Source organism: Trachurus japonicus, unplaced genomic scaffold (assembly GCF_045865225.1).
Source record: "Trachurus japonicus isolate A0001 unplaced genomic scaffold, Traja_1.0 AP029826.1".
Lineage (NCBI taxonomy): Eukaryota > Metazoa > Chordata > Actinopteri > Carangiformes > Carangidae > Trachurus > Trachurus japonicus.
In genome coordinates this window covers 98,986-171,074 of record NW_028219959.1, presented here as the reverse complement: position 1 = coordinate 171,074, position 72,089 = coordinate 98,986, and the positions used below count along the sequence as shown (strand labels likewise).

Genomic DNA, 72,089 nt, shown 5'->3' with positions numbered 1-72,089 from the left:
CAACACCAAAAAAAAGCAGGTAAAAAAAAACAAAAGAAAAACGCATACACGTATTTTTAAAATCTGAATGGGCTGAGCATTGTTTCTACCTGGGTTGTGGACAGGAGGCTTTGTTTTTATTGGCGAGCTGGGTTAGAGATCTATTCAGAGCCGCAAAATGGCAGGGTTCCTGGTTTTCCCCGTTCCTCTGACCTATTTTAAACATAGAAAAGAGTTGTTACATAATAACACTAAGATGAGGATAGAGTGAAAAAAACAAAAATAAAACAAAACACTCACCGTTACCGATTTCTCCGAGGACCGGGCTTCCCTGCACCCAATGAATTTTTTTCTTAGGTGTTGAGCTATATAGAGAAAGAAAAATCAATAACATGGACCAACATTTTCAATCATTTTATCGCGAAGCTATTTTATTATGATACTTACACAGATTCTGCTGTGTTTTTATTTTCTATCCCGCGATTCCTCTTCAAGGATAGTCTGTTTTTGCTATGGGTCGGCCTGACTGTATTGTAAATTAGCCTACATTAGCAAGCACATACAACCACCCTCAATACCACAGCTTTTTAAAAATAAACGTATACACTGGTTGTAGAAGCTCCTGTGGTTTCGGGAAATAGATGTCAATAGCGCCACATCCAGACACAACGTAGTCTTAATAAAAAAAGACTATTTATAATGTGTAAATAATTTATATATATATATATTTTAAAAAAAAGATAGAATATCGGATTTAATATAATTAAAACTCACCGTTACGAGCAGCCATTTATCTTGGGATGAAGAAAAAAAAAAAAGAGCCGGGTCTTCAGTTCAGTGTGTGGATAAAATAGCGAGCCTCCGCGATGTGTGTGAGGGTCTGAAATGGCGAGTAATGACTGGGGTCTGTAAGGCCACATATATATATATGTGGTGGTCTGGAATTTACATATAAACCAGTTGATCTGGCTGTAACCTATGACGCGACATAGGCTAGCAAATAATCAAAGAAACCCCTTTACCGGTTTCACAGAGATAGATAGATACGTAGATAGATAGATAGATAGATAGATAGATAGATAGATAGATAGATAGATAGATAGATAAATAGATAGATAGATAGATAGATAGATAGATAGATAGATAGATAGATAGATAGATAGATAATTTATTAGTACAGACTCTGGGTCCAGTTAAAAATACAACAATACTACAACAACAGACAACAACAACATGGGGTAGTCTAGCAGCCTCTAGCAGCCCCTTATTAAAAGACACTTATACCAGTGTTTCCAACATTTGTCAGTTCCATCACAATCTGATTTTCTGAGTTGTTTAGACGACAAATGAACTTATACATGATATTTCTTAAGACAGACTAGAGAGTGTTGACTCGAGCATTCACAAACATTTCAGTGGCGCTGGTCCATCTGGGCTGTTTTAACAAGATTCTCAAAGAGTCATTATATGCCACTTGTAATCTCCGAAAACTCGTTTTTTTGTAATTTGACTACAGATGTGCAGTGTACAGCGGTGTGCAATAAGCTTTAAACAGAGTCAGCTTCACATCATCAGAACAACAGCCAAATTTCCATCTTAGCACATTTGCTTGCACATATAACATGCGAGACTGACGCAGAATGTCCTCGTCATCAGTCAGTGTGTCTGTGATCACATGACCAAGATATTTCACCTGACTGCAGGTTTTTAAAACTTGAGAATTGAACTAGTCTGTTAAATGTTTATTTGAACAATGCGCATCCGCCTGATTTACCAGTTTCACTGAGAATTGAATTAGTCTGTTAATTGTTTTATTTGAACCAAGAGCATCCGCCCGCTATACCGGTTTCACTGAGAATTGAATTAGTCTGTTAAATGTTTTATTTGAACCAACCGCATCCGATCCCTTTTGTGGAGGGGAAATGTTGACAGACTTTCTGTTTTGCTACCTCCCTCCATCCCAGGGTGATTATCAACTCGGTTTGTTAACCCCGCTCACAGATTTGTAGGTTCTGTGCGTGTTCAAATCAAAGGAGGGATTTTTTTTTTTTTCTGTCATAAGATTCTATATCCGCATGAAATGGTGCGACAATGGGCTGATTTTCAGCCACAAGCAGCAGGTTATTTTAATATGTTTTAATGAACAGTATGAGTGATAAAATAAAATACAATTTAAAAAAGCACGATCGCAGCCTGAAGCAACAGTGTTGCTGCAGAATATGACGAAAGAGGAGGCTGCTTTTAATTTCTCACAGCTCTAATAGCGCTACTTTTTAAATATGAAGTTTTATTCAATTAAACTAAATAAACTAGAGCAACACCGTTTTGCTACCTCCCCATCCCTCCCCCCATGGATACACCTGATGTTGATTTAAAAATATGCGAAACCGTTCCCTCTTTGTGGGCTGTTTATGTTTACAGGTGTTTGTTCCTCCCTCCCGTTGTGAGAGTGAATGGCTCAGATGCAAATATCACCTGTATCGGTTGAAACGACCATTGCTGTTATTTGTGTATAATAGATACCGGTCACACCTCACAGTAATCAAACAGGATACACCTAATGATGTTGATTTAAAAATATGCGGTGTTTGAACTGCTTTCATTAACATTAGTATGAGCTATAAAACAAAACATTGGCTGAAACAGGTTTTGCACAGGCGGATGGAGGAAGGAGGGGGATCAGGTGACCGCACAGGAGGGAGGGGGGATCGATCCCCCTGCGCGTTCATGAGTGGACGCATGCGCGTCACACGTACACGCGCAAAAGTTTTCACATGCACGCGCAAAGGCCCATCTATTACTACTTCCTCCATATCAGTGCTTATAGAAAGATGATCATGTGTCTGATCAGCTCTCTCTTGACCCTAAGATTGTGTGTTTGATTCCCATGTTGACAGAGATGGCAAAACCAGCAGTAGCCCCGTGGCCCTTTCAAAATTTCCCCAGAGGAAATTTTCTAGTTTACTAATTCAACTCTTTATCTTGGTTTATTCTCATTATTTCCACCTTTTTTGTTTGTTTTTTTATGAATGGTGATTGTTTCCCGAAATTCTCTGTTTCTCTGAAGTGAATCAGAGGAAAGTTGCTCTTGATTTTAATCTGGAAGCAAATAAAAAAACAATCTGGGTCACCATGATGCAGAAACACAACAACACATTCAGGTCAGTGGTGAGTTTAGTAACACACACTGTCACCTGTTGTTGAACAGCTGTGATGGAAACACAACAGTACAAATCCACAGAGCTCCTCAGCTGTGATCTTAAAGAACCAAAAACAACAAATTAAAGTCAAGTTTGTTTAGTGTTGAATGAATTTTGAATCAACATCAGTTCATCTTTCAGTCTCTGATGAGCTCCTCTCTGTTTCCTCCTGCTGTCAGGAGTGAAACCTTCACACTGCTGCCCTCTGCTGGTTCAAACAACACACTGCTTCAGTCTACACACTGAGTTATTGATTAGTTTATTAAAAGCTGAGACTCATATCCTATAACATAGATTACACCAATACAAAGGATCTCAAATCTCTTGGACCTTCCTCCGTTTCTGCATCATCTTCTCATTAAATGTGGTCTGATATTCAGAGTCACAACAATGGACAAGCTTTATATATTTATATTTCAGTGTCTTTCATGACTGACTTCAGCTGAATGACAGCTGACCTGAAACCTGACCTTTGACCCAAGGCTTCTTCATCGTTGTGTTGTCATGGCAACCGTAGTCAGCCTCATCTGGATGTCCTTGCACATCTTCTACCTCACCACAGGGGGGCGGGCTTCTTCTGTGTCTTGTGGGCCGATGATTTCAGCAGAAACACAGGAAGAGCTTCTCACTGTGTAAACCGAGACCGAGGCTCTGTTTCTTGACATGAAAATAATGTTTGGAAAATAAATAAAACTGATATTAGATATTTGAAAAAAAATCCATTGAAATATTCATCCTGTCATTTCCTCTGGCTGTTTGATGCAATGAGTGTACGTTGTGCAGCACTTTGGGCAACAAAGGTTGTTTTTAAATGTGCTATAGAAATACATTTTGAGTTGAGTTGAGTTGAGTTGAGAGTGTTAATATACAGAGCAGGTCAGGTCAGTCATCATTGGAAATATCAACTCTCTGCATCATAACAACACTTGTGTACATCCCACCCAATGGCAACTGCTTAAGTTCCATCTGAGGATGGAGGAGGCCACTCTGGACGGCCTGGATCATCCACTTCACCAGTGGTCCTGCTACATCCGGCGGCCCTGCTACATCCGGCGGCCCTGCTCCACCCGGCGGTCCTGCTCCACCTGGTGGCCCTGCTCCACCTGGTGGTCCTGCTCCATCTGGTGGTCCTGCTCCACCTGGTGGTCCTGCTCCATCTGGTGGTCCTGCTCCACCTGGTGGTCCTGCTCCATCTGGTGGTCCTGCTCCACCTGGCGACTAGGGCTGCCACAAACTATTATTTTGATAGTCGACTAGTCACCGACTATTTTTTTCGATTAGTCGACTAATTGGATCATACGTAAATTGAATGTAAAACATACAGCTTATCGCACCAGCATGCAGCTGCTCTTATATACCATCATTAGCTTTCAGCTTGAAGTGTTTAAGGTATATGCTAACTAAAAATAAAGACAATTAAGATGATAGTTCATTAAACTTTTAATGAAATATGCAGCTTTAACTGTAGCATAAAGTGCAAACAGCTGAGTAAAATAAGGATAAGGCACTGGCCTAAACAACACCAAAATAAATAATAATAAATACTAGGTTTTTTGTCTTTCCTTCATTTGTCTCTGGCATTAAACATAGCTACATTTAAATAAAATGAGGTAGACACCTGAAACTAAGGAATTGTTCACAATAATAAAGTTTTGGTAGGCCTATCAATCAAATATAACTTGTGCTCATTGTAAATAATAGGAGTCGTTCTGTTAAAAAAAAATCAAATAGTTTATATGACAATCTGAAAAAATCCCCCTTTTTACTGTCACAGAGGGAGAAACATGGAAAGACTCCACCAGAAAGTTCTGTGTGAAACTGTCAAATGAAAACAAGTGAAACTGGGGTGCAGCCTTAAACTCTGCAAGGTGTGGACTGTGATGAGAAGCTACCGGAAAATATTGACGTGGTTTTACGCCGGGAGAGAAGACTTGCTCGTAAAGATGAGCGCTCATTACGTGACCAGGACGCTGTGACCGGACGCGGTAACGTTCCAATATTCTCCAACACAGAGTCTCAAAGTCCGCGGTTTTATTTTTAAATGACGAACGGCTGTTTTTCAGTCCGTGACTTAAAACGATGGAGCGGCGGTACCGCTCCTAGTAGCGCTTCTCATTTCAAATGACTGACGAGAGAGAGAGAGAGAGAGAGAGAGAGAGAGAGAGAGAGAGAGAGAGAGAGAGGAGCGACGGGGGGGCGGGCGGGGGGTTACACCGGTGCCGCTTGATGAGGGACAAGACAGGTAGAGAGAGAAAAGAGAGAGACCACCTGTAAACTCACCTTGAGTGAGTGAGTGCATGTGTATGTGTGGTGCGCGGCTGCAGCGGCGGGTGCGTGTGTGGAAGGTGCCCCAGCAGTTTTGAGAGAAAAACAAAGTTAAAAAAAAGAAAAGAAACGACGCATCGACTATTAAATTAGTTGTCGACGATTTTAATAGTCGACGTAGTCGTGACTAGTCGACTAATCGTGGCAGCCCTACTGGCGACCCTGCTCCACCCGGCGGTCCTGCTCCATCCGGTGGTCCTGCTCCATCCGGGGGTCCTGCTCCATCCGGCGGTCCTGCTTCATCCGGGGGTCCTGCTCCACCTGGCGGTTCCTGCTCCACCCGGCGGTCCTGCTCCACCTGGTGGTCCTGCTCCACCTGGTGGTCCTGCTCCATCCGGTGGTCCTGCTCCATCCGGTGGTCCTGCTCCACCTGGCGGTCCTGCTCCACCTGGCGGTTCCTGCTCCACCTGGCGGTCCTGCTCCATCCGGTGGTCCTGCTCCATCCGGTGGTCCTGCTCCACCTGGTGGCCCTGCTCCATCTGGCGGCCCTGCTCCATCTTTCTTTCTTTTTTGTGTCATTGTCGTGTGAGCTACTGGACTAATTTGAATTTCCCTCCTAGGGATGAATAAAGTATTCTCTACTCTACTCTACTCTATAACCCAAATGAACATATTTGGGTTTAAAGCTGGCCTGTGGAGTTTATACATATAAAACAATGTCCGTTACATTGCAGCCACTGCCAAACGACTTATTAGGATGATCATTGAACGCATCTCCACCACACAACAGTCCCTGGTTTACCCAGGAGCGCAATTGCCTCTGAGGAGCGACTTTCCCGCGCTGTCGCACAGGGAATTACGTTTGCAACACAACACGTTCGGATTTGACGTAGAGTTTAGAGCACTGGTAAACAGAAGAGAAGAAGAACATGTTATCTTATTTTTGTCTAGTCTGATATGCAGCCGGTGGAAGCACTGACGCCACCGAGCCACCGTGCCGGTGTTACACCGGAGCGGAGGAGACCCGACGGCAGATTCGTCCCGCCCGCCTCCCCCCCGACACGCACCGCACCGTAACTGGAGAGATCCGCCCGGTGAGCGTTCAGAGTCGACCACCGTACCCCCCCCTCTCGCTGACCTCCGCGGTCCTGGACCGCACAGGTACCAGGAGACCAAGACCCCCTGTCTTGTCGGTCCTCCACCCTCTCTGATCCGCCAGAGCCCCGCGGAGCCCAGTCTCTCCCTCCTCTCCCACACTTCAGCACTTGTCCTGGGCTACAGCTTGGCTCGCTCCACCGTCCTTTATTTTTGAAGTATAACTAATAATAATGCAACGTATTGCCTAACTATAAACGTGTATGAGTGATCAGAACAGTAAATTGTTTACGCTACTTTTAAAAGGAGTTAAGTCATTTAAAACGAGGAGCGAGCCGAGCCGACACTGTGCAGCCCAGGACAGGTGCTGAAGTGCGGATGAGAGGAGGACAGACCGGGCAGGAGCAACCAGCCCAGATGCGTCTCGTCAGTCCTCGGCCGTCTTCAGTGTCTCGAGACACCCTTTTCAATCCGTTTAAGGTTATTTGTTTGTGTTTAGGGAGGCTATATTTGCTTAGAATATTTTTTGGCAACCAGAAAAGCAATGTTTGACCCGGCGTGGCGGCGCCATCACACTCGCTCGCAAAACAAAAAAGACAAGAAAAAAGGAAAGAAAAAACGCACTTACACACATTTTGGAGGAGGGAAGCGCGTCACAGCATCATTTTTATTAAATCATAGTTTTCTCTAAATTAAAAAAGACATTAAATAAAGACAGTGTGCGGGACTATTTTTCACCCAGCCCCCCCAAATGTAGGCCTAGCCTATGTATAAAAATATGAAAATAAATTGCGTGTAGGCCTAGATATCGTTTAGGGATTTTTTTTACTAAACGTTTACAGTTTCATTCCGTGTAAACGTTTACACATGTATAAGGTCACACCCCTAAATAAATGCCAAAGCTGAATGAACACAACTTTTTTTTCTCTTCCTACTTCGCCAGTCACCTGGTTGCCTGGTTACCTGCACTTACCGTTCGGGGAGGGAGGGAGGGAAGGGGGGGTTCCAACGTCATCGAACGGCGCAGACTGACTGTTGCAGTAGCCTACTCGAAAAAAAACACGGCTGATGGCTCGTAATGAGCAAAACTCCACAGGGCAGCTTTAAATAAACACATCAAACTGTAATTCAAATCAAACAAGTTACTTCACATTTTGGAAATAAGAAAAGTTCAAACCAATTTCAACAAAATAAGCAGAATCAAATCAAATTAAATTATTCGTACAACACTTTTCATACAGTAATTGTAACTCAAAGTGCTTTACACAGAGACATGAGAGACAGACCACAGCCCCACCCACCTGCCATCCCACAATGCTTTCATGACAGGGAGCTGTTAAAACCACAGTGAACTGAGGAAACGCTAACACTACTTTATAATGAGGGAACACATGAGGTTTTAAAAAAAAAACAAAAAAAAAACAAATATAAAAGCTAAGAAATAAAAGCTAATCCCTGAATTAAACAAAGTAAAATGGCAGACATAACAGAAATGAGGGCAAGGGACAAATGTCTGTCAACCAGCAGCAGCAGGGGCTGATGGGAGTTGGAGGAGCCGTCAGAAACCACGTGGCCTCGTCTGAGCTCACAGCTCGTCCTTGTTTGGCCTCAGCAGCATCAGAGCTCCACTTCTCCTCAGCTTCTCCAGAGGAAACACCACTGATTCACAAAATGCTTTTCCTCCCAGCTGCTGCTCTGTGCTGTCTGTGTTCAGGTGAGTGTTTCCAGCCAATCAGGAGCCCACACACTCTACCTGTCACTACCACCGTCACACTGACCTTCATCTACCTGTCTGTGTCTCTGCAGCACTGGTTGCCATGGCAGCAGAAGAGCTGGTCCAGGACCAGTTATCATTGACCAGGAGAGTTGGTGAATCTGTCTCACTCAGCTGTGAAGAAACTGATCAGTGTGATCACAATGGATATGTGGGCTGGTTCCAGAAGAAAGAGACAGAAACATTCACAATGATTCTTGCTATTCACAGACAAAATGGTCAAATATATTATATTTCCAATCATCCTCAGAAAGATGATTTCACAGTTGTTAATATACAGAACGGCTGTGAGTTGAAGATAGAGAAAGTTAAACTCTCTCATTCAGCCTCCTACTACTGCTCCTGTGATAAGAAAGATCCTCCACGGTGAGAAATGATCCCTGCAGCCTGAACAAAAACCTCCAGATGAACAGGTGTCAAACAGCGTCAGTGACAGGAAGAGAGCAGTAAACCACAGCCCAGGTTCACACACTTCACCTCCACATCACACACTTTTTCTAGACTTTTCTTTGATGTTGATCCATGTTGTTATCAGATATTTCAGCAGGTTTCCTGTTGTTCCACACACTGAGGACAGAGAAGAAACACAGAAGCTCAATGAGAAAACAAGAGCAACAGAAACAGTCAAAGGAGCTAAATGAATAAAATCATATCAAACATAAAAACTCTAAACAACAAACCAACTTTAAATCATGTGATAAAACTGGAGCAATGGTTCATCCTGAGGGGAACATGAACGTCTGGACCAACTTCAATGTGAATATTTGTTGATATGTTTCAGTGTGAAGCCAAAAGAAAAGAGAAGAAGAGACAGTGATGTTGATGTGAACGTTAGAGAAACACATGATGGAGCTGAAACATGATCCTGGTTCATAATGTGGACTCGTTCAGCTCAGCTGACACATTCAGCAGCAGACGGGTTTTTGTATTAGTCTTTCTCACTGTGGAGAAGGCTGGCCGTACGACATCTTTGGCTCTGGAACTAAACTGTTTGTAACAGGTAAGAACAAACTTTTATTTCCCTTCAGTTGTTTTATTGAAGAAGTTAAAATGTGTTTGAAGTCAGTTTCTGCTGTTTCAGACTTTACATGTTAGTTTGTTCAGAGTTAACAGAGAAATAGTTCTGCAGCTTTCTAACGTAACAAAAAGTGGTTTAAATGTCACGGTTCAGCTCAGCTCCACATTAAGAAGAGACAAAGATATATCGGTGAATTATTTATAAAATATTGAGTGTTGACCATCTCAGGACTCACATCACTGTCAATTTACATGTTAACTGAATAATCATTTCTTTATATCTTTAGATTTTGACTCCTTACTTAAATATAGATTATAATATTTATGCTGATGCTGGTCGTTGTCGAATTCTTCACCTTCACATTAATTTTTTTTTTTAAGTATATTTTTTGGCTTTTCATGCCTTTATTTGATAGGACAGTTGAGAGTGTGACAGGAAATGGGAGGCAGAGATGGGGGGAATGACATGCAGGATAGGGCCGTCCGACGCGGGACTCGAACCGGGGCCGTCTGCAGCGAGGACTGTAGCCTCAACACATGGGGCGGGTGCTCTACCAACTGAGCTAAACTCCGTCCCCACATTAATTTTTTTTAATGAAAATGTTTAAGTTAAGTTAAAATCTGATTTAAAAGAGTGGAAGTGCATGAAAAAGTGACTCAGGCAGTTGATAAATAAAACCTTTGGGGTTTATTGTGAAGCTTTACCTACGTTAATGCCGTCAGCATTATTATTTATTATGATGGTGTGCTGCCCTTTCTGTCATTCATTTATCATTTCAAACCATTTTAACTTCCTTCCCTTTCAACTTCTTCTTTTTGTTGGACAATTCATCCAAAACTATAACTTCCAAGTATGAAGCCTATTCATTTTAAAATGTTGACTATCATTGACCATCATCATCATCAGTGATCATTTAACCTTTAATTTACAATAAAAGTCTATAAGTGAAATAAAAAATGCTTATTTGTAGAGCTTATTATACTGTGACCTACTCAACAAAACTTACCAAAAACCTACGAAAATAATTCTGTTCTCTGTAAAACCTTAGGCTAACTTTTAACTTTATACATTTGATATTAAAGAAAGTTAATGAATTATGTTCAGTGAACATAAGTTCAGTGGCATATTTCAAAAAAGCTAATATTGATGTCATGTAAGTGCAGTTTTGCGTGATGGTAACTGTGTTCATGGTAAAAAATAAATTAGTTTAAAGGGACAACAAGGAGTTTTGGAAAAGCAAAGCGTTTTCACACAACATTTATGAGCCTCCGCGCACCGTGAAATTCTTTGACCGGCGCAAGACAGACTCATGTTTTCATTCATCAATTATTAAAGTCAGAGGTTGGAAGACGATCACATACCGTCGTAGTTCCGACCATAAACGGCGATTCGGCTGCGTTATTCCCATGACTCGCCAGGCAGCGTCCGCAAAACCGAAAGTAAGGAAATGCTGGTCGGCTCGACCAGCATTTCCGCCACCACTAATAATAACAAAATAACGATAGAGACAAAACGATATATTTATCTAAAATGGGCCCATTAACAAGTGTGGGTAACGTAGATTCATCCACATTAATATGAGACTTTTTTATTGTCGCAGAATTTTTCGTTCTGCCGCTGGAGAAACTCCTCATTGTCCCTTTAAAAAATAAATAAATAAATAAATAGAAAGATAAACATTATAGGATATATGTATCATTGATAATAGTGACAGTGTTGTGAGAATGTTTCTTATGTATTTTATGTAGAAAAAATTTGTATAAATTGATCATCAACAAAAATAATATTTATTATTGTTTTATAGTTTTATCTGTTAGGATCCCCATTAGCTGCACTCTAGAATGTCGCTATCTTCCTGGGGTCCACAGTTAATTTAATATAATATAATTAATTCATATAGCCTACGGTAATATAATAATTAATATATTAATATTATACAACACTGAAATCTGTTTCTCAGATACATATTTATGTTATGTGACAAACGAGACATTAAATGATGACTGGGTTTGATCCACATACAGGTGGTGACCTCTGTGCTGTATTGATGAGGAGCTGAGTGATCAGAGTCCATGTAGTGTCCAGGATCAGACTGAATGCAGTGCAGTGCTGGAAGCTGCTGTTGACTGAGTGAATGTGTCTGTGCTGCTTGTTGCTGCTGTCAAACTTCAGATGAGCAGGTAGTGAAGCCCGTGGTGAGCGTGTACCCAGCAGCATCCAGAGCCCACCTGGAGGGGAGGAGCTCCCTGCTGTGTCTGGCCTCAGCCATGTCTCCTCCTCTGGTCCAGTTCTCCTGGAAAAGACAGAAGGAGGATGGTCCTCTGCTTCCTGCTGAGGGAGAGCAGCTGCAGCTCACAGAGCCGGGACGCTCCGCCGCCATCTTGCTGGTGGATCGGGACGCCTTCTACACGTATAAATACCGCTGCTACGTCAAGCACGAGGGGGGCACGGTGGAGGCCCAGGCAGCACAAGGTGATGGAGGCTTGGTGACTGTGTTGAGCAGTGATTCAGCTTCATGTGGAGACTCTGTCACAGAGAGCAGAGCAGCACAGCACTGACTGGTTTATTTTTGACTCCTGTTTCAGAGGTCAGGCCTCCTGCTCATCTTCCACCACTCTTCATCCTCTGGTGCAGGGTGAAGCTGCTCTGTCTGCTCTACACAGTGCTGATAGTGAAGAGTCTGCTCTACTGCTGTGGACTCTCTCTGCTGATGAGCCTCAGAAACATGGAATGGTAGACCTGCTGCACACAAGCTGACTGACTATTTCCTCATCCTCTTTTCTCTCCATCACATCTCATCACTTCATCTCATTTATCTCTTTGATCTCGGCTCAGACATTTAAATCTAATAAATCTTTCCTGATCTTTACAAATGTTAAAATGTACTCACACTTTCATTCAATTATGTTATTATTCTTAATAATTGATTTACTTGCTGCTGTTGATGCTGTTTTTTTTTTATTTCAATTATCAGAGTGACTCTTGTAATAGCGTAGAATTCAGTTGTATCGTTAGCTGCTTCATAAAGGCATTTCTTCCTCATCCTGTTTCTCATTTTAATACATTCTATTTTTGTTAAATTGTTTCAATTTTACTCTTTGAATAAAGTGAAAAATCACAGTGTTCATGGTTTGTTGACTACATTCATCACTCATTTCCTTTTGGTTCCAGAAAAAAAAATCAGAAATATAAAAACCTTAATATAATGTTGATGTTGACACCTACAATTAGCTTAGCTTAGTTTTGCGTGTGAATGTATTGTCACTGAACAAACATTATAACAATGTCCAGAGCTGAACAAACACAACAACACCAGGAAAAGTAGACAAACATAAACATGTAGTTGTTTTAATATGAACATGTAGTTGTGGGTGTACCACCAGGTTCAATACTAGGTCTTCTCATCATTTAGGTTTTACATTAATCATCTTTTTACAGTTGTTTTGGTGCAGCTGTTAAACTCTACGCTGACGACATTGTTATATACACACACGAACCATCAGCAGATCGAGCAGCTGTGAAACTCCAGTTGTTTTAAAAATGATGAAACTGCAGCTTGAACAGTCCGAGCTGAAGTTATTATAATGTTTAGTTTGATAATGTCTGAATTATCCAAATACTATTTAACCTAAATACAAAATCTAAGTTAACTAAACACAATATGTATCTGATACACAGGATGCATGGTTAACAAATGAAACTTTAACATGATTCAATAGAGGTCAGTGAACTCATTAACATTTGGCTCTGGTTGAGATGAACAGACTCTTCTGACAGCAGCTTTTATTTTTTATATCAACTACAATCAGGGGTGAAAGTAAGCCGGTACGGTCCGGTACTGCGTACCACTAAAAGATTCAGAGGCGGTACGCAGTACCTAGGAAGATCATGAGAGATTAAAAAAATAAAATAAAATAAAACGTAAAAAATTTAATAAATCTAATTTCACATGAATTCCCTGTGGTTTGAAATGATTTCTGTGAAATTGTCTCGGTAATTATTATAACACTTAGTGTTACGAGATCCCGACCCGATCAAAGACAGAGACATGATCTACTTTCTGTGCGCAGCAGCGCTTTGCCCTGGGACGTCAGCACCACCTGCAAGCAGCTGCAGTGTGTAGCTGTGCACCGCGGAACGCGCGCCGCTCGCTCACTGCTGCTGATTGAAGACTGAACCTTTTTTTCCGGTACCGTGAAACTTTGCCCTCAGCGCGTCGTGGCGAGTCCTGTCGGGACCGACGCGGACGTTACACGCGGGCCAGAGCACGCGCTGCGGCGCTGGGTCTCGGTGCGGCTACAGTCGAGCTCGCGGTCTGTTTTGTGAACGCGGCTCCAGCTGCTCGGTGTGCGCGTTTAGACCATAGTAGGCTACATCCATGATGGTTTGAAGCAGAGAAAAAACAAACGTGTGTCAAAACAAAACGGAGCTGAAAAATGAAACAATAAGTCAGTTTTGCACCAGCCTGTGGAAACAGCCTAAAGTGAATGAATGACAGCAACAGTTGTATCATTGAACTACTGCAGATAAAAGTAATGACTACATTACTTTCCGTTTGTGTTGGGGCATATTTACCATTTTAACTCTGTTTTTACTTCATTGTTAAACCACAGTGGAGCTTAAATACAAGTTTGATGAGAAACAGTTATTTATTTATTTATTTATTAAATAAAGTAGCCAATTTAGAAGCACATGTTTTTTTTTCTTCTAATTAAATCGTGGTATTGTATAAGTATCGAGAATCGTGGAAATTTACTAGTATTGGTGTCGATATATAAGAAAGCTCCAGCCTCGATGGCGAGACCGCAGGCTGTTTGCAGGCTAGGATATGTTCTTTTTTATTTATTATGGGGATCAATACCTGACATTGTCCTGGGCCAGTGGTTAGAATGGTGGGGCCAGTGATCTTCAAAATGTCCTTTATTGTCTACCCCTGACCCAGCCTTCGAAACGTGTACCACATGTTTAATGTTTGTTGCAAAATGTCCCAATTAAAATCAGTAATAATAATAATAATGCAGAGAAAAATAACTTTTGGTAATAGTACCGGCAAGAATTTAAAACTACTTTCACCCCTGACTACAATGTACTGAAATAATGACAACTGAGGTGAACCAACATGGATGCAGTAGTTTAGCTTCAACAAGAATAACATTTATTTGTGTCAGTGCTGTTTCTGTCTCAGCGTGGTGTGTGGTTTGTTGGTCACATTATATATGTACAGTATATATTGTATATCTTTGCATGTATGTGTTTAGTTGTGTTAAAAAAATAACAATCAAAATTCTGATTGTTTAATTTGAGCTTTTTCTATTACAATATTTCTGATTTGGTATTGAATATTACTACTTTTGAGACATATCTTCATTATTTATTATAAGAATTATCATAGTAATGATGTATACCAACACCTCATACAAAAATGTTCAGGCCTCTGTTTGTCATTTGTCTCGTGAACTCAGTAAAGACTGAAAACACTTTAACGTCTCACATTGACAGTAACATGACCACAGACCATCTTTGACAAATGTCAGTGATTATAAAAACTCTATGTTGATGACACTGTTGTTTGCACCCACAAGTGAAACAACTCTTTACTACGAATTCATATGAAGTTAGTCAGAAATAATTCAGAGGAAACTCTACATTTGTATCAGATTTTAAAAATGAGACAATATTTCCGAACACTTTTAAATCCATACAAGTCTAGATATTAGTAAGACATTATTAAGAGGCTGCTGAATGTTTGTGTAACGTTACACAGATGCTTCCTGAGTCTTTAACAGAGTGGATAGTTGTAGTTGTCATGGTGTTTATCAGGGTGAAAAGCCACAGCTCACAGTTTGGAGGCTGCAGAGCTGAAACCACACAGCCTGAGAGCTGCAGGAGAGGAAGTGTTGATTCGCTGTCAACAGTTTTTTATGAGTCCTAATAACCACTGAGAACCGTATAAATCTAAACTAATTGTGAATAATGCTGCTGATGTGCATTTATATTTATTCAGGGTTGTTTGTGACATTTCTAACGACTCAGATTATTTGAAACCTGATGACAACAACTTGCCAGCTGTTTTGTCTTTAAAAAGCAGTGTCATCAGCGTAGAGTTTTATATTTACACTGACAGGGTTGTAAAAGATGATTTACATGTAGGCTAAATGATTAATACAAACAATACTGATCCTGTTGCTAAATCAACATCCACCCCTCCTTGATTGTGTATGAAAGCTGTGTTTGTGTTGGTTCTGTTGTTGATTTAACTTCGTCCGAGTTCAGCTTCTTGATCCTGTTTGAATCTTCCTCTATGTTTGTATTTGAGGTTTATGAAGGTAGAGCTGTTTACAGCCGTGGGCAAATAACTAGTTGGTGTCAATATGTGTGAACAACATAATCACATCTGTCTGTTATTATTTGAAACAAGATTTCTGGAAAAAGAGTTTTTATGCGCACATCAGGCTGTCTTGAGGTGCAGGGCAATAAAAAGTGTCATAGAAAAAAGAGAGGGTATGCTTGCACACTCTGGTAGGATATCACATTGACTTTATTTGCACACTAACGTTTTGATATGAAACAAGAAAATAAATCAATATATATAAGACTATGATTTATTAATGAATTGAGGATGTTACAGTGAATTCATTTGACAAAACAACCACACTCTAAAGAAAATGTTAAAAGCATGCAAAGGTTTAATAAAAAAAACTGAATATTTACCAGACAACTGATGATTCAGTTTGATGTTCTGTTAATTTAATGATGGCTATTAAAAGTAGAAATAAAATACAGCGAAAACCAGAATTCAAATAACCATATTCAAAAAGTGATAACATGGATCTGTTCATACGTTGTTATCTTTGTGGTTGACTTTATCTAAACATGTAGAAAGATTTCTTAGATTTAAATGTCTGCGCCGTAATCAAAGACAAAAAATAAGATGAAGTGATGAGATGTGATGGAGAGAAAAGAGGAAGAGGAAACAGTCAGTCAGCTTGTGTGCAGCTGGTGGACGGTCCCATGTTTCTGCGGCTCATCAGCAGAGCGAGTCCACAGCAGTAGAGCAGACTCTTCACTATCAGCACTGTGTAGAGCAGACAGAGCAGCTTCACCCTGCACTGAGGCCGGAGAGGATCCAGGGGAACCACTGCAACAGAAAAGGAGTCAAAGAGAAACCAGTCAGTGCTGTGCTGCTCTGCTCTCTGTGACGGAGTCTCCACATGAAGCTGAATCACTGCTCAACACAGTCACCAAGCCTCCATCACCTTGTGCTGTCTGGGCCTCCACCGTGCCCCCCTCGTGCTTGACGTAGCAGCGGTATTTATACGTGTAGAAGGCGTCCCGATCCACCAGCAAGATGGCGGCGGAGCGTCCCGGCTCTGTGAGCTGCAGCTGCTCTCCCTCAGCAGGAAGCAGAGGACCATCCTCCTTCTGTCTTTTCCAGGAGAACTGGACCAGAGGAGGAGACATGGCTGAGGCCAGACACAGCAGGGAGCTCCTCCCCTCCAGGTGGGCTCTGGATGCTGCTGGGTACACGCTCACCACGGGCTTCACTACCTGCTCATCTGAAGTTTGACAGCAGCAACAAGCAGCACAGACACATTCACACAGTCAACAGCAGCTTCCAGCACTGCACTGCATTCAGTCTGATCCTGGACACTACATGGACTCTGATCACTCAGCTCCTCATCAATACAGCACAGAGGTCACCACCTGTACTGGACTCACCTCCACACACATTTACTGTGCTGTAGGATCATGTTTATAGAGGATGTTTATCATCAGACAAAGATCAGCTTCAACAGAGTCACACATGGAAAAACACTGTTTAAATTTTTAATATTAATTTCACTTTATAAATCATCAGCACAGATCATGTCCTCATGATGTAATATATTTACTATATTTTAAACTTGTTAATGAAATACATATTTACAATATTAATATGAAGTGTAAAAGATATAGTCTTATGATTCACATAAATAATTTAAAAAGGTTAAAAAAAATGTAAAAATCCAATTTAGTGCTAATAACAAAAACACATATCATGTAATATTCTGACAATATATAATGACAAATTAAGTTGTTGGGTTCAGGTTTAATTTCTGCACAACCATACATTTTATACGTCAAAACTCAATTGTATTTATTGTGAAATAAATTCATTAAATATTTTTATAATCATATGATTAAAATATTGACATGTTTTTTATTAGCTAGATTCTACATTAAATTAATTTGTGTTTCAGTGAAATAAATATTGATTCATATGATTAACTGTTACTACATAACTAACGTAATAAGAATAATATAGAATCATTCTCAAAACATTTATAAATACATTTCTCAATTAGTTTACACCACCAGACACGCAATTTTAACACGACACAAAAAATACTTATAATTTTTTAATCTAATGAATTATCAATATTGACCGCCAAATAAGCAATGCATATTTTAGAAAATGTGTCTTTTGTCATATTTTAAGTGCACTTATTAACTTTTTAAAATTATTATATGTAGCCTAATATTTTAAATAATATACAGTTTTTCTCTAATAATTATAATAAATATTTTATATAAAATTTGAATTGATTTGAGGAGAAGAGAAAAGAAAAGCCGTGTGATGGTTGATGAAGCAGCAGCTGATGAGAATCCAGACTGAACTCACAATATCACACTTTTAAGACCCTTCACAAATGTTTCAGCTGCAGCAGAAATAAAGAACTTTGTCATTGAAGAACGGCTGCATCAGGAACTTTGTACTAAACTCTGAACAAACTAACATGTAAAGTCTGAAACAGCAGAAACTGATCAAACACAATTTAACTTCTTCAATAAAACAACTGAAGGGAAATAAAAGTTTGTTCTTACCTGTTACAAACAGTTTAGTTCCAGAGCCAAAGATGTCGTACCACCAGCCTCTCCACAGTGAGAAAGACTAATACAAAAACCCGTCTGCTGCTGAATGTGTCAGCTGAGCTGAACGAGTCCACATTATGAACCAGGATCATGTTTCAGCTCCATCATGTGTTTCTCTAACGTTCACATCAACATCACTGTCTCTTCTTCTCTTTTCTTTTGGCTTCACACTGAAACATATCAACAAATATTCACATTGAAGTTGGTCCAGACGTTCATGTTCCCCTCAGGATGAACCGTTGCTCCAGTTTTATCACATGATTTAAAGTTGGTTTGTTGTTTAGAGTTTTTCTGTTTGATATGATTTTATTCATTTAGCTCCTTTGACTGTTTCTGTTGCTCTTGTTTTCTCATTGAGCTTCTGTGTTTCTTCTCTGTCCTCAGTGTGTGGAACAACAGGAAACCTGCTGAAATATCTGATAACAACATGGATCAACATCAAAGAAAAGTCTAGAAAAAGTGTGTGATGTGGAGGTGAAGTGTGTGAACCTGGGCTGTGGTTTACTGCTCTCTTCCTGTCACTGACGCTGTTTGACACCTGTTCATCTGGAGGTTTTTGTTCAGGCTGCAGGGATCATTTCTCACTGTGGAGGATCTTTCTTCCAACAGAGGCAGTAGTAGGAGGCTGAATGAGAGAGTTTAACTTTCTCTATCTTCAACTCACAGCCGTTCTGTTTATGAACAGCTGTGAAATCATCTTTCTGAGGATGATTGTAACCTGAATATATTTCACCACTTTGCCTGTTAATATCAAGAATCCGTATGAATGCTTCTGTCTCTCTCTTCTGTAACCAATTTACCCTTCCACTGTGATCACACAGCTCAGTTCCTTCACAGCTGAAGGAGACAGATTCACCAACTTTCCTGGTCAATGATAACTGGTCCTGGACCAGCTCTGCTGCCATGGCAACCAGTGCTGCAGAGACACAGACAGGTAGATGAAGGTCAGTGTGACGGTGGTAGTGACAGGTAGAGTGTGTGCGCTCCTGATTGGCTGGAAACACTCACCTGAACACAGACAGCACAGAGCAGCAGCTGGGAGGAAAAGCATTTTGTGAATCAGTGGTGTTTCCTCTGGAGAAGCTGAGGAGAAGTGGAGCTCTGATGCTGCTGAGGCCAAACAAGGACGAGCTGTGAGCTCAGACGAGGCCACGTGGTTTCTGACGGCTCCTCCAACTCCCATCAGCCCCTGCTGCTGCTGATTGACAGACATTTGTCTCTCGGCCTCATTTCTGTTGTGATCTACGCCTCTGACTGCATTTTATTTTATTTCTGTCATTTTACTTTTTTTAGATTAGCTTTTATTTGTTTTTTTTAAATACCTCCTGTGTTTCCTCATTATAAAGTAGCGTTAGTGTTTCCTCAGTTCACTGTGGTTTTAACAGCTCCCTGTCATGAAAGCATTGTGGGATGGCAGGTGGGTGGGGCTGTGGTCTGTCTCTCATGTCTCTGTGTAAAGCACTTTGAGTTACAATTACTGTATGAAAAGTGATATACAAATAATTTCATTTGATTTGATTCTGTTTATTTTGTTGAAATTGGTTAAAACTTTTCATATTTATAAAATGTGAAGTGACTTGCTCTGCTTTGTTGATTTGAAATACAGGTTAATGTGTTTGTTTAAAATGAAAATGTGTTATCATCCATTGAAGCCTGATGATTATTTTAAGATTATATTGAATATTATCTGAATGGATGTTTGTTCTTGTTTGTGTATTAACACTCTTTGCATGAAACAGAGGAAATGACAGGACATGGAGTCTCTCTGGTCTTAAACAGACTGGCCTCCACTACTTTGTGTATGTCAATGGAGTTATTTCAAACATCTAATATCTTTATCTTTTTTTCTAACATTATTTTCATGTCTGTCTTCAGCTGAAGCTGCTGTGTGGTTTTTCCTCTGAGTGGGAGGTGGCAGCCTGCAGAGGAGGTTCATTTACTAATGCAACTCTTTATCTTGGTTTATTCTCATTATTTCCACCTTTTTTTGTTTAGTTTTTTATGAATGGTGATTGTTTTCCCCAAATTCTCTGTTTCTCTGAAGTGAATCAGTGGAAAGTTGCTCTTGATTTTAATCTGGAAGCAAATAAAAAAAACAATCTGGGTCACCATGATGCAGAAACACAACAACACATTCAGGTCAGTGGTGAGTTTAGTAACACACACTGTCACCTGTTGTTGAACAGCTGTGACGGAACAGTACAAATCCACAGAGCTCCTCAGCTGTGATCTTAAAGAAGCAAAAACAACAAATTAAAGTCAAGTTTGTTTCGTGTTGAATGAATTTTGAATCAACATCAGTTCATCTTTCAGTCTCTGATGAGCTCCTCTCTGTTTCCTCCTGCTGTCAGGAGTGAAACCTTCACACTGCTGCCCTCTGCTGGTTCAAACAACACACTGCTTCAGTTCACCTGCAATGAAATGAGCTGCAATGAATTAAATCAACATCTTCCTCTTCTGCTCCTGTTGTTGTAATGAATAAAACTGTTATTCTGCTGCCCTCTCATGGCTGCAGTGACACACGGCTCCACACCAGCTCTACTGTGATACCATGTAGTACTTGTACCGATGAAGATACAGTATTTAAAGCTGTACAGAAAAGAAAATAGATTTTGAGCCCACTGTGGGTCCTAACATTAGTGTAATAACTCATCTATCAGACCATGGAGGCCAAACTTTGTGCAAAATTCTATGGGTCTATGTGGTCGGAGGTGTGGGGGATATCAGGTCTGTCCCATTGTCTTTCAAAGCGGCAGTGGAACTCGTTCAGGCTGTTGGCCAGGCGTAGGTCGTTGACAGAGGGACACTTGAAATACTGTACTGCTCCACATTATTTGTGACAGAAGGAGCAAGCTCTTTAGTTTATTTTAATTGTGTAAAAAAACATTTGTTTGTTCTTGTTATTGCATGAAAAGTAAAACACTCTAAAATCGTACGCTATTTCATGTGTATGTTCTAATCTTTTTTAATCACATTTTCATTCACATATTCCTGAGGTGAGTCTATTATTATTACAGTAGGGTCTTGATAAAAGGGAAAAACATCCTTGAAGTGATTTAGGCACCCTGAGTGGTCAACAAACAGCATAATATCGAACAAGCACTATACACGGTTTCCACTCTACCAGTCCACCTATTCAACACATGAAAACCACCACTAAGCTACCTGTTTGCAATGGTTATCATGCCAAACTGTTCACTAGAGATGTCTACCAAGTCAAAAAAACAAACCAGAAATTGCCCACCCGTTCCATTGCGGGAGGCCGATTTTGGGGTCTTGGCTCATGGACTAAGTAAGAAGCGTGTGCAAAGCGAGCATACAGGGACGTGCGGAGCCCATTGCGTGTTTTTTCTGTATAACATACAAAAAGGACTGTCTTATGACAGAGTGATGAAAATGTATAAAGATGATTTGTTTTGTAATGATGTCATGGTTTGTAAGTTTGTTAACATAATACATGGTGTAACTGTGTGCAGAGGGTACAATTTTACATTTGTACAGACTGGAAAATAAAGAAGCAGTATCAGTGTATATTGTGTGTATTCGTTTGTCAAACAGTACTGTATTTATTCAACAACATCTTATGACAGAAAAAAAAAAAAAAAAGACATTAACAATGTAACAGCATTATTATAAACAACAACAATTTCATAGTTTTATAAAGACCGAATACAGGGTTTAAATATAAAATTAAATGAAATCACATTGTTAATCAATAGTATGTAGAACGAAAAATAAACAAAGAATATACATAAAATAATAAATAAGTAAATAAATTAAAGCAGAAGTAAGTGATATATTTGTGTTAATATAAGTCTTAAATAGTTATATCTTCCGACAGCAATCACTTCTATAGAGTGTTTGGACTGAAACACGGGTCTGTCAGTCCCTCTGCTCTGCTCTGAGCCGAGGAGAAAACATTTATCGTATCCTACAGTTTTTATCCAATGAGGAGAGAGAACGGCATGCAGGGCTGTGTGTGCAGCCAAGGGACGCCGTGAATGTGGCGACGTAGGGACGAGGACTGTTATGGTGCGTTCAAGGAAACTCGTGTTTTTCCGACCGTGAAGTGGTACCAGTTCGATCTGGTACGAGTTCACCGGTCAGAAGTTACGAGTGGCCGTTATAGTGACTTTCACAGGTAAAACAGGTCGGAAAAACACGAGTGGGTTGCCTGAAACGCTACAAAGTCGTAAGTTGTGACTTGAAGCTGTAATTTACGATTTCAAAAGCCTGCCTGGAACGCAGCATTAGCGAAAACGACCGGATCGCTTACTTCTGCTTTAACTGACTATTGCTGGGACCTGCTCCGGATGATCAATGGGTACAAATCTCATATCGATACGCTGGTGCAGTTGTAGTGAGTTAAAAGGCCTGATCTCCCTCACATCTACAGGGCCGCTCCCTGTTAACACATCTAAGCTCATCTGCTGCTGTTGGTGTTAGTGGCGCTGGTGATGGGGGTGGTGATGCCGGCGGTGGTGTTGTTAGCTGATGCTACTACAGGTGTTGATGCAGCTGGGTGTGATGCTGTTTGTTGTGTTTGACACTGCGTTGTAGGCTACGGGGCTGTGTATCAAACCCTGATTGCGGACATGGCAGTTCATCGACAGACCCTACAGATGTGTGACGGCCTATGCCCAGTCTCACATAATGCGCATCTATCTCTTGCATTAACACTTGCAGATCACGTAAATGCTGTTCAAATAGTCTGTGGTGATCATCATGGCTGTGGGGCCTCCAAAAATCACTTGTGGCTATTCTAGCAAGTCTATTTGGTAGTGGCGGCATTACCGGGATAGCGATAGCAGGTGCTGAGTTGCTGGGCTGTGTTGGTGGCAGACTGTCCTCCACTAGCAGGGTGGGGGCTGTGGGTATAGGACTGTGAACCCTACCGTACCAATCCGCTTCCGTCTCGAGCCGCTGTGCACATTCAAAGTCCGAAACGATGGAATCTTGGGTATTAACGACCACTTCTCTGCCCGCCTCTCCTTCCTCGTCCGTAAGCTCCGCAGATGTTGCTGTTGTAGACGGCTGTGCTGGTGATGGGGGTGGTGATGCAGGTGTGGGGCTGTTGTGGCCCTCTGCTGATTCTGTCACAGGACTATAGAGAGCAAGCATTAAAGGTACAATATGTAAGAATGTGGCCAAAAACGATTACTGCAGTCAAATTCAAAATACAGCGACCTCGTTTTTTCTCCCAGCCACAGCAGCAGCTCAGTGGAAGCAGACCGAGGCTGAAATACCACTGACGCCGCCGTGACTGGGAGAGAGGGCTAGGTGGCGCAACATGTAAACACGTAAATTCAAAACATAAACATGATTTGCAGTCTGCAAAAAATATTTTTAATGCGAATACTCTGGCTGTACTATTGTTGTTGGTGAGTTCATAATGTTATATGAACATTATTCCTGAGTCTCTGTGACATATTAGGAGGATTTTACGGCCAGTTGCTTTAGATTTCTTACATACTGTACCTTTAATATAACAACACCAAAAAAAAAAAAGCAGGTAAAAAAAAACAAAAGAAAAACGCATACAGGTATTTTTAAAATCTGAATGGGCTGAGCATTGTTTCTATACATACCTGGGTTGTGGACAGGAGGCTTTGTTTTTATTGGCGAGCTGGGTTAGAGATCTATTCAAAGCCGCAAAATGCCAGGGTTCCTGGTTTTCCCCGTTTCTCTGACCTATTTTAAACACAGAAAAGAGTTGTTACATAATAACACTAAGATGAGGATAGAGTGAAAAAAACAAAAATAAAACAAAAACAAAAACAAAACACTCACCGTTACCGATTTCTCCGAGGACCGGGCTTCCCTGCACCCAATGCATTTTTTTCTTAGGTGTTGAGCTATATAGAGAAAGAAAAAATCAATAACATGGACCAACATTTTCAATCATTTTATTGCGAAGCTATTTTATTATGATACTTACACAGATTCTGCGGTGTTTTTATTTTCTATCCGGCGATTCCTCTTCAAGGATAGTCTGTTTTTGCTATGGGTCGGCCTGACTGTATTGTAAATTAGCCTACATTAGCAAGCACATACAACCACCCTCAATACCACAGCTTTTTAAAAATAAACGTATACACTGGTTGTAGAAGCTCCTGTGGTTTCGGGAAATAGATGTCAATAGCGCCACATCCAGACACAATGTAGCCTTAATAAAAAAAGACTATTTATAATGTGTAAATAATTTATATAGGCTATATATAAAAAAAAGATAGAATATCGGATTTAATATAATTAAAACTCACCGTTACGAGCAGCCATTTCTCTTGGGATGAAGAAAAAAAAAAGAGCCGGGTCTTCAGTTCAGTGTGTGGATAAAATAGCGAGCCTCCGCGATGTGTGTGAGGGTCTGAAATGGCGAGTAATGATGGGGTCTGTAAGGCCACATACTATATATGTGGTGGTCTGGAATTTACATATAAACCAGTTGATCTGGCTGTAACCTATGACGCGACATAGGCTAGCAAATAATCAAAGATTTCACAGAGAATTGAACTAGTCTGTTAAATGTTTATTTGAACCATGCGCATCCGCCCACTATACCGGTTTCACGGAGAAATGAATTAGTCTGTTAAAATGTTTATTTGAACCAACCGCATCCGATCCCTTTTGTGGAGGGGAAATGTTGACAGACTTTCTGTTTTGCTACCTCCCTCCATCCCAGGGCGATTATCAACTCGGTTTGTTAACCCAGCTCACAGATTTGTACACACTGTGCGTGTTCAAATCAAAGGAGGGATCTTTTTTTTTCTGTCATAAGATTCTATATCCGCATGAAATGGTGCGACAATGGGCTGATTTTCAGCCACAAGCAGCAGGTTATTTTAATATGTTTTAATGAACAGTATGAGTGATAAAATAAAATACAATTTAAAAAAGCACGATCGCAGCCTAAAGCAACAGTGTTGCTGCAGAATATGACGAAAGAGGAGGCTGCTTTTAATTTCTCACAGCTCTAATAGCGCTACTTTTTAAATATGAAGTTTTATTCAATTAAACTAAATAAACTAGAGCAACACCGTTTTGCTACCTCCCCATCCCTCCCCCCATGGATACACCTGATGTTGATTTAAAAATATGCGAAACCGTTCCCTCTTTGTGGGCTGTTTATGTTTACAGGTGTTTGTTCCTCCCTCCCGTTGTGAGAGTGAATGGCTCAGATGCAAATATCACCTGTATCGGTTGAAACGACCATTGCTGTTATTTGTGTATAATAGATACCGGTCACACCTCACAGTAATCAAACAGGATACACCTAATGATGTTGATTTAAAAATATGCGGTGTTTGAACTGCTTTCATTAACATTAGTATGAGCTATAAAACAAAACATTGGCTGAAACAGGTTTTGCACAGGCGGATGGAGGAAGGAGGGGGATCAGGTGACCGCACAGGAGGGAGGGGGGATCGATCCCCCTGCGCGTTCATGAGTGGACGCACGCGCGTCACACGTACACGCGCAAAAGTTTTCACATGCACGCGCAAAGGCCCATCTATTACTACTTCCTCCATATCAGTGCTTATAGAAAGATGATCATGTGTCTGATCAGCTCTCTCTTGACCCTAAGATTGTGTGTTTGATTCCCATGTTGACAGAGATGGCAAAACCAGCAGTAGCCCCGTGGCCTTTTCAAAATTTCCCCAGAGGAAATTTTCTAGTTTACTAATTCAACTCTTTATCTTGGTTTATTCTCATTATTTCCACCTTTTTTGTTTGTTTTTTATGAATGGTGATTGTTTCCCGAAATTCTCTGTTTCTCTGAAGTGAATCAGAGGAAAGTTGCTCTTGATTTTAATCTGGAAGCAAATAAAAAAAGAATCTGGGTCACCATGATGCAGAAACACAACAACACATTCACAACACACACTGTCACCTGTTGTTGAACAGCTGTGATGGAAACACAACAGTACAAATCCACAGAGCTCCTCAGCTGTGATCTTAAAGAACCAAAAACAACAAATTAAAGTCAAGTTTGTTTAGTGTTGAATGAATTTTGAATCAACATCAGTTCATCTTTCAGTCTCTGATGAGCTCCTCTCTGTTTCCTCCTGCTGTCAGGAGTGAAACCTTCACACTGCTGCTGCCCTCTGCTGGTTCAAACAACACACTGCTTCAGTCTACACACTGAGTTATTGATTAGTTTATTAAAAGCTGAGACTCATATCCTATAACATAGATTGCACCAATACAAAGGATCTCAAATCTCTTGGACCTTCCTCCGTTTCTGCATCATCTTCTCATTAAATGGGGTCTGATATTCAGAGTCACAATAATGGACAAGCTTTATATATTTATATTGTCTTTCATGACTGACTCTGTTCAGCTGAATGACAGCTGACCTGAAACCTGACCTTTGACCCAAGGCTTCTTCATCATTGTGTTGTCATGGCAACCGCAGTCAGCCTCATCTGGATGTCCTTGCACATCTTCTACCTCACCACAGGGGGGCGGGCTTCTTCTGTGTCTTGTGGGCCGATGATTTCAGCAGAAACACAGGAAGAGCTTCTCACTGTGTAAACCGAGACCGAGGCTCTGTTTCTTGACATGAAAATAATGTTTGGAAAATAAATAAAACTGATATTAGATATTTGAAAAAAAATCCATTGAAATATTCATCCTGTCATTTCCTCTGACTGTTTGATGCAATGAGTGTACGTTGTGCAGCACTTTGGGCAACAAAGGTTGTTTTTAAATGTGCTATAGAAATAAATTTTGAGTTGAGTTGAGTTGAGAGTGTTAATATACAGAGCAGGTCAGGTCAGTCATCATTGGAAATATCAACTCTCTGCCCAACAAGAGTGATGAAGAGCTGGAGATATTGGTGAAGACTCAGAAAGTAGACATTGAGGATGGAGGAGGCCATTCTGGACGGCCTGGATCATCCACTTCACCATCGGTCCTGCTCCACCTGGTGGTCCTGCTCCACCTGGCGGTCCTGCTCCACCTGGTGGCCCTGCTCCACCTGGTGGCCCTGCTCCACCTGGCGACCCTGCTCCACCTGGCGGTTCCTGCTCCACCCGGCGGTCCTGCTCCACCTGGTGGTCCTGCTCCATCCGGTGGTCCTGCTCCATCCGGTGGTCCTGCTCCACCTGGCGGTTCCTGCTCCACCTGGCGGTCCTGCTCCACCTGGTGGTCCTGCTCCACCTGGTGGTCCTGCTCCATCCGGTGGTCCTGCTCCATCCGGTGGTCCTGCTCCATCCGGTGGTCCTGCTCCATCCGGTGGTCCTGCTCCATCCAGCGGTTCCTGTTCCATCCGGTGGTCCTGCTCCATCCAGTGGTCCTGCTCCATCCGGCGGCCCTGCTCCACCTGGCGGCCCTGCTCCATCTTTCTTTCTTTTTTGTGTCATTGTCGTGTGAGCTACTGGACTAATTTGAATTTCCCTCCTAGGAATGAATAAAGTATTCTCTACTCTACTCTACTCTATAACCCAAATGAACATATTTTCATTTGGGTTTAAATAAACACATCAACCTGTATTTCAAATCAAACAAGTTACTTCACATTTTGGAAATAAGAAAAGTTCAAACCAATTTCAACAAAATAAGCAGAATCAAATCAAATTAAATTATTTGTACATCACTTTTCATACAGTAATTGTAACTCAAAGTGCTTTACACAGAGACATGAGAGACAGACCACAGCCCCACCCACCTGCCATCCCACAATGCTTTCATGACAGGGAGCTGTTAAAACCACAGTGAACTGAGGAAACGCTAACACTACTTTATAATGAGGGAACACATGAGGTTTTAAAAAAAAACAAAAAAAAAAACAAATATAAAAGCTAAGAAATAAAAGCTAATCCCTGAATTAAACAAAGTAAAATGGCAGACATAACAGAAATGAGGGCAAGGGACAAATGTCTGTCAATCAGCAGCAGCAGGGGCTGATGGGAGTTGGAGGAGCCGTCAGAAACCACGTGGCCTTGTCTGAGCTCACAGCTCGTCCTTGTTTGGCCTCAGCAGCATCAGAGCTCCACTTCTCCTCAGCTTCTCCAGAGGAAACACCACTGATTCACAAAATGCTTTTCCTCCCAGCTGCTGCTCTGTGCTGTCTGTGTTCAGGTGAGTGTTTCCAGCCAATCAGAAGCCCACACACTCTACCTGTCACTACCACCGTCACACTGACCTTCATCTACCTGTCTGTGTCTCTGCAGCACTGGTTGCCATGGCAGCAGAGCTGGTCCAGGACCAGTTATCATTGACCAGGAGAGTTGGTGAATCTGTCTCACTCACCTGTGGACGAATTGAGCTGTGTGATTACAGTGGATATGTGGACTGGTACCAGTGGAAAGAGACAGAAACATTCACAAAGATTATTGCTATTAACCGTCGTGATGGAAAAATAGTCCCAAGTTCTGATCATCCTCAGAAAGATGATTTCACAGCTGTTAATAAACAGAACGGCTGTGAGTTGAAGATAGAGAAAGTTAAACTCTCTCATTCAGCCTCCTACTACTGCTGGTGTGCGAAGAAAGCTCCCCACAGTGAGAAATGATCCCTGCAGCCTGAACAAAGACCTCCAGATGAACAGATGTCAAACAGCGTCAGTGACAGGAAGAGAGCAGTAAACCACAGCCCAGGTTCACACACTTCACCTCCACATCACACACTTTTTCTTGACTTTTCTTTGATGTTGATCCATGTTGTTATCAGATATTTCAGCAGGTTTCCTGTTGTTCCACACACTGAGGACAGAGAAGAAACACAGAAGCTCAATTAGAAAACAAGACCAACAGAAACAGTCAAAGGAGCTAAATGAATAAAATCATATCAAACATAAAAACTCTAAACAACAAACCAACTTTAAATCATGTGATAAAACTGGAGCAATGGTTCATCCTGAGGGGAACATGAACGTCTGGACCAACTTCAATGTGAATATTTGTTGATATGTTTCAGTGTGAAGCCAAAAGAAAGGAGAAGAAGAGACAGTGATGTCGATGTGAACGTTAGAGAAACACATGATGGAGCTGAAACATGATCCTGGTTCATAATGTGGACTCGTTCAGCTCAGCTGACACATTCAGCAGCAGACGGGTTTTTGTATTAGTCTTTCTCACTGTGGCACGGCGGGTACTACTGGATCTTTGGCTCTGGAACTAAACTGTTTGTAGGTAAGAACAAACTTTAATTTCCCTTCAGTTGTTTTATTGAAGAAGTTAAAATGTGTTTGAAGTCAGTTTCTGCTGTTTCAGACTTTACATGTTAGTTTGTTCAGAGTTTAGTACAAAGTTCCTGATGCAGTCGTTCTTCAATGACAAAGTCCAACCATGAGTGAAAAGAGGTTTGAATCTCTGAACAGCAGAAGGAATTCTTTATTTCTTTATTTCTGCTGCAGCTGAAACGTTTGTGAAGAGTCTAAAAAGTGTGATATTGTTCGTTCAGTCTGGACTGAGCTGGGGACTAAGCAGGATTTTTTTGCTAAGGCGACTGTCAAAGTTATTAATCACCTGTACGACTTTGATACATTTTCTGTCAACATGAAATATGACACAGGATGAATACTTCCATGTATAGAGTGTAGTGTAGATAAATAGTCTTAATGCTTGTCAGTAATTATAGTAGTTAACAGTAAATAGTAAATGTGTCAAATTATGTCAAACATCATGTGAAATATGTTTGTATTTGTTTTTAAGATAATTATATATCAATATATTGTTTTTATTATGTAAATTTAGTGGTGAGAATTGTCATAAACGTTTCAATATTTTTTTTTTATAGGAGTGTCGTTTTTTCATAGCCAAACATCTATTTATTTGAATACAGAATTGTGAGAGGGTAAATATCTTAATTGTAAAATTGTATTAAATTTTCATTTCAATTAATAGAAAATAAAATTGAGTATCACCAAATAAAAATATTTGTACATTAATAAATACACAGAAATTCTACATAAATGTGGTCATTTGTAAGAAAATATGGTGATTAAGTTCTAATTTCATAATGTCAGAGTATATCATGATCAATATTTTGTCTTTTCATATTAAATAAAAATACTCCCGCACAATGTTAAACTTGCAAAGAAGATTTAAGGACAGCAGTGTTTTAGTGCTAAATCTTCAGGCAAAAAATTAAAAAAAAAAAAACCATTAGCAATAAAATCCCTTGATCTTAAAGCGTGTCAGTAATTATAATAGCTAATAGTAAATAGCAACAATTGTATAAATTATATCGAACATCAGGTGAAATATGTCAGTATTTTTTTTAAAGATAATTATATATCAATATATTGTTTTTATTCTGTAACTTTAGTGGTGAGAATTGTTATTCTTTCAATATTTTTCATAGGAGTGTAATTTTTCATAGCTAAAACATTTATTTATTTCATTTTATAGAGAATTCTTCTAAAATTTTAAGAGTGGTAAATATAAAAATTTTAAGATCGTAATCAATTTACAATAAATGTATCTGATACAAAAAAAAATAGTTTCAATAAATAAAATATCTGTAGATTAACACACAGAGAAAGTGTGGTTAGATGTAAGAAAATATGTTCACTCATTTCTAATTTCTAATTGTTAGAATATATTATGGCCAGTATTTTGTGTTTTCATAGTAAATATGTAAACTCTATAAACCCACACAATGTTAAACTTGCAAAGAAGATTTGATGGCAGCAGCGTTAATACTGTCTCCTTTTTACTAACTTTGTGTTTTATTCATACTGTAGTAAATTCATATTTCATATATAATGGTGGATATATTAAAGCAGAAGTAATTTATATATTTGTGTTAATATAAGTCTTAAATAGTTATATCTTCCGACAGCAATCACTTACATAGAGTGTTTGGACCGAAACACGGGTCTGTCAGTCACTCTGCTCTGCTCTGAGCCCAGGAGAAAACATTTATCGTATCCTACAGTTTTTATCCAATGAGGAGAGAGAACGGCATGCAGGGCTGTGTGTGCAGCCAAGGGACGCCGTGAATGTGGCGACGTAGGGACGAGGACTGTTATGGTGCGTTCAAGGAAACTCGTAACTCGTGTTTTTCCGACCTGTGAAGTCATACCAGTTCGATCTGGTACGAGTTCACGGGTCGGAAGTTACGAGTGGCCGTTATAGTGACTTTCACCGGTAAAACAGGTCGGAAAAACACGAGTGGGTTGCCTGGAACGCTACAAAGTCGTAAGTTGTGACTTGAAGCTGTAATTTACGATTTCAAAAGCCTGCCTGGAATGCAGCATTAGCCAAAACGACCGGATCGCTTACTTCTGCTTTAAGCATTGTCCCTCTCTCTTTTTTCGATTCGCTTGTCAGCTCCAAACTCACTCGTCTGCACCTCGTTAACAGACCACAGTGGTTTTACACACAGCAACATTTAACTCGGGTGAAGGAATAACAACAGTCTCGATACAGATCAGATGGCTCTGTTGCCGCTCTGTTTTTGAAATTTCCGGGTTTGATTCTCATGTCCGACGTCGCGCTCGCACTGACGCTCTGCCCAATCAGCAGAAGGCAGTCGGCTGACGTCACGTTACAGTATCGCTTCGGCTCGCTTGGAACCAGGGCCGAGGAGGTACTAAAAATGGTACCTGGTATCAGGTACTAGGGCTAGTGGAATAGCAAAATAAGCGGGCCGTGCCGCGCCGTGTCGTGCCAGTGGAAAAGCGCCATATGTGGAGACCCAGGTATTTTAACCTCTTGTGAGGGCGTTCACAAGGCTGATGATGTCACTGGTTCCCTTTTGTGCATCAAGTGCCAACGACAGTCGTTAAGTGACTGTCTTTGGTGGGAAGTTTGTTTCGACTTTGTTAGTGCCCTATTGTGTTATAACCACAGTCGTTGGAGTCACTTGCCACTTGTGAACAGTTGTTGTTCTTTGAGACTGTCGTTGGCACTTGGAGCACAAAAGGGAACCAGTGACATCATCAGCCTTGTGAACACAAAAGGTTAAATACCTGGTTCTCCACACCAGATAGTTGGACCAGTCCCAGCCTGGTCAGATGCTACATGAACTGATGAAGCCTCTTGGATGAGAGGTGAAACGTCTTCCCAGACAAATAACTAAGTCCAGTTGCTTTTCAATTTGACCTCCTTTGAGAATATAAAGAATTTAAACAGTGTTTTGTGTGACTTTGTTGAAGCTGATCTTTGTCTGATGATAAACACCGTCTATAAACATGATGTACAGCACAGTAAATGTGTGTGGAGGTGAGTCCAGTACAGGTGGTGACCTCTGTGCTGTATTGATGAGGAGCTGAGTGATCAGAGTCCATGTAGTGTCCAGGATCAGACTGAATGCAGTGCAGTGCTGGAAGCTGCTGTTGACTGAGTGAATGTGTCTGTGCTGCTTGTTGCTGCTGTCAAACTTCAGTTGAGCAGGTAGTGAAGCCCGTGGTGAGCGTGTACCCAGCAGCATCCAGAGCCCACCTGGAGGGGAGGAGCTCCCTGCTGTGTCTGGCCTCAGCCATGTCTCCTCCTCTGGTCCAGTTCTCCTGGAAAAGACAGAAGGAGGATGGTCCTCTGCTTCCTGCTGAGGGAGAGCAGCTGCAGCTCACAGAGCCGGGACGCTCCGCCGCCATCTTGCTGGTGGATCGGGACGCCTTCTACACGTATAAATACCGCTGCTACGTCAAGCACGAGGGGGGCACGGTGGAGGCCCAGGCAGCACAAGGTGATGGAGGCTTGGTGACTGTGTTGAGCAGTGATTCAGCTTCATGTGGAGACTCTGTCACAGAGAGCAGAGCAGCACAGCACTGACTGGTTTCTCTTTGACTCCTTTTCTGTTGCAGTGGTTCCCCTGGATCCTCTCCGGCCTCAGTGCAGGGTGAAGCTGCTCTGTCTGCTCTACACAGTGCTGATAGTGAAGAGTCTGCTCTACTGCTGTGGACTCGCTCTGCTGATGAGCCGCAGAAACACGGGACCGTCCACCTGCTGCACACAAGCTGACTGACTGTTTCCTCATCCTCTTTTCTCTCCATCACATCTCATCACTTCATCTTATTTTTTGTCTTTGATTACGGCTCAGACATTTAAATCTAAGAAATCTTTCTACATGTTTAGATAAAGTCAACCACAAAGATAACAACATACATACAGATCCATGTTATCACTTTTTGAATATGGTTTACTGGTTTTAGCTGTATTTTATTTCTACTTTTAAGTGATCAGTAAATTAACAGAACATCAAACCGAATCATCAGTTGTCTGGTAAATATTCTGTTTTTTATTAAACCTTTGCATGCTTTGTACATTTTCTTTAGAGTGTGGTTGTTTTGTCAAATGAATTCACTGTAACATCCTCAATTTATTAATAAATCACCGTCTTGTAGAAAACAAAGGATGGATATTAATTTATTTTCTTGTTTCAAATAATAAAAGACAGATGTGATTATGTTGTTCACACATATTGACACCAACATGTTATTTGCCCGCGGCTGTAAACAGCTCTACCTTCATAAACCTCAAATAAACATAGAGGAAGATTCAAACAGGATCAAGAAGCTGAACTCGGACAAAGTTAAACCAACAACAGCACAAACACAAACACAGCTTTCATACACAATCAAGGAGGGGTGGATGTTGATTTAGCAACAGGATTAGTATTGTTTTTATTTATCATTTAGCCTACATGTAAATCATCTTTTACAACCCTGTCAGTGTAAATATAAAACTCTACGCTGATGACACTGCTGTTTAAAGACAAAACCGCTGGCAAGTTGTTGTCATCAAGTTTCAAATAATCTGAGTCGTAAGAAATGTCACAAACAACCCTGAATAAATATAAATGCACATCAGTGGCATTATTCACAATTAGTTTAGATTTATACAGTTCTCAGTGGTTATTAAGACTCATAAAAAACTGTTGACAGCGAATCAACACTTCCTCTCCTGCAGCTCTCAGGCTGTGTGGTTTCAGCTCTGCAGCCTCCAAACTGTGAGCTGTGGCTTTTCACTCTGATAATCACCATGACAACTACAACCATCCACTCTGTTAAAGACTCAGGAAGCATCTGTGTAACGTTACACAAACATTCAGCAGCCTCTTAATAATGTCTCACTAATATCTAGACTTGTATGGATTTAAAAGTGTTCGGAAATATTGTCTAATTTTTTTAATCTGATACAAATGTAGAGTTTCTTCTGAATTATTTCTGACTAACTTCATATGAATTCGTAGTAAAGAGTTGTTTCACTTGTGAGTGGAAACAACAGTGTCATCAACAGAGTTTTTATAATCACTGACATTTGTCAAAGATGGTCTGTGGTCATGTTACTGTCAATGTGAGACGTTAAAGTGTTTTCAGTCTTTACTGAGTTCACGAGTCAAATGACAAACAGAGGCCTGAACATTTTTGTATGAAGTGTTGGTAGACATCATTATTATGATAATTCTTAACTCATTGAGTGCCGCGCTCCTTTCCAAAGTTTTAGTCAAGTGTACCGGCAAATTAGACCATATTTGACTTTTTATTTTAGAGCCATAGTGTATTCTATATTATTGCCACCAACACATACTGTGGCTCATTTGAAAGGTTTAACTTTATCCTTCAAATGGCCACAAACCGTTTGTTTCTACGTGCCTCCGTTCCTGAGAAAAGTCAAGCTAAACATGGCTGGGTTTCACCAAAATCCCTCCTTTTTTTCTAGAAAAGGAGATAGAGCGTCTTTTATGAAAGGTGCGCTGTTTGTGTCTGTCGCTCTTCAGACACTCGCATTTCTGGATCAAAGGGCTCGTATAAGATAAATATACACAACAATTGTTGTTCTATTCACAAAACCACCATCGGGGGCGGGGGGGGGCGCCACTAAACAACAATAACACAGACGCACCGTGCCGTGTCACAGCCTCTCGCCGCGGAACGTGAGGCTCTGCCGGCCACAGCGGCTCGCGAACACCGGTCCCGCCGGTGGTCGTGGTCCTTCTGTGGTACGGGTCGGTGACGCCGGTCTGCTTTGACCCAGAGACCATCAGATTTTACCGCGGGAGGACTTTGGGGAGGACACGGTGTTGCTCCAGATGAAGACCGGGCGGGACTGTCGGCTGAGAGCTTCCTGGTTCAGCTCCCAGCTGCTGCAGCCTCGCGGGTGAGAGCAGAGCAGCTGCGGAGCAGCTGCGCTGCATCTGCATGCAGAACTCCGTTTGCAGAAGCTGAGTTATGATAAAAACTTCCAGATCATGAGCTGTCATGTGACTTTGATCGTCATCTATTTCAGTTCTCCTCGTCGTAGAGTCCCCAAATTTACATATAATGTGTATTAAAGTGTCTATTTTCATAATTTAAAAAAAAAGCAAAAAACGAAAAATTTCGTTTTTGGCACTCAACGCATGGGAACGAAAAACGAGAAATTACATGGTTGGCACTCAATGAGTTAAAATAAATAATGAAGATATGTCTCAAAAGTAGTAATATTCAATACCAAATCAGAAATGTTTTAATAGAAAGAGCTCAAATGAAACTATAAGAATTTTGATTGTTTTTTCTTTTAAACACAACTAAACACATGCAAATATATATATTGTGACCAAATAACCACAAACCACACAGAGACAGAAGCAGCACTGACACAAATACATGTTTTTCTTTCATCAAGAAAAATAAGAGCTGGTTTTAGAAGAGTCTGTTCATCTCAACCAGAGCCAAATGTTAATGAGTTAACTGATCTCTACTAAATTATTTCATGGTTCATTTGTTAACCATGCAGCTGTCGATGCTGCTGTTTATCAGATAAACATATTGTTTCATTAACTTAGATTTTCTAATTAGGTTAAATAGTATTTGGATCATTCAGACAATATCATTTAACATTCTAACTTCAGCTCAGACTGTTCAAGCTGCAGTTTCATCATTTTTATAACAGCTGGAGTTTCACAGCTGCTCAATCTGCTGAAGGTTCGTGTGTGTAAAAAACAGTGTCGTCAGTGTAGAGTTTAACAGTCGTCAACATAACTGTAAAAGATTGTTCATATTAAAGCAGAAGTGAGTGATCCGGTCGTTTTCGCTAATGCTGCGTTCCAGGCAGGCTTTTGAAATCGGAAATTACATCTTCAAGTCACAACTTACGACTTTGTAGCGTTCCAGGCAACCCACTCGTGTTTTTCCGACCTGTTTTACCGGTGAAAGTCACTATAATGGCCACTCGTAACTTCCGACCGGTGAACTCGTACCAGATCGAACTGGTACCACTTCACGGTCGGAAAAATACGAGTTTCCTTGAACGCACCATAACAGTCCTCGTCCCTACGTCACCACATTCACGGCGTTCCTTGGCTGCACACACAGCCCTGCATGCCGTTCTCTCTCCTCATTGGATAAAAACTGTAGGATACGATAAATGTTTTCTCCTCGGCTCAGAGCAGAGCAGAGGGACTGACAGACCCGTGTTTCGGTCCAAACACTCTATGTAAGTGATTGCTGTCGGAAGATACAACTATTTAAGACTTATATTAACACAAATATATCACTCACTTCTGCTTTAAAACAGCTACATGTTTATGTTTGTCTACGTTTCCTGTTGTTGTAGTGTTTGTTTAGCTCTGGACATTGTTATGATGTTTGTATTGTGAAAATACACGCAAAACCCAGCTGATTGTAGATGTCAGAATCAACATTCAATACAGGTTTTTAATTTTCTAATGATTTGTTCTGAAGCCAAATGGAAATCAATGATTAAAAAAAGCCATGAACACTGCATTTTTGTTTTTTAATTCAAAGAGAAAACTGAAACAATTTAACAAAGACATTTCAAATGAATAGACTGTATTAAAATGAGTAACAGGATGTGAAAAAAACAGAGAAATTGCCAAGCAGCTAACGATACAACTGAAATTCAATGTTATTACCAGAATCACTCTGAAGTGAAAAAAGAAGACAGCATCAACGTAAAACTATAGGCCTACTCCTAATAATTGAAAAAAACAGAATTAAATGAAAGTGTGAGTACATTTCAATATTTATCTAAAGCTGTATAAAGGTTTGTCAGATTTAAATGTCTGAGCCGTGATCAAAGAGATAAATGAGATGAAGTGATGAGATGTGATGGAGAGAAAAGAGGAAGAGGAAACAGTCAGTCAGCTTGTGTGCAGCAGGTGGACGGTCCCTTGTTTCTGAGGCTCATCAGCAGAGCGAGTCCACAGCAGTAGAGCAGACTCTTCACTATCAGCACTGTGTAGAGCAGACAGAGCAGCTTCACCCTGCACTGAGGCCGGAGAGGATCCAGGGGAACCACTGCAACAGAAAAGGAGTCAAAGAGAAACCAGTCAGTGCTGTGCTGCTCTGCTCTCTGTGACAGAGTCTCCACATGAAGCTGAATCACTGCTCAACACAGTCACCAAGCGCGATATTTTTTTTCGTAGGACAGGTCCGGGAAAGTCCCGCCTTTCCCGCCTCTGATTGGCTAGATGGGCTCCATTTTCGAATCTGATAGAAGGACTTTCGCCTGATTGGTTGTTTGTTTTGGTTGTGAAACGCAGGCTGTCAGCAAAGTGTGATAAGTGCCTAGGTCTACCTGGACTCTCATCTGGCCTGTCTACACTCTACCTGGTCTTTTTACTAAACTTAACCAACTCCTTTCTTCATTGCCTAAACCTAACCAATGGCAGACTTACACTTCTCACTCAAACTCAAAATGTAAACTTGGACTCTCTCTACGTATCTGGCCTGTCTAGCCTCTACCTGGTCTTTTTACTAAACTTAACCAACTCCTTTCTTCATTGCCTAAACCTAACCAGTGGCAGACTTACACTTCTCACTCAAACTCAAAATGTAAACTTGGAATATAAATTTAAAAACTAAATTTTTCGGAATGTAGAACCAGCGGGGATCGAACTCAGGTTCACCACACCGCAGGCGAAAACACAAACCGCTACACCATGGCATCTGATCCTACCTGTTCAGTTGGTGTGTATTTTAGTTTACTAGAGTACTGTTGTGAGATGACGTCAATTGGAGGAGAGCTCATCCAGCCAATCAGAGGCGGGACTTTCCCAGACCTATCCTACCAAAAAAAAAATTGAGTCACCAAGCCTCCATCACCTTCTTCTGTCAACTGGCCATGACTATTCAAATCACTCCACCATCACATGGAAAGTCCAAATGGGAAAAGACACAGGTGGTTATTGATTCACAGAAGGACTCCACCACCAAAGGTTCAATGTGACCTTTGACCTCACACTGAGTCCTTAGATTGACTCTTCAATAGAAACCTGACTGAGTGCAGCTCTAAGATTCAGTCTCTACAGTTGTTGTATCTCCTCAGATTGAGTTCAGGGCCTCCAACACGTGTTATCAGTTGGAATGGGCCAGTGAAAGCTCTGGGACTGGACTTTGTTGTGCTGTTGGACACTGGGACAGAATCAGGGAGTGTGTGTTGAAGTGTGATGTGATGAGCAGAGAGTGAACAGACTGATACTGGGCCCTAACTGCAGCACAACATTGTAGCTGTCCATGCAGAGAGGCAGCAGGTGATCTTACAGTCAGCTAGGTGCGGAGCTGCCAGGTGTGCTAGCTGTCTCTCTGGAGGACAGGGGGCTGCTGGAGCTGGAACCTCTGAAACAGAAAAGGAGTCAGATGTCAGTGCTGTGCTGCTCTGCTCTCTGTGACAGAGTCTCCACATGAAGCTGAATCACTGCTCAACACAGTCACCAAGCCTCCATCACCTTGTGCTGCCTGGGCCTAAAATAGACAAAATAGTTTGTGACCTGTAGCCTTCACCATCGTCCACATTAGCTACTAGAGTGAGTCAAGGAAGTCGACTAGGGGAGAAAGGTGATATCAAGTGACCAAACAAAAGGAGGCGCCACCATGTGGTACACACCCCTGGCCTCAGCGCAAGACGCCACCGAGGCCCAGCGAGCCCTGCCAGACGCGAAAGCCAGCTGCAAGGGGAAGGTCACCTAGCCTGCTAGGCTAGCCCAGAAAAAAGAAAAGATTACACAGAACCAACGTGCTCCTAAGAGCCATGGCACCGGATATCCTGTCACGTCCTACTGCACCATGCCCAGGACCTGCTCAGTGAACGGGGTGTTGGCTGCTACATTCATGCAGTAGAACCTAATAAAGGTGGACGGGGTCGACCAAGAGGCCGCCGTACAGATCTCGGACAGGGTAGCACCCCTCCACAAGGCCCAGGAGGTAGCCAGGCCCCGTGTGGAATGTGCACGCACCCTTGGCGGGGCAGGCTGACCTGCCTCTTTATACACCTGTTGGATCGCCTCTACCACCCAGTGAGACAGCCTAGACTTCGAGACTGGTCTCCGCTGTCTGTTAGCCCTGTAACAGACAAAGAGCTGGTCTGCAGTCCTGTTGGCAAGAGTCTGCTGAATATACAGCGTCAAGGCCCTAACAGGGCACAATAGTGACCCCCCACTTGACCCAGCACCATCATCCTGAAGAGGGTGGAAAGGGCGCAGCTCAAGAAGCTGCTTGCTGTGGGGCTCAGACCAGACCTTAGGGTGGAATGCAGGATTTGGGCGCAGCACCTCCCCCGCATCCCCAGGCAAAAAACGTCAGCATTTCTCATGCACTGAAAGGGCATGGAGCTCGCCCACCCTTTTTGCCGACACAATAGCCAACAAGAATGCCGTCTTGATGGAAAACCATTTCAGCTCAACCGTTGCCAGAGGCTCAAACGGTCCCTGCCGCAAAGCTGACAGAACCATCTCCAAATCCCATGGGGGGACACTCGGCCTTCTGGAAGAGGGAGCGACCCGACGAGCACCCCTAAGGAACTGAGTAACAAGGTCAAAACAACCCCTTGTCAGTTTACGAGGCCCAACACGGGCAGCCTTTATGGCTGCCACCATCCCCCTCAAAGTTGAAGGAGACTTCCCCCCTTCCAACATTTCCTGGAGGAACCAAAGGATATCAGGGGCCACGCAAGAGAGGGGATCCACCTGTCTTGCGGAACACCATGATTGAAAAACTCCCCAACGGTAGGAATAAGCAGCCCTGGTTGATGGAGCCCGGGCCCCCTGCAAAGTGCCAACCACAGACTGGGGCAAACCCAAGGCTAGAAACTCGGCCCTCTCAGGGGCCAGACCCAAAGCCTGAGACCCTGAGGAAACGGGTGAAACAGAGTCCCCTGGGCCTGGGACAGGAGATCCTGTCGCATGGGTAGTTCCCACGGTTCCCCTTGGAGAATGGGTGCAATCTCTGCAAACCAAATCATCTGGGGCCAGTTGGGGGCAACCAGGATGAGGTTTATGTCCTCCACCTGGACTCGCTGTAGGAGTTGGTGCAGGAGGACAAAGGGGGGGAAGGCATACAGGAGGGCCTGTGGCCACTGATGTGCCATCGCGTCTGTGCCCAAGGGAGGATCGTCCCTCCCCATGGAAAAAAAACGACCTCCCGCACCGGAGGCGACGATGCTAACCTCTACGCCAAGAGGTTAACAACCGCTTGGCAAGTTGGTTAGCACGTCCTTTATGGGTGAGTGAGTGCACATCCGTTACACCGGCACATGTGTAGCCCTCAGGGACTTGAACCGGGGATGAGCCCATTCCAAAATTATACGAGCCAGTCTGCAAAGGCAAGGGGAACCCAGGCCCCCTTGCCTGTTGCTGGGGCGCATGACGTCCGTCCGACTACCCATTTCTCCGACCATACATTTATTTATTTTTGCGTCCATTAGTCGGAACTCCCATTTCTCCGAGTTAAGTAGCCCTAACCCTTAACCTTACCCTAAACCTAACCTTAACACCGTAGAATGGGTAGTCGGAGAAATGAGCCGTCGGACTTATGGGCAGTCGGACTGATGTATGCTCCCCGCTGTTGCTGTACGCTGCTGCTACTGTACCGTCGGTTCTCACCAGCACATGTCGGCTCTGCAGTTTTGGCAGGAAGGGCAGAAGACCCAGATGGACAGCCTGTGTCCTCCACCTAGGTCGGATTTACGAGCAATTATTGGCAGTATGTATCAGGCAGCGCTGCCGCCGACGCACACAAGCCATACCTGGCTGCTGTATTGTGATCAGCTGGGAAGCACGCCCCACGTTACCTCCGACGAGGTCGGATTTCACGGGAGACAATGGCAGCAAGTGGAACGGTCAAACCGTTGTCACAAGCCGCCACGCTTTCACCAGCCTGGGAAAAGACAGTTGCAGCTATCCAGAGAGGGGCCCGTAGACCAGCTCTCCCAGCACGAAGTAAGTACGGTAAGTGGATATATTGCACACAATCTGTCAACACGCTACCCAAGAGAACACACACAACTGCTTGCAGTGGAAATCAAGGAATCGGCGTGGCCACACAGAGGTGGGGTTTATATAGCCATAGGTTGGCAATCAGTGTGGCCACCACAGGCGATGTGTCTTAAAGAGTAATCCACAACAGCTGCCCCAGTGGGGTCAGTCCCCGTACATATGGAATATGTAGGGTGGAGAGATAGTCTTGACACGATAGAGAACAGAGTGAAGGCCCTGATAGAAAAAACATTCTGGTCTCCTGGATAATCAGACTGAATGTAAACAACAGCAGCATGGAAATATTACAGTGTATTGTGATTCCATCATGACAATATTACATTTAATTCTGTACAATAGACCCAACTTCTCTATTATTATTAACTTCAACGTTATGATTAAAAGGAGCAACATTATCAGAGAAAGTATAAAAGGGACTAAATGTGAAAACACCCATAATTTTCACTGTAAGAAGTTGGATACATAAAAACTGAAAAAAACAGAAATCAATGACCTGTTTTTTAAGAGCATGTGAATGAAGTGACACATTATCACAACAAAGACAACTGTAATACTCAGTATTAAATAACATCTGACTAGGACTTCAGAGCATGTGGCTCTTACTGACAAGAATAACATACATTTCAACAACATTACAATAATACAACAAAACTAGATCAATACTGTAATTGGAGTCTGATATTATCACCTGATATTGACATTAACGGTACGTGCCGAAAAACACAAAAATACATTGCATGACACAGAAAATCTGTTATTTCACAAATGATTTGATAATGGAGCCTTTCATACATTTTTTTTTTTAAATTGTTTACAAATGAGTTAAATAACAGAATCACCTCATGCATGGCACAATACAATTGAACTCTGGCAGTAGAGTAAATGAAATCCTTTGTATTGGTATAAAACACATTATCTGGCAAACTGGCTTTTTTAAAGGTTGTATGAGTCTCAGCTTTTAATAAACTAATCAATAACTCAGTGTGTAGACTGAAGCAGTGTGTTGTATGAACCAGCAGAGGGCAGCAGTGTGAAGGTTTCACTCCTGACAGCAGGAGGAAACAGAGAGGAGCTCATCAGAGACTGAAAGATGAACTGATGTTGATTCAAAATTCATTCAACACTGAACAAACTTGACTTTAATTTGTTGTATTTGCTTCTTTAAGATCACAGCTGAGGAGCTCTGTGGATTTGTACTGTTGTGTTTCCATCACAGCTGTTCAACAACAGGTGACAGTGTGTGTTACTAAACTCACCACTGACCTGAATGTGTTGTTGTGTTTCTGCATCATGGTGACCCAGATATTTGCTTCCAGATTAAAATCAAGAGCAAGTTTCCACTGATTCACTTCAGAGAAACAGAGCATTTCGGGAAAACAATCACCATTCCTAAAAAAGGTGAAGAAAAAAAAGGTGGAAATAATGAGAATAAACCAAGATAAAGAGTTGAATTAGTAAATGAACCTCCTCTGCAGGCTGCCACCTCCCACTCAGAGGAAAAACCACACAGCAGCTTCAGCTGAAGACAGACATGAAAATAATGTTAGAAAAAAAGATAAAGATATTAGATGTTTTAAATAACTCCATTGAAATATACAAAGTAGTGGAGTCCAGTTTGTTTAAGACCAGAGAGACTCCATGTCCTGTCATTTCCTCTGTTTCATGCAAAGAGCATTAATACACAAACAAGAACAAACATCCATTCAGATAATATTCAATATAATCTTAAAATAATTTTCAGGTTTCAATGGATGACAACATATTTTCATTTTAAATAAAAACATTAACCTGTATTTCAAATCACCAAAGGAGAAGAAGTCACTTCACATTTTCGAAATATGAAAAGTTGAAACCAATGTCAACAAAATGAGCAGAATGAAATCAAATCATATTTATTGATATTATAGTAGCCTACTTTTCATACAGTAATTGTAAGTCAAAGTGCTTTACAAAGAGACATGAGAGACAGACCACAGCCCCACCCACCTGCCATCCCACAATGCTTTCATGACAGGGAGCTGTTAAAACCACAGTGAACTGAGGAAACGCTAACACTACTTTATAATGAGGAAACACAGGGGGTATTTTTTTTTCAAAAGAATAAAAAGAAATATAAAAGTTAAGAGATAAAAGTTAATCCCTAAATTAAACGAAGTAAAATGACAGAAATAAAATAAAATGCAGTCAGAGGCGTAGATCATAACAGAAATGAGGCCAAGAGACAAATGTCTGTCAATCAGCAGCAGCAGGGGCTGATGGGAGTTGGAGGAGCCGTCAGAAACCACGTGGCCTCGTCTGAGCTCACAGCTCGTCCTTGTTTGGCCTCAGCAGCATCAGAGCTCCACTTCTCCTCAGCTTCTCCAGAGGAAACACCACTGATTCACAAAATGCTTTTCCTCCCAGCTGCTGCTCTGTGCTGTCTGTGTTCAGGTGAGTGTTTCCAGCCAATCAGGAGCGCACACACTCTACCTGTCACTACCACCGTCACACTGACCTTCATCTACCTGTCTGTGTCTCTGCAGCACTGGTTGCCATGGCAGCAGAGCTGGTCCAGGACCAGTTATCATTGACCAGGAGAGTTGGTGAAACTGTCTCCTTCAGCTGTGGACGAACTGATCAGTGTGACCATGAATATGTAGACTGGTTCCAGAGAAGAGAGACAGAAGTATTCACATGGATTTTTGGTATTCACAGGCAAACTGGTGCAATATATCCATATTCCAGTCATCCTCAGAAAGATGATTTCACAGTTTTAAATAAACAGAACGGGAACTATGAGTTAGAGATAGAGAAAGTTAAACGCTCTCATTCAGCCTCCTACTACTGCTGGTGTTGGAAGAAAGCTCCCCACGGTGAGAAATGATCCCTGCAGCCTGAACAAAAACCTCCAGATGAACAGGTGTCAAACAGCGTCAGTGACAGGAAGAGAGCAGTAAACCACAGCCCAGGTTCACACACTTCACCTCCACATCACACACTTTTTCTTGACTTTTCTTTGATGTTGATCCATGTTGTTATCAGATATTTCAGCAGGTTTCCTGTTGTTCCACACACTGAGGACAGAGAAGAAACACAGAAGCTCAATTAGAAAACAAGACCAACAGAAACAGTCAAAGGAGCTAAATGAATAAAATCATATCAAACATAAAAACTCTAAACAACAAACCAACTTTAAATCATGTGATGAAACTGGAGCAACGGTTCATCCTGAGGGGAACATGAACGTCTGGACCAACTTCAATGTGAATATTTGTTGATATGTTTCAGTGTGAAGCCAAAAGAAAAGAGAAGAAGAGACAGTGATGTTGATGTGAACGTTAGAGAAACACATGATGGAGCTGAAACATGATCCTGGTTCATAATGTGGACTCGTTCAGCTCAGCTGACACATTCAGCAGCAGACGGGTTTTTGTATTAGTCTTTCTCACTGTGGAGGAACAGACCTGAAGTACCTCATCTTTGGCTCTGGAACTAAACTGTTTGTAACAGGTAAGAACAAACTTTTATTTCCCTTAAGTTGTTTTATTTAGGAAGTTAAAATGTGTCTGAAGTCAGTTTCTGCTGTTTCAGACTTTACATGTTAGTTTGTTAAGAGTTTAGTACAAAGTTCCTGATGCAGCCGTTCTTCAATGACAAAGTTCAACCATGAGTGAAACGAGGTTTGAATCTCTGAACAGCAGAAGGAATTCTTTATTTCTTTATTTCTGCTGCAGCTGAAACGTTTCTGAAGAATCTAAAAAGTGAGATATTGTGAGTTCAGTCTGGATTCTCATCAGCTGCTACTTCATCAACCATCACACGGCTTTTCTTTTCTCTCTTCTCCTCAAAACAGTTCACATTTTATATGAAACATTTATTTTAAGAAGAACAAATGAGTCATGAAAATGTATGTAAAATATTACATTTAAAAATCAAACAAAGATAAATTGTTGATAATAATTGAGATTTTAAAAAATGATTGCAAATATAATTAGTCATATTAAAATTACGTGAACATGTCTGATTGTCTAAAATATATTGAACTTATTGTGAAATGTATTAATAATTGTTTCGAGAATTATTCAATATATTATTCTCATTACATTATGTACTAACAGTTAATCATATGAATCAATATTTATTTCAGTGAAACACAGATTAGTTTAACGTAGAATTTAGCTCAAATAAGTTAATGTGTCAATATTTTAATCATATGATAATAGTAAATATTTAACAAATTTATTTAACAATGAATATAATTAAGTTTTAATGTATAAAATGTATGGTTGTGTATACACAAACATACAAAAATTACATCTAAACCGGTTTAAAAAAAGAAGAAGCAGCAACTTAATTTGTCATTATATATTGTCAGAATATAATATTATATGTTTTGTGATTTTTGTATTAGCACTAAATTTGATGAAAAATTGTTTATTTACATTTTAAATTATTTATTTACATGTGAATCTTATAACTGTATCTTTCACACTACATATTAATATTGTAAATATGTATAGAAGTAGCCTACTATTCTTATTACATAAGTCATGTAGCAACAGTTAATCATATGAATTAATATTTATTTCACTGAAACACGAATTAGTATCATGTAATTTAGATAAATCACTTACGTGTCAATATTTTAATCATATGACTATAATAAATATTTGAAGAATTTATAAGTTTATGTAGTAACAGTTAATCATATGAATCAATACTAATATCACTAAAATCTAGTTTAATGTAGAATTGATGAAAAAATGGTGTCAATATTTTAATAATAAGATCACAAATCATAAATATTGGATGAATTTATTCAACAATAATAGAATTAAGTTTTAATGTATAAAACATATGGTTGTGCACACAGAAATGAAACCTAAATCCAACAACTTAATTTGTCATTATATATTGTCAGAATATATATTACATGTTGTGTTTTTTGTATTAGCACTGAATTAGATTTTTATTTTTATTTTTTTTATTTATTTATTTTTTTTAAGTATATTTTTTGGGCTTTTATGCCTTCATAGATAGTACAGTTGAGACAGACAGGAAATGGGGAGGCAGAGAGAGGGGGGATGACATGCAGCAAATGGCGCCCGACGCGGGACTCGAACCGGGGCCGACCGCAGCGAGGACTGTGCCTCTATACATGGGGCGCCCGCTCTAACCACTACGCCACGCGACGCCCCCTGAATTAGATTTTTAAAATATTTACCTTTTAAATTATTTATGTGAATCTTGACTATATCTTTTACACTTCATATTAATATTGTAAATATGTATTTTATTAACAAGTTTAAAATATAGTAAATATATTACATCATGAGGACATGATCTGAGCTGATGATTTATAAAGTGAAATTAATATTAAAAATTTAAACAGTGTTTGTGTGACTTTGTTGACGCTGATCTTTGTCTGATGATAAACATCGTCTATAAACATGATCTTCATCACAGTAAATGTGTGTGGAGGTAAGTCCAGTACAGGTGGTGACCTCTGTGCTGTATTGATGAGGAGCTGAGTGATCAGAGTCCATGTAGTGTCCAGGATCAGACTGAATGTAGTGCAGTGCTGGAAGCTGCTGTTGACTGTGTGAATGTGTCTGTGCTGCTTGTTGCTGCTGTCAAACTTCAGTTGAGCAGGTAGTGAAGCCCGTGGTGAGCGTGTACCCAGCAGCATCCAGAGCCCACCTGGAGGGGAGGAGCTCCCTGCTGTGTCTGGCCTCAGCCATGTCTCCTCCTCTGGTCCAGTTCTCCTGGAAAAGACAGAAGGAGGATGGTCCTCTGCTTCCTGCTGAGGGAGAGCAGCTGCAGCTCACAGAGCCGGGACGCTCCGCCGCCATCTTGCTGGTGGATCGGGACGCCTTCTACACGTATAAATACCGCTGCTACGTCAAGCACGAGGGGGGCACGGTGGAGGCCCAGGCAGCACAAGGTGATGGAGGCTTGGTGACTGTGTTGAGCAGTGATTCAGCTTCATGTGGAGACTCTGTCACAGAGAGCAGAGCAGCACAGCACTGACTGGTTTCTCTTTGACTCCTTTTCTGTTTCAGAGGTTCCAGCTCCAGCAGCCCCCTGTCCTCCAGAGAGACAGCCAGCACACCTGGCAGCTCCGCACCAAGCTGACTGTAAGATCACCTGCTGCCTCTCTGCATGGACAGCTCCAATGTTGTGCTGCAGTTAGGGCCCAGTGTCAGTCTGTTCACTCTCTGCTCATCACATCACACTTCAACACACACTCCCTGATTCTGTCCCAGTGTCCAACAGCACAACAAAGTCCAGTCCCAGAGCTTTCACTGGCCCATTCCGACTGATAACACGTGTTGGAGGCCCTGAACTCAATCTGAGGAGATACAACAACTGTAGGGACTGAATCTTAGAGCTGCACTCAGTCAGGCTTCTATTGAAGAGTCAATCTAAGGACTCAGTGTGAGGTCAAAGGTCACATTGAACTTGTGGTGGTGGAGTCCTTCTGTGAATCAATAACCACCTTTGTCTTTTCCCATTTTGACATTTCCAAGTGAGGGTGGAGTGATTTGAATAGTCATGGCCAGTTGACAGAAGAAGGTGATGGAGGCTTGGTGACTGTGTTGAGCAGTGATTCAGCTTCATGTGGAGACTCTGTCACAGAGAGCAGAGCAGCACAGCACTGACTGGTTTCTCTTTGACTCCTTTTCTGTTGCAGTGGTTCCCCTGGATCCTCTCCGGCCTCAGTGCAGGGTGAAGCTGCTCTGTCTGCTCTACACAGTGCTGATAGTGAAGAGTCTGCTCTACTGCTGTGGACTCGCTCTGCTGATGAGCCTCAGAAACATGGGACCGTCCACCAGCTGCACACAAGCTGACTGACTGTTTCCTCATCCTCTTTTCTCTGCCTCACATCTCATCACTTCATCTCATTTATCTCTTTGATCACAGCTCAGACATTTAAATCTAATAAATCTTTCCACATGTTTAGATAAAGTCAGCCACAAATGTTAAAATGTACTCACACTTTCATTCAATTATGTTATTATTTTTAATAAATGATTTACGTGGATGCTGTTTTTTAAATTTCAATTATCAGAGTGACTCTTGTAATAGCGTAGAATTCAGTTGTATCGTTAGCTGCTTCATAAAGGCATTTCTTCCTCATCCTGTTTCTCATTTTAATACATTCTATTCATTTAACAAGTTTTTGTTAAATTTTTTCAATTTTACTCTTTGAATAAAGTGAAAAATCACAGTATTCATGGTTTGTTTGCATTCATCACTGATTTCCATTTGGCTTCAGAACTTATAATCAGAAAAATAAAAACCTTTAAATGTTGATGCTGACATCTACAATAAGCTTAGCTTACTTTTGCGTGTGTATGTATTGTCACAGAACAAACATCATAACAATGTCCAGAGCTAAACAAACACAACAACACCAGGAAAAGTAGACAAATATAAACATGTAGCTGTTTATTACACACATGTGGTTGTGGGTGTACCACCAGGATCAATACTGGGTCCCCTGATCATTTAGGTTTTACATTAATTGTGTTTTACAGTTGTGTTGGTGCAACTGTTAAACTCTACGCTGACGATACTGTTGTTTACACACATGAACCATCAGCAGATCGAGCAGCCGTGAAACTCCAGCTGTTATAAAAATGATGAAACTGCAGCTTGAACAGTCTGAGCTGAAGTTATAATGTTTAGTTGGATAATGTCTGAACGATCCAAATACAATTTCAACCTAAATACAAAATCTAAGTCATCTTAACATTATATTTATCTGATAAACAGGAGCATCGACAGCTGCATGGTTAACAAATGAACCTTGAACATAATTCAGTGGCAAGTGAGATGAACAGACTCTTCTGACAGCAGCTTTTATTTTTTATATCAACTATGATGTACTGAAATAATGACAGCTGAAGTGAACCAACATGGAGGCGCTAGTTTAGCTTCAACAAGAAAAACATTTATTTGTGTCAGTGCTGTTTCTGTTTCTGTCTCTGTGTGGTGTGTGGTTTGTTGGTCACATTATATATATATTTGCATGTATGTGTTTAGTTGTGTTAAAAATTAAAAATAACAATAAAAATTCTGATTGTTTAATTTGAGCTCTTTCTATTAAAATATTTCTGATTTGGTATTGAATATTACTACTTTTGAGACATATCTTCATTATTTATTACAAGAATTATCATAATAATGATGTCTACCAACACCTCATACAAAAATGTTCAGGCCTCTGTTTGTCATTTGTCTTGTGAACTCAGTAAAGACTGAAAACACTTTAACGTCTCACATTGACAGTAACATGAACACAGACCATCTTTGACAAAATAAGTGATTATAAAAACTCTATGTTGATGACACTGTTGTTTGCACCCACAAGTGAAACAACTCTTTACTACGAATTCATATTAAATTAGTCAGAAATAATTCAGAAGAAACTCTACGTTTGTATCAGATTTTTAAAATGAGACAATATTTCCGAACACTTTTAAATCCATGCAAGTCTAGATATTAGTGAGACATTATTAAGAGGCTGCTGAATGTTTGTGTAACGTTACACAGATGCTTCCTGAGTCTTTAACAGAGTGGATGGTTGTAGTTGTCATGGTGTTTATCAGAGTGAAAAGCCACAGCTCACAGTTTGGAGGCTGCAGAGCTGAAACCACACAGCCTGAGAGCTGCAGGAGAGGAAGTGTTGATTCGCTGTCAACAGTTTTTTATGAGTCCTAATAACCACTGAGAACAGTATAAATCTAAACTAATTGTGCATAATGCCACTGATGTGCATTTATATTTATTCAGGGTTGTTTGAGACATATCTTACGACTCAAATTATTTGAAACTTGATGACAACAACTTGCCAGCGGTTTTGTCTTTAAACAGCAGTGTCATCAGCGTAGAGTTTTATATTTACACTGACAGGGTTGTAAAAGATGATTTATGTGTAGGCCAAATGATTAATACAAACTATACTGATCCTGTTGCTAAATCAACACCCACCCCTCCTTGATTGTGTATGAAAGCTGTGTTTGTGCTGTTGTTGATTTAACTTTGTCCCAGTTCAGGTTCTTGATCCTGTTTGAATCTTCCTCTGTTTGTATTTGAGGTTTATGAAGGTAGAGCTGTTTACGGCCGGCAAATAACATGTTGGTATCAATATGTGTGAACAACATAGTCACATCTGTCTGTTATTATTTGAAACAAGAAAATAAATTACTATCCATCCTTTGTTTTCTACATGACGGTGATTTATTAATATATTGAGGATGTTACAGTGAATCCATTTGACAAAACAACCACACTCTAAAGAAAATGTTCAAAGCATGCAAAGGTTTAATAAAAAACAGAATATTTACCAGACAACTGATGATTCGGTTTGATGTTCTGTTAATTTAATGATCACTTAAAAGTAGAAATAAAGTACAGCTAAAACCAGAAAACCATATTCAAAAGGTGAAAACATGGATCTGTATGTATGTTGTTATCTTTGTGGTTGACTTTATCTAAACATGTAAAAAGATTTGTTGGATTTAAACGTCTGAGCCGTGATCAAAGACAAAAAATAAGATGAAGTGATGAGATGTGATGGAGAGAAAAGAGGATGAGGAAACAGTCAGTCAGCTTGTGTGCAGCTGGTGGACGGTCCCTTGTTTCTGCGGCTCATCAGCAGAGAGAGTCCACAGCAGTAGAGCAGACTCTTCACTATCAGCACTGTGTAGAGCAGACAGAGCAGCTTCACCCTGCACTGAGGCCGGAGAGGATCCAGGGGAACCACTGCAACAGAAAAGGAGTCAAAGAGAAACCAGTCAGTGCTGTGCTGCTCTGCTCTCTGTGACAGAGTCTCCACATGAAGCTGAATCACTGCTCAACACAGTCACCAAGCCTCCATCACCTTGTGCTGTCTGGGCCTCCACCGTGCCCCCCTCGTGCTTGACGTAGCAGCGGTATTTATACGTGTAGAAGGCGTCCCGATCCACCAGCAAGATGGCGGCGGAGCGTCCCGGCTCTGTGAGCTGCAGCTGCTCTCCCTCAGCAGGAAGCAGAGGACCATCCTCCTTCTGTCTTTTCCAGGAGAACTGGACCAGAGGAGGAGACATGGCTGAGGCCAGACACAGCAGGGAGCTCCTCCCCTCCAGGTGGGCTCTGGGTGCTGCTGGGTACACGCTCACCACGGGCTTCACTACCTGCTCATCTGAAGTTTGACAGCAGCAACAAGCAGCACAGACACATTCACACAGTCAACAGCAGCTTCCAGCACTGCACTACATTCAGTCTGATCCTGGACACTACATGGACTCTGATCACTCAGCTCCTCATCAATACAGCACAGAGGTCACCATCAAACCCAGTCATCATCTAATGTCTTGTTTGTCACATAACAGATAAATATGTATCTGAGAAACAGATTTCAGTGTCGTATATATAACTAGAAAATTTCCTCTGGGAAATTTTGAGAGGGCCACGGGAGCTACGGCCGGTTTTGCCATCTCTGTCAACATGGGAATCAAACCCACGATCTTATGGTCAAGACAGAGCTGATCAGAGACACATGATCATCTTTCTATAAGCACTGATATGGAGGAGCTGTAACCACATTAGGTTACCTGTGTGTGTGTGTAATCACATGAACTTACCTGTGTGTGTTAGAGAGTGTGGGAGAGGAACGCGCCTACACGCGCATTTGTATGTTACCTGTGTGTTTTTATGTGTGTGTGTGTGAGTGTGTAACTGTAATCCCATGAAGCTGGTTCTAGAGTCTGTGTGTGTGTGTGTGTGTGTGTGTGTGTGTGTGTGTGTGTGACTGACTTGACACATGTTATGAGCTGCAACCTGTATTAGTCTGATTTATCGTGTGTGTGTGTTTACAAACATTTTAACGAGCGCCAGGCGGATTGTTTATGAAGTTAACAAGCTTTGGCCTGAGGATCGGTGGTTACCACGGCAACTTGAGGTGGTTGCCAATGACGATAGGGGCCCCCCAGGCTGAGACAGACAGAAACGTTGAGAAAAAGAGCGATTTTCTGCCTTTGCACTGGTCTCACAAAAGACTTACTGTGACAAAACGGTAACTCCTATCAGAAAAAAACACAGATCAACGGTGCTGTAAGGACTTCCTGAAAAATTTGGTACGATTTGGTGTTTCTACAGTAAATATTTTGGAAATGCTGGCAATTTTAAAACATCGGTCCGTTCTGCTTCTCTCAGAAAATCTTTGTATTGGAGTCAATGAGGAGCAGACGTGGCCGCACTTAGAGGCTGATAATTCAAATTCTGTAAGTCTCTCTGATATTTTGAGCACATGGTGAGAAACAGAACAAGTTTGTCTTACAAATTTTGAAAAAAACTTGTGTGTAGAGTGTAAATTGTGGCCGGGCCGAGTGTGGAAAGTGAAAAATTCAGGAATTTTTCTGGGCTCTCTCTCACTCTAACCGATGATGTCACCCACTCTGACATTAACATTCCGTGCAATACACAACCATTATAATCTCATAATTTCTCCAAAAATGATCATGGTCATTGATCAGTGATTGATCAAAAACTATATGACCTATCAAAATGTGGAGTAATACACCAATACACAAGACTTGTGTCTACTGTTCAAAGTTTAAATGAAGTCTCTAGGTGAAAGTATGCCTGAGCAGTAGATATTTGTTGAACTCCAATGATTGTCATTTTTCGCTCTTTTTTTTTCACTCGTCCCATTGACTTTAATGCAAAATTTTGTGCAGTTTTTCGCGACTTACGTTGCAAACTGTTGAGAAATATAATAGCATACCGATCCCGATCGAACCGCACGTTTTGATATATAATTAACTGAAAGTCGCCTGGAAGTAGGAAAAATAATAAGTAGGAAAAAATCCACACAATAACAGTACAGCTATTTCATAGCTGTAGGGTCCAGTGCCCGGCGCGATGGCCCGTGGCCCTAATAATTATCTTTGTTGATGGTCAATTTATTTTATATGAAAAGATAGGATATACAGTATATGTATATATTTTTTCTCTGTGCATAATAGTGGGAAAACGTGTATGATTTATACACATGTTCGTTATGTATTTTATGTTATATACATAACGAACATAATTTATCAGAAATATCTGTTTTAAATTAATATATTGGCGAAAATTATTATCTAAACATCCTCACTATTATCAATAATATATACATATATCCTTAAATGTTTATCTTTATGATTTATTATTATTATTTATTTATTTTATACAATGAACACAGTTACCATCACGCAAAACTGCACTTACATGACAACAATCTATTTAGCTTTTCTGATATATGCCACTGAACTTATGTTTTGTTAAACATAATAAATTCACTTCCTTAATTATTAAATGTATAAACTTAAAATTAAAGGGTTTACAGAGAACATAATTATTCTTGTAGCTTTTGGTAAATGTTGTTGAGTAGGTGACAGTATGATGAGATCTACAGGTAAGCATTTTTTATTTCACCTGTAAATGAAAAATGACAGAAAAAAGACAATGACAGTCAACATTTAATTAGTAAAAGTAAATTGGCGTTCATACTTGTAAGATATATTTTTGAATGAAGTTGAAGTTGAAGGAGAAGGAAGTTAAAATGGTTTGAAATGACATAATGCTGACGGCAGTAATGCAGGTAAAGCTTCACAATAAACCCCAAAGGTTTTATTTATCAACTGCCTGAGTTGCTCCTATTTTTCATGCACTTATAAAATGAAGCAGATTTTTAACTTAGCATACATTTTAAAAAAAACGTATTTTCATTTAAAATATTAATGTGAGGGCGAAAATTCCTCAACAACCAGCATCAGCATAAATATTATCTATATTAAAGTAAGGAGTCAAAATCTAAAGATATGAAGAAATTATTATGAATTTTAACATGTAAATTGACTGTGATGTGAGTCCCGAGATGGTCAAACACTGAATATTTTATAAATAATTCACTGATATATCTTTGTCTCTTCTTCATGTGGAGCTGAGCTGAACCATTTAAACCACTTTTTGTTACGTTAGAAAGCTGCAGAACCAATTCTCTGTTAACTCTGAACAAACTAACATGTAAAGTCTGAAACAGCAGAAACTGACTTCAAACACATTTTAACTTCTTCAATAAAACAACTGAAGGGAAATAAAAGTTTGTTCTTACCTGTTACAAACAGTTTAGTTCCAGAGCCAAAGATGTCGTACCACCAGCCTCTCCACAGTGAGAAAGACTAATACAAAAACCCGTCTGCTGCTGAATGTGTCAGCTGAGCTGAGCGAGTCCACATTATGAACCAGGATCATGTTTCAGCTCCATCATGTGTTTCTCTAACGTTCACATCAACATCACTGTCTCTTCTTCTCTTTTCTTTTGGCTTCACACTGAAACATATCAACAAATATTCACATTGAAGTTGGTCCAGACGTTCATGTTCCCCTCAGGATGAACCATTGCTCCAGTTTTATCACATGATTTAAAGTTGGTTTGTTGTTTAGAGTTTTTCTGTTTGATATGATTTTATTCATTTAGCTCCTTTGACTCTTTCTGTTGCTCTTGTTTTCTCATTGAGCTTCTGTGTTTCTTCTCTGTCCTCAGTGTGTGGAACAACAGGAAACCTTCTGAAATATCTGATAACAACATGGATCAACATCAAAGAAAAGTCTAGAAAAAGTGTGTGATGTGGAGGTGAAGTGTGTGAACCTGGGCTGTGGTTTACTGCTCTCTTCCTGTCACTGACGCTGTTTGACACCTGTTCATCTGGAGGTTTTTGTTCAGGCTGCAGGGATCATTTCTCACTGTGGAGGATCATTCTTAGCACAGTAGCAGTAGTAGAAGGCTGAATGAGAGAGTTTAACTTTCTCTATCTTCAACTCACTGCCGTTCTGTTTATTAACAACTGTGAAGTAATCTTTCTGAGGATGATCAGAACTTGAAAGTGTTCTACCACCTTGTCTGTGAACACTAAGAATCCATATTAACGTTTCTGTCTCTGTATTCTGGTAGTACCAGCCCACATATCCATTGTGATCACACTGATCAGTTCCTTCACAGTTGAAAAAGACATTTTCACCAACTCTCCTGGTCAATGAGAACTGGTCCTGGACCAGCTCTGCTGCCATGGCAACCAGTGCTGCAGAGACACAGACAGGTAGATGAAGGTCAGTGTGACGGTGGTAGTGACAGGTAGAGTGTGTGGGCTCCTGATTGGCTGGAAACACTCACCTGAACACAGACAGCACAGAGCAGCAGCTGGGAGGAAAAGCATTTTGTGAATCAGTGGTGTTTCCTCTGGAGAAGCTGAGGAGAAGTGGAGCTCTGATGCTGCTGAGGCCAAACAAGGACGAGCTGTGAGCTCAGACGAGGCCACGTGGTTTCTGACGGCTCCTCCAACTCCCATCAGCCCCTGCTGCTGCTGATTGACAGACATTTGTCTCTCGGCCTCATTTCTGTTATGTCTGCCATTTTACTTTGTTTAATTCAGGGATTAGCTTTTATTTCTTAACTTTTATATTTGTTTTTACTTTATTCTTTGAAAATACCTCCTGTATTTCCTCATTATAAAGTAGTGTTAGCGTTTCCTCAGTTCACTGTGGTTTTAACAGCTCCCTGTCATGAAAGCATTGTGGGATGGCAGGTGGGTGGGGCTGTGGTCTGTCTCTCATGTCTCTGTGTAAAGCACTTTGAGTTACGATTACTGTATGAAAAGTGATGTACAAATAATTTAATTTGATTTGATTCTTCTTATTTTGTTGAAATTGGTTAAAACTTTTCATATTTATAAAATGTGAAGTCACTTGCTCTGCTTTGTTGATTTGAAATACAGGTTAATGTGTTTATTTAAAATGAAAATGTGTTATCATCCATTGAAACCTGATGATTATTTTAAGATTATATTGAATATTATCTGAATGGATGTTTGTTCTTGTTTGTTTATTAACTCTCTTTGCATGAAACAGTCAGAGGAAATGACAGGACATGGAGTCTCTCTGGTCTTAAACAGACTGGCCTCCACTACTTTACGTATTTCAATGGAGTTATTTCAAACATCTAATATCTTTATCTTTTTTTCTAACATTATTTTCATGTCTGTCTTCAGCTGAAGCTGCTGTGTGGTTTTTCCTCTGAGTGGGAGGTGGCAGCCTGCAGAGGAGGTTCATTTACTAATTCAACTCTTTATCTTGGTTTATTCTCATTATTTATGAATGGTGATTGTTTTCCCGAAATTCTCTGTTTCTCTGAAGTGAATCAGTGGAAAGTTGCTCTTGATTTTAATCTGGAAGCAAATAAAAAATAATCTGGGTCACCATGATGCAGAAACACAACAACACATTCAGGTCAGTGGTGAGTTTAGTAACACACACTGTCACCTGTTGTTGAACAGCTGTGATGGAAACACAACAGTACAAATCCACAGAGCTCCTCAGCTGTGATCTTAAAGAACCAAAAACAACAAATTAAAGTCAAGTTTGTTTAGTGTTGAATGAATTTTGAATCAACATCAGTTCATCTTTCAGTCTCTGATGAGCTCCTCTCGGTTTCCTCCTGCTGTCAGGAGTGAAACCTTCACACTGCTGCCCTCTGCTGGTTCAAACAACACACTGCTTCAGTTCACCTGCAATGAAATGAGCTGCAATGAATTAAATCAACATCTTCCTCTTCTGCTCCTGTTGTTGTAATGAATAAAACTGTTATTCTGCTGCCCTCTCATGGCTGCAGTGACACACGGCTCCACACCAGCTCTACTGTGATACCATGTAGTACTTGTACCTATGAAGATGCAGTATTTAAAGCTGTACAGAAAAGAAAATTGATTTTGAGCCATCATTGGGTCCTAACATTAGTGTAATAACTCATCTATCAGACGATGTAGGCCAAACTTTGTGCAAAATTCTATTTCAAGTAAATCCGGGATCGCATTGGATAATGCAGGCGCACGGATCAGACGTCACGTTGCTCACGATATATTGGATCCGTTATCCATCAATCAAACATCTGAGACACGCACACACACATCGAGTTCGGTCTCGCCCCAAACACTGAACATCCTGCCCGCTCGATAACGGCCAATTAAATTTGTTTTCCTCACTCGGGTAAACTTGTGCAGCAACTCGTGGAAACTCGGCGCGACAAACAGGACAAACGGCCATTTCTAAACACCTTTAAACGTCCAAACACTTCAAAGTAAAAAAGCTGCATCACAAGTAAAATCTTAGATGTGAAATTCTACTTCTTTAAAAGTTGTAAAGAGTTTAGTTGTTTTAACACATTCACTACAAACCACCTGAACGTCTTTGTGTGGTTTAATTAACTAAACTAATTATTTACATCATTTACAACGAGACACAAAAATCTTGTCTTGCCAGCTGGCTTTCTTCAAGCCAGCTGGCTTTCTTCAAGCCAGCTGGCTCGACTGCACCTGGACTTACCTGGTCTCTGCTCCATCAAAGCTCAGCTCTGTGACCATCAATCAATCAATCAATCAATCAATCAATCAATCAATGGTGAAATGGCAGAAATTCAGGAGGTGAAATGTTTGTGAGACGTTCACGGTCATTTTGTCGGGTTCTTGAATTGTGTTTTTGTTTTTAGGTTCATTCTTTCAACCATACTCACACACACAGACACACACACACCCAGACACACACAAAGACTTCTCAAACGCTCAAACCTCAGGTGGTCTCAGGTGACGTTCTGGTCCAGGTCTCCATGTTCCTGGTTGTTGTTGTCGTTCCCCAGTGGATCATCTTCATCACTGATGAACACACAGAACCAGAGAGAGAAAGAAGATCAGAGTGAAGGCCCTGATAGAAAAAACATTCTGGTCTCCTGGATAATCAGACTGAATGGAAACAACAGCAGCATGAAATATTACAGTGTATTGTGATTCCATCATGACAATATTACATTTAATTCTGTACAATAGACCCAACTTCTCTATTATTATTAACTTCAACGTTATGATTAAAAGGAGCAACATTATCAGAGAAAGTATAAAAGGGACTAAATGTGAAAACACCCATAATTTTCACTGTAAGAAGTTGGATACATAAAAACTGAAAAAAACAGAAATCAATGACCTGTTTTTTAAGAGCATGTGAATGAAGTGACACATTATCACAACAAAGACAACTGTAATACTCAGTATTAAATAACATCTGACTAGGACTTCAGAGCACGTGGCTCTTACTGACAAGAATAATGTTACCGGCGCCAGAGCTAGGGGCAACATTATCAGAGAAAGTATAAAAGGGACTAAATGTGAAAACACCCTTAAGTTTCAATGTGAGAAGTTGGATAAATAAAAACTCAAGTTTCTGCAGAAATCAACGAGCTGTTTTTTAAGAGCATGTGAATGAAGTGACACGTTATCACAACAAAGACAACTGTAATACTCAGTATTAAATAACATCTGACTAGGACTTCAGAGCATGTGGCTCTTACTGACTGAATAACAGACGTTTCAATAACATTACAATAATACAACAAACCTAGATCAATACTGTAATTGGAGTCTGATATTATCACCTGATATTGACATTAACTGAACGTGGCTAGAAACACAAAAATGCATTGCATTACACAAAAAAATACCTGTTATTTCACAAATGTTTTGATAATGGAGCCTTCCATATGTTTATAAAAAGCTGAGACTCATACAACCTTTAAAAAAGCCAGTTTGCCAGATAACATGGATTATACCAATACAAAGGATCTCATACACTCTACTGCCAGTAATTAGGGTTAAATTATATTGTGTCATGCATAAGATAATTCTGTTATGTAACTATATACGAGGGTTTAATAACATAAAATAGTGATTACATCTCTAGGACCTTCCTGCATTTCTGCATCATCATCTCATTAAATGTGGTCTGATATGCAGAGTCACAATAATGGACAAGCTTTATATTTATATTTCATTGTCTTTCATGACTGACTCTGTTCAGCTGAATGACAGCTAACCTGAAACCTGACCTTTGACCCAAGGCTTCTCTTCCTCCTTTTCAAACCTGCTTAATCTGAAGTGATGAGTGTCAGTAATCAGTGGTTTTCATGTGTATTCATGTAACCAAACATTATCAACTCATGGATGACCTATAGCCTCGTAGCTGTTTTAGAGTCATTTTGTGACAGGTTTTACGTATTATTTCATATTTGGGGAGTTTTAATATCACCTATTTGAGTATTATTGGTTTACATTGAGTGTATTTGTCTGTTAGCCTAATACAGTGGTTCTCAAACTTTTTTCGTCATTCCCCACTTTTAACAAGTGGGGATTTTCAAGCCCCACTTCCCCCCGTCGCCCCAACAAAAATTACTTCAAATTTATTGAACTTACTAGCACCAAGTATATCAGTCATATTTCATGTCAAAATCTAAAACATGAAAAAACAAAATGTTCAAAAAGAGAAAATAAAAGTGCAGATCAAAAACGAAAAGTAAAAGTAGGCTACAGTAGTCAAATAATGAAACAGTGTTTCATTTGCAATCTGTGCAAAAAACAAAAACATGAACAAGTGAACTTTCCCTGCATTAGTGGCTGCAATGTGCCTGTTTTGCACTGCACATCCCCGGGGTTGCAGGCTTGAAACTGCCTCAAGTCATGCTCAATGTTGAGCTGAGAAGTGTGTGTGTGTGTGTGTGTGTGTGTGTGTGTGTGCGTGCGTGCGTGCGTGCATGCGTGCGTTTTCATCTCTCTCGAGTCTGACATAAGCTATAAAACGCACACAAATATGATCGCATTTGTCAATCGCTGTGTTTTATTTTGAAAAGTGCTTTATTTTGACAATTGACCGGATTCTCTCGTTGTTTCATGTGTGACTTCCTGCCAAGATTGACGCGATCGCTCGCGGCTCGCGCACAAAATTGACCAGATGCCGAACCGATTGCTGCAGGGCGCGAGTCGCTTCTGGTCTGAACTACACAACCGGTACTTGAGCACTGAAGGGAAGCGGTCTCTGTTCCGCGCTATTCGCGGTGCTTCGGCGTCCGGTGTGAACCCAGCAGCCTGCTACCAGAGCCGGTCTCTATTAGAAATTCTCTGCTGCTGCTGCTGCTGCTGCTGCTGCTGCTGCTGCTACCTTGTTGGCCCGCTGCAATTAACATCCCGATGTCAATCATTGTTTTTGCACTTTAGTTCCAGGTTACATTTTTTCTCCCGGTCTCCTAATGCTTTTTAATAATTTTAGCTATTCATTATTACTTTGTTTGTGTGTGGCTGTTTTGTTTAGAGTGAATTATCTTTGTTGTCAATAGCATTTACAGTAAGATAGGCATGAAATTGAAAATTTCCTCCCGTTTGTCGCGCCCCACCTGTCATGTCTCCGTTCTCCACCAGTGGGGCGCGCCCCACACTTTGAGAAGCACTGGCCTAATACAACTTTCATCAACATCAGATCACACTCTATGGATAAACTATACAAACTGTAAATAATTCAAAATGTTTGACTATTTTATCCTAGTAAAAACATGTGGACAAAACTACAGAATCTCCTCTCAGGTCTGATGCAACACAGCTCCACTTCAACACACAAAACCTGACGTTGTCAACAGACAAAACCACTGAATTCTGGACCTCTTGATGTGGAATCTGAGAGCCGCCATCTTTTTCTCCTTCCATTATATTTAAAAAAAAAAAAAGGCGCGGATTTTAAACAGCTCGGCCACTTCCGGCTCGTACGGTTTTAAGGATTCAGACTGAACCTAAACTCTGACGGTGATGTTACATTCACTGCTGTGTCATCCAGCTCGGTGTTAGATGTACAGCTCTCCTTAGATCACTAACAAGTCTCTAGTAGAAATGTTTAGCTAACATAGGTAGGAGGGTGACGGATGTAAAGAAATCCTCCACTCATTGTTTTTGTTTAGATATTTGATTAACGAGCTTCGACTTCAACAAGGACCAGATACTGCTACTGAAGGGTGAGTCACGATATCTCAGTTAAGTAGTTAGTTTATAACAACACAGTTAAATGACTGTGACACGGTTAGCTAGTACTAAATAACTTGAATGTAAACACTGACGAACATGCTAACCGATGTTTTTCGTCAGTGACAGACGGAGTTATGAGTCAGATAATTAGTGCTGCAGGACACTGGAGACAGCGGCTTCTCTGAAGGACTTACATCCCAGTACATCCAGTGGTATTTGTCCTCCAGAGGCTGAAGAAGCAGTCGGGGAGCAGCAGTTCAATCCGAGGGGAAACGGGTCCGTGTGACCAGGCTGAAGGAATCAGTTCCTCACCGCCTCCCTCCGAGCGAGAGGAAGCCAAGGTGGAAAATATAGACACGTCCACTGTTCACTAACGTGTTGGTAAATGGAGGTCACAGAGCTGAGCTTTGATGGAGCAGAGACCAGGTAAGTCCAGGTGCAGTCGAGACAAGACAAGACAAGATTTTTGTGTCTTGTTGTAAATGATGTCAATAATTAGTTTAGTTAATTAAACCACACAAAGACGTGCAGGTGGTTTGTGGTGAATGTGTCAAAACTAAACTCTTTACAACTTTTAAAGAAGTAGAATTTCAGAGCTAAGATTTTACTTGTGATGCAGCTTTTTTACTTTGAAGTGTTTGGTCGTTTAAAGATGTTTAGAAATGGCCGTTTGTCCTGTTTGTCGCGCTGAGTTTCCACAAGTTGCTGCACAAGTTTACCCGAGTAAGGAAAACAAATTTAATTGGTCGTTATCGAGCGGGCAGGATATTCAGTGTTTGGGGCGAGACCGAACTCGATGTGTGTGTGCGTGTCTCAGATGTTTGATTGATGGATAACGGATCCAATATATCGTGAGCAACGTGACGTATGATCCGTGCGCCTGCATTATCCAATGTGATCCCGGATTTACTTGAAAATATAATTTTGCACAAAGTTTGGCCTACATGGTCTGATAGATGAGTTATTACACTAATGTTAGGACCCACAGTGGGCTCAAAATCAATTTTCTTTTCTGTACAGCTTTAAATACTGTATCTTCATCGGTACAAGTACTACATGGTATCACAGTAGAGCTGGTGTGGAGCAGCATGTCACTGCAGCCATGATAGGGCAGCAGAATAACAGTTTTATTCATTACAACAACAGGAGCAGAAGAGGAAGATGTTGATTTAATTCATTGCAGCTCATTTCATTGCAGGTGAACTGAAGCAGTGTGTTGTTTGAACCAGCAGAGGGCAGCAGTGTGAAGGTTTCACTCCTGACAGCAGGAGGAAACAGAGAGGAGCTCATCAGAGACTGAAAGATGAACTGATGTTGATTCAAAACTCATTCAACACTAAACAAACTTGACTTTAATTTGTTGTTTTTGCTTCTTTAAGATCACAGCTGAGGAGCTCTGTGGATTTGTACTGTTGTGTTTCCATCACAGCTGTTCAACAACAGGTGACAGTGTGTGTTACTAACTCACCACTGACCTGAATGTGTTGTTGTGTTTCTGCACCATGGTGACCCAGATTGTTTTTTTATTTGCTTCCAGATTAAAACCAAGAGCAACTTTCCACTGATTCACTTCAGAGAAACAGAGAATTTCAGGAAAACAATCAAAACAAACAAAAAAGGTGTAAATAATGAGAATAAACCAGGATAAAGAGTTGAATTAGTAAATGAACCTCCTCTGCAGGCTGCCACCTCCCACTCAGAGGAAAAACCACACAGCAGCTTCAGCTGAAGACAGACATGAAAATAATCTTAGAAAAAAAGATAAAGACATTAGATGTTTGAAATAACTCCATTGAAATACGTAAAGTAGTGGAGGCCAGTCTGTTTAAGACCAGAGAGACTCCATGTCCTGTCATTTCCTCTGACTGTTTCATGCAAAGAGTGTTAATACACAAACAAGAACAAACATCCATTCAGATAATATTCAATATAATATTAAAATAATTCTCAGGCTTCTTCATTTTCATTTAAAATAAAAACATTAACCTTTATTTCAAATCAACAAAGTAGAGCAAGTCACTTCACATTTTATAAATATGAAAAGCTTTAACCAATTTCAACAAAATAAGCAGAATCAAATCAAATTAAATTATTTGTACATCACTTTTCATACAGTAATTGTAAGTCAAAGTGCTTTACACAGAGACATGAGAGACAGACCACAGCCCCACCCACCTGCCATCCCACAATGCTTTCATGACAGGGAGCTGTTAAAACCACAGTGAACTGAGGAAACGCTAACACTACTTTATAATGAGGGAACACAGGAGGTTTTTTTTTCAAAGAATAAAATAAAAACAAATATAAAAGTTAAGAAATAAAAGCTAATCCCTGAATTAAACAAAGTAAAATGACAGAAATAAAATAAAATGCAGTCAGAGGCGTAGATCATAACAGAAATGAGGCCAAGAGACAAATGTCTGTCAATCAGCAGCAGCAGGGGCTGATGGGAGTTGGAGGAGCCGTCAGAAACCACGTGGCCTCGTCTGAGCTCACAGCTCGTCCTTGTTTGGCCTCAGCAGCATCAGAGCTCCACTTCTCCTCAGCTTCTCCAGAGGAAACACCACTGATTCACAAAATGCTTTTCCTCCCAGCTGCTGCTCTGTGCTGTCTGTGTTCAGGTGAGTGTTTCCAGCCAATCAGGAGCCCACACACTCTACCTGTCACCTGTAGCAAGTAACGAAGTACAAATACTTCGTTACTGTACTTAAGTAGATTTTTCAGGTATCTGTACTTTACTTGAGTATTTATTTTTCTGATGACTTTTTACTTTTACTCCCTACATTTATACACAAAATATGTACTTTCTACTCCTTACATTGCAAAAACAGGCTTGTTACTTTTTTTTTTTTTTTTGACACTACGTAAAAGTATACTGGTAAAAGACATGACGAACTAGAGAGGGAAAGAGGTACAGCTCGGACCGCGGGAGCGAGGCGCGAGCGCCTTCACGTGCACTTGGGTGGTCGCACAGGGAGCGTACTTCTCCTCCTCTCTCCGCGCCCGTCAGACATTGACTGCAGTCGTCCATACTCGTATTCACTTGGTTTTCCACACACACATGTCACTTTTCTGTATGGATGTGTGTTGTTTTTGGTGTCCTCCGGAAAGCCCTTGCCTTTTAGTAATTTGAACACTGTACATTCAGCGCGATATAGCGTATTTACCATTTACGAGCGGCAAAGCGCAACCTGTCCATGCACCCGTGCGTGCGTGTGTGTGTGTACGCACGCGAGAGAGACGGCAGGTGGACTGACTGGCAGAGATGAGAGGTGGTGAAACGCTGTTTCAAAATTATTATTATTAGGGCTGGGACTTTAACGCATTAATTACGATTAATTCATTACACAAAAGTTAACGCGTTAAAAAAATGTACGCATTTTAATCGCACTTATGTGAGAAAAAGCTCCTGCACACTGTCATCACTTGCAGAGGTTTTATTGAGCAACGTTTTGGACGTTACTCGACCATCTGGTCTTCTCCTACGCACCTGTCCGTCCGTGCCGGTGTGCACAAGTTTCAGCCTGGTTTAATCGCACTTATTAAAAAAATATATATATATATATATTTTTTTTTTTTCTCACGTGTCTACGTGCGGTGCGCCCGCACGCGAGAGAGGCGGCAGTTTGAGAGGCTGACTGGCAGAGATGAGAGCTGGTGAAACGCTAGCATGGTTATTTAAAACACCATCTCTGATCTCTGCCTGCACATAGATACACAGACACGGGCGCACGCTAAATGCGCTATATAGCGCTAATTGCTCAGCTGCAGCGCTATATCTATGACCTGTCACTGTCACAGGTGCAGCTCATCTCATTATGATAGGACTTCACCCTCAGAGCTGTCTGTCTTCAGACTGTCCTGACCTGTCCCTGAACATCACACAGGGACAACATGGAGCTGCTGTGTGATTGGTTACTGAGTTTTATGAATGTTTACATCAGGCTGAGTTCAACAAATCAGTTTATGCTACTGTGATTTAAGTAGCCTAGTTAAATACTACAGTAATCATCATAGTGTATTGGCAGGAAAGACCATTTAATCTGTATGTATCAAATATCGATTAATGAATTAATCGATAATTTGCATCCCTAGTCTGTTGGTCTTGGTTAAGTACCACCTTGAATGCTTAAGCTTATGTATTCAGTCATTCAATGGTATACTAAAATCCATGTGAAAAAAAAATGCTTCTCACTGTTCTCAGGTCAAATATTTATATGCGATTAAAATGCGATTAATTAATTACAAAGCCTCTAATTAATTTGATAAATTTTTTTAATCGAGTCCCGGCCCTAATTATTATTATTAGGCTATTATTATTATTTTGAGAGGTCTGTGGCGGGCCCAAACGTTAATTACAGTAACAGGAAACACTGTCTCTGGTCATTTCAATCTTGATTATTCTGTCTGAACTTTTCAAAATTATCAAAGGATGTAGGTTTCATTAAAGGCAAAAATTCATTTTTACTTTTTACTTTTACTTTGAAAGTACATTTCAGAGCCTGTACTTTCTTACTTTTACTTGAGTAAAGGAGTTGAATCAGTACTTCTACTTTTATCAGAGTATTTTTTTTACACATGTATCTGTACTTAAGTACAGAATATGAGTACTTTTGCCACCTCTACCTGTCACTACCACCGTCACACTGACCTTCATCTACCTGTCTGTGTCTCTGCAGCACTGGTTGCCATGGCAGCAGAGCTGGTCCAGGACCAGTTATCATTGACCAGGAGAGTTGGTGAATCTGTCTCCTTCACCTGTGAACGAACTGAGCTGTGTGACGGCAGTGGATATGTGGACTGGCTCCAGCAGAAAGAGACAGAAACATTCACATGGATTCTTGCTATTAACAGGCAAAGTGGAAACAAAGTCCCAAGTTCGAATCATCCTCAGAAAGATGATTTCACAGCTGTTAATAAACAGAACGGCTGTGAGTTGAAGATAGAGAAAGTTAAACTCTCTCATTCAGCCTCCTACTACTGCTCCTGTGCTAAGAAAGCTCCCCACAGTGAGAAATGATCCCTGCAGCCTGAACAAAAACCTCCAGATGAACAGGTGTCAAACAGCGTCAGTGACAGGAAGAGAGCAGTAAACCACAGCCCAGGTTCACACACTTCACCTCCACATCACACACTTTTTCTTGACTTTTCTTTGATGTTGATCCATGTTGTTATCAGATATTTCAGCAGGTTTCCTGTTGTTCCACACACTGAGGACAGAGAAGAAACACAGAAGCTCAATGAGAAAACAAGAGCAACAGAAACAGTCAAAGGAGCTAAATGAATAAAATCATATCAAACATAAAAACTCTAAACAACAAACCAACTTTAAATCATGTGATACAACTGGAGGAGCGATGGTTCATCCTGAGGGGAACATGAACGTCTGGACCAACTTCAATGTGAATATTTGTTGATATGTTTCAGTGTGAAGCCAAAAGAAAAGAGAAGAAGAGACAGTGATGTTGATGTGAACGTTAGAGAAACACATGATGGAGCTGAAACATGATCCTGGTTCATAATGTGGACTCGTTCAGCTCAGCTGACACATTCAGCAGCAGACGGGTTTTTGTATTAGTCTTTCTCACTGTGGCACGGCGGGTGGTACTGGATCTTTGGCTCTGGAACTAAACTGTTTGTAGGTAAGAACAAACTTTAATTTCCCTTCAGTTGTTTTATTGAAGAAGTTAAAATGTGTTTGAAGTCAGTTTCTGCTGTTTCAGACTTTACATGTTAGTTTGTTCAGAGTTTAGTACAAAGTTCCTGATGCAGCCGTTCTTCAATGACAAAGTTCAACCATGAGTGAAAAGAGGTTTGAATCTCTGAACAGCAGAAGGAATTCTTTATTTCTTTATTTCAGCTGCAGCTGAAACGTTTGTGAAGAGTCTAAAAAGTGTGATATTGTGAGTTCAGTCTGGACTGAGCTGGGGACTAAGCAGGATTTTTTTGCTAAGGCGACTGTTATACTAAATCTTCAGTTATCAAAGTTATTAATCACTTTGATACATTTTCTGTCAACATGAAATATGACACAGGATGAATACTTCCATGGTATAGAGTGTAGTGTAGATAAATAGTCTTAATGCTTGTCAGTAATTATAGTAGTTAACAGTAAATAGTAAATGTGTCAAATTATGTCAAACATCATGTGAAATATGTTTGTATTTGTTTTTAAGATAATTATATATCAATATATTGTTTTTATTATGTAAATTTAGTGGTGAGAATTGTCAGAAACGTTTCAATATTTTTTTTTTTTATAGGAGTGTCGTTTTTTCATAGCCAAACATCTATTTATTTGAATAGAGAATTGTGAGAGGGTAAATATCTTAATTGTAAAATTATATTAAATTTTCATTTCAATTAATAGAAAATAAAATTGAGTATCACCAAATAAAAATATTTGTACATTAATAAATACACAGAAATTCTACATAAATCTGGTCATTTGTAAGAAAATATGGTGATTAAGTTCTAATTTCATAATGTCAGAGTATATCATGATCAATATTTTGTCTTTTCATATTAAATAAAAATACTCCCGCACAATGTTAAACTTGCAAAGAAGATTTAAGGACAGCAGTGTTTTTGTGCTAAATCTTCAGGCAAAAAAGAATTTAAAAAAAAACCATTAGCAATAAAATCCCTTGATCTTAAAGCGTGTCAGTAATTATAATAACTAATAGTAAATAGCAACTGTGTCCAATTGTATAAATTATATCGAACATCAGGTGAAATATGTCAGTATTTTTTTTAAAGATAATTATATATCAATATATTGTTTTTATTCTGTAACTTTAGTGGTGAGAATTGTTATTCTTTCAATATTTTTCATAGGAGTGTAATTTTTCATAGCTAAAACATTTATTCATTTCATTTTATAGAGAATTCTTCTAAAATTTTAAGAGTGGTAAATATAAAAATTTTAAGATCGTAATCAATTTACAATAAATGTATCTGATACAAAAAAAAATAGTTTCAATAAATAAAATATTTGTAGATTAACACACAGAGAAAGTGTGGTTAGATGTAAGAAAATATGTTCACTCATTTCTAATTTCTAATTGTTAGAATATATTATGGCCAATATTTTGTGTTTTCATAGTAAATATGTAAACTCTATAAACCCACACAATGTTAAACTTGCAAAGAAGATTTGATGGCAGCAGCGTTAATACTGTCTCCATTTTACTAACTTTGTGTTTTATTCATACTGTAGTAAATTCATATTTCATATATAATGGTGGATATATTAAAGCAGAAGTAATTGATATATTTGTGTTAATATAAGTCTTAAATAGTTATATCTTCCGACAGCAATCACTTACATAGAGTGTTTGGACCGAAACACGGGTCTGTCAGTCACTCTGCTCTGCTCTGAGCCGAGGAGAAAACATTTATCGTATCCTACAGTTTTTATCCAATGAGGAGAGAGAATGGCATGCAGGGCTGTGTGTGCAGCCAAGGAACGCCGTGAATGTGGTGACGTAGGGACGAGGACTGTTATGGTGCGTTCAAGGAAACTCGTAACTCGTGTTTTTCCGACCTGTGAAGTCGTACCAGTTCGATCTGGTACGAGTTCACGGGTCGGAAGTTACGAGTGGCCGTTATAGTGACTTTCACCGGTAAAACAGGTCGGAAAAACACGAGTGGGTTGCCTGGAACACTACAAAGTCGTAAGTTGTGACTTGAAGCTGTAATTTACGGTTTCAAAAGCCTACCTGGAACGCAGCATTAGCCAAAACGACCGGATCGCTTACTTCTGCTTTAAGCATTGTCCCTCTCTCTTTTTTCGATTCGCTTGTCAGCTCCAAACTCACTCGTCTGCACCTCGTTAACAGACCACAGTGGTTTTACACACAGCAACATTTAACTCGGGTGAAGGAATAACAACAGTCTCGATACAGATCAGATGGCTCTGTTGCCGCTCTGTTTTTGAAATTTCCGGGTTTGATTCTCATGTCCGACGTCGCGCTCGCACTGACGCTCTGCCCAATCAGCAGAAGGCAGTCGGCTGACGTCACGTTATAGTATCGCTTCGGCTCGCTTGGAACCAGGGCCGAGGAGGTACTAAAAATGGTACCTGGTATCAGGTACTAGGGCTAGTGGAATAGCAAAATAAGCGGGCCGTGCCACGCCGTGTCGTGCCAGTGGAAAAGCGCCATATGTGGAGACCCAGGTATTTAACCTCTTGTGAGGGCGTTCACAAGGCTGATGATGTCACTGGTTCCCTTTTGTGCATCAAGTGCCAACGACAGTTGTTAAGTGACTGTCTTTGGTGGGAAGTTTGTTTCGACTTTGTTAGTGCCCTATTGTGTTATAACGACAGTTGTTGGAGTCACTTGCCATTTGTGAACAGTTGTTATTCTTTGAGACTGTCGTTGGCACTTGGAGCACAAAAGGGAACCAGCGACATCATCAGCCTTGTGAACGCCCACACAAAAGGTTAAATACCTGGTTCTCCACACCAGATAGTTGGATCAGTCCCAGCCTGGTCAGATGCGTACATGAACTGATGAAGCCTCTTGGATGAGAGGTGAAATGTCTTCCTAGACAAATAACTAAGTCCAGTTGCTTTTCAATTTGACCTCCTTTGAGAATATAAAGAATTTAAACAATGTTTTGTGTGACTTTGTTGAAGCTGATCTTTGTCTGATGATAAACACCGTCTATAAACATGATCTTCATCACAGTAAATGTGTGTGGAGGTGAGTCCAGTACAGGTGGTGACCTCTGTGCTGTATTGATGAGGAGCTGAGTGATCAGAGTCCATGTAGTGTCCAGGATCAGACTGAATGCAGTGCAGTGCTGGAAGCTGCTGTTGACTGTGTGAATGTGTCTGTGCTGCTTGTTGCTGCTGTCAAACTTCAGATGAGCAGGTAGTGAAGCCCGTGGTGAGCGTGTACCCAGCAGCATCCAGAGCCCACCTGGAGGGGAGGAGCTCCCTGCTGTGTCTGGCCTCAGCCATGTCTCCTCCTCTGGTCCAGTTCTCCTGGAAAAGACAGAAGGAGGATGGTCCTCTGCTTCCTGCTGAGGGAGAGCAGCTGCAGCTCACAGAGCCGGGACGCTCCGCCGCCATCTTGCTGGTGGATCGGGACGCCTTCTACACGTATAAATACCGCTGCTACGTCAAGCACGAGGGGGGCACGGTGGAGGCCCAGGCAGCACAAGGTGATGGAGGCTTGGTGACTGTGTTGAGCAGTGATTCAGCTTCATGTGGAGACTCTGTCACAGAGAGCAGAGCAGCACAGCACTGACATCTGACTCCTTTTCTGTTTCAGAGGTTCCAGCTCCAGCAGCCCCCTGTCCTCCAGAGAGACAGCCAGCACACCTGGCAGCTCCGCACCAAGCTGACTGTAAGATCACCTGCTGCCTCTTTGCATGGACAGCTCCAATGTTGTGCTGCAGTTAGGGCCCAGTATCAGTCTGTTCACTCTCTGCTCATCACATCACACTTCAACACACACTCCCTGATTCTGTCCCAGTGTCCAACAGCACAACAAAGTCCAGTCCCAGAGCTTTCACTGGCCCATTCCGACTGATAACACGTGTTGGAGGCCCTGAACTCAATCTGAGGAGATACAACAACTGTAGGGACTGAATCTTAGAGCTGCACTCAGTCAGGTTTCTATTGAAGAGTCAATCTAAGGACTCAGTGTGAAGTCAAAGGTCACATTGAGCTAATGGTAGTGGAGTCCTTCTGTGAATCAATAACCACCTGTGTCTTTTCCCATTTGGACTTTCCATGTGATGGTGGAGTGATTTGAATAGTCATGGCCAGTTGACAGAAGAAGGTGATGGAGGCTTGGTGACTGTGTTGAGCAGTGATTCAGCTTCATGTGGAGACTCTGTCACAGAGAGCAGAGCAGCACAGCACTGACTGGTTTCTCTTTGACTCCTTTTCTGTTGCAGTGGTTCCCCTGGATCCTCTCCGGCCTCAGTGCAGGGTGAAGCTGCTCTGTCTGCTCTACACAGTGCTGATAGTGAAGAGTCTGCTCTACTGCTGTGGACTCTCTCTGCTGATGAGCCTCAGAAACATGGGACCGTCCACCAGCTGCACACAAGCTGACTGACTGTTTCCTCATCCTCTTTTCTCTCCATCACATCTCATCACTTCATCTCATTTATCTCTTTGATCACAGCTCAGACATTTAAATCTAATAAATCTTTCCACATGTTTAGATAAAGTCAGCCACAAATGTTAAAATGTACTCACACTTTCATTCAATTATGTTATTATTTTTAATAAATGATTTACGTGGATGCTGTTTTTTAAATTTCAATTATCAGAGTGACTCTTGTAATAGCGTAGAATTCAGTTGTATCGTTAGCTGCTTCATAAAGGCATTTCTTCCTCATCCTGTTTCTCATTTTAATACATTCTATTCATTTAACAAGTTTTTGTTAAATTTTTTCAATTTTACTCTTTGAATAAAGTGAAAAATCACAGTATTCATGGTTTGTTTGCATTCATCACTGATTTCCATTTGGCTTCAGAACTTATAATCAGAAAAATAAAAACCTTTAAATGTTGATGGTGACATCTACAATAAGCTTAGCTTACTTTTGCGTGTGTATGTATTGTCACAGAACAAACATCATAACAATGGGCCTCATTCACCAATATCTTCTTAAGAACCTTCTTAGATTCTTTCTTAAGTTGTTCTTAAGAAGTTCCTTAAGAAAACCCTACGTCAGATTCATCAACGCGTTCGTAAGCCTCAGAATTGTTCGCAGCTGTGTTCCTACTTGATGAATGCCACCTCCTCGTAAGTTGAGGGCGTGTG

At 40.7% G+C, this 72,089-nt stretch overlaps 2 protein-coding genes and 4 pseudogenes across 6 annotated transcripts; 4 read left to right on the top strand and 2 right to left on the bottom strand.

The window, feature by feature from the left end:
• Nucleotides 1-8,084: 8,084 nt before the first annotated feature.
• Nucleotides 8,085-12,111, top strand: LOC146960932 (immunoglobulin lambda-1 light chain-like). The gene is made up of 5 exons (XM_085771930.1): nucleotides 8,085-8,253; nucleotides 8,346-8,657; nucleotides 9,266-9,313; nucleotides 11,504-11,803; nucleotides 11,917-12,111. Exons 1-5 carry the CDS (start codon nucleotides 8,211-8,213, stop codon nucleotides 12,066-12,068), a joined length of 855 nt encoding a protein of 284 aa, XP_085628056.1. The 5' UTR covers nucleotides 8,085-8,210; the 3' UTR covers nucleotides 12,069-12,111.
• Nucleotides 12,112-16,267: 4,156 nt separating this feature from the next.
• LOC146960931 (immunoglobulin lambda-like polypeptide 5) lies at nucleotides 16,268-18,503 on the bottom strand (annotated as a pseudogene). Its single transcript, XR_015035341.1, has 3 exons — nucleotides 18,197-18,503; nucleotides 16,588-16,887; nucleotides 16,268-16,469 (listed from the first exon to the last, which is right to left on the bottom strand). The product of XR_015035341.1 is annotated as an immunoglobulin lambda-like polypeptide 5 (transcript).
• A 10,095-nt stretch (nucleotides 18,504-28,598) lies between these two features.
• On the top strand, nucleotides 28,599-33,160 carry LOC146960930 (immunoglobulin lambda-1 light chain-like; annotated as a pseudogene). Its single transcript, XR_015035339.1, has 3 exons — nucleotides 28,599-29,379; nucleotides 32,582-32,881; nucleotides 33,000-33,160. The product of XR_015035339.1 is annotated as an immunoglobulin lambda-1 light chain-like (transcript).
• A 4,048-nt stretch (nucleotides 33,161-37,208) lies between these two features.
• LOC146960928 (uncharacterized) lies at nucleotides 37,209-55,168 on the bottom strand (annotated as a pseudogene). The gene is made up of 4 exons (XR_015035337.1): nucleotides 54,534-55,168; nucleotides 51,279-51,578; nucleotides 38,692-38,756; nucleotides 37,209-37,452 (listed from the first exon to the last, which is right to left on the bottom strand). The product of XR_015035337.1 is annotated as an uncharacterized LOC146960928 (transcript).
• Nucleotides 43,682-48,390, top strand: LOC146960929 (immunoglobulin lambda-1 light chain-like). Its single transcript, XM_085771928.1, has 6 exons — nucleotides 43,682-43,840; nucleotides 43,933-44,262; nucleotides 44,852-44,899; nucleotides 47,034-47,333; nucleotides 47,452-47,526; nucleotides 48,084-48,390. Exons 1-6 carry the CDS (start codon nucleotides 43,798-43,800, stop codon nucleotides 48,242-48,244), a joined length of 957 nt encoding a protein of 318 aa, XP_085628054.1. The 5' UTR covers nucleotides 43,682-43,797; the 3' UTR covers nucleotides 48,245-48,390.
• An 11,498-nt stretch (nucleotides 55,169-66,666) lies between the features above and the next one.
• On the top strand, nucleotides 66,667-71,747 carry LOC146960927 (uncharacterized; annotated as a pseudogene). Its single transcript, XR_015035338.1, has 4 exons — nucleotides 66,667-66,944; nucleotides 70,174-70,473; nucleotides 70,584-70,658; nucleotides 71,215-71,747. The product of XR_015035338.1 is annotated as an uncharacterized LOC146960927 (transcript).
• Nucleotides 71,748-72,089: the final 342 nt, after the last annotated feature.

Bases quoted from the DNA above. Each gene is read 5' to 3' on its own strand.
- LOC146960932 (XM_085771930.1), top strand. From the start codon at position 8,211: ATGCTTTTCCTCCCAGCTGCTGCTCTGTGCTGTCTGTGTTCAG. The intron at 8,254-8,345 runs GTGAGTGTTTCC...GTGTCTCTGCAG, and splicing joins TCTGTGCTGTCTGTGTTCAG to CACTGGTTGCCATGGCAGCA. The intron at 8,658-9,265 runs GTGATAAGAAAG...ACTGTGGAGAAG, and splicing joins AGCCTCCTACTACTGCTCCT to GCTGGCCGTACGACATCTTT.
- LOC146960929 (XM_085771928.1), top strand. From the start codon at position 43,798: ATGCTTTTCCTCCCAGCTGCTGCTCTGTGCTGTCTGTGTTCAG. The intron at 47,334-47,451 runs GTGATGGAGGCT...TTTCTGTTTCAG, and splicing joins GGAGGCCCAGGCAGCACAAG to AGGTTCCAGCTCCAGCAGCC. The intron at 47,527-48,083 runs GTAAGATCACCT...TTTCTGTTGCAG, and splicing joins AGCTCCGCACCAAGCTGACT to TGGTTCCCCTGGATCCTCTC.